Raw genomic sequence first — 72,089 nt, forward strand, 5'->3', positions numbered from 1 at the left:
CAGGCTGCCCAGGGGGGTTGTGGAGTCTCCTTCTCTGCAGACATTCCAACCCGCCTGGACACCTTCCTGTGTAACCTCATCTGGGTGTTCCTGCTCCATGGGGGGATTGCACTGGATGAGCTTTCCAGGTCCCTTCCAACCCCTGACATTCTGTGGATCTGTGGCACGGCACGGCACGGCACGGCACGGCACGGCACGGCACGGCACGGCACGGCACGGCACGGCACGGCACGGCACGGCACGGCACCCCGGGGTGCAGCCGGGCACCGGTCCCGAGCAGGACCCCGTTCTCGCGCCGCCGCTAAGCTCCCGCGGCCCGCCCGCAGAAGTATCGCGAGACGCGCGGGGCGGGCCCGGCGGGAGGGGCGGGGCCGCGTAGCGTTTGGGACGGTGGGGCCGCCCCCCGCTGGCTCCAGGTGCCGCCGCGCAGGATGGACCCGGGTCCCGCGGAGCCGTGCAGCCCCGCCGAGGAGCCGTGCACCTCTGCCGCCGCGGCCTCTGCGCAGGAGCCCGGCGCCGAGGAGGTACCGCTCCAGGGGCGGGCGGGTGGGGGGATGCGGCGGAGTCTCCGGGAACGATCGTGTCTGGCCCCGCTGCCGCCTCCTACAGCCGCGCCGCCCTGGCCCCGAGACCGCCGCCCGACCCTGAGGCTGCCCGGGCCGCTGGCAGCGCGCCCGCCTCTCTGCCGCAGCCCGCGGGGGCCCGTCCGGGCCGCAGCCGGAGCCCGGCCTACGCGGCGGCCCTGCAGGCCGGACACAGCCCTCGCCTCCCGGTCTGCCCTTCAGCCACTGCCGCCCGCACGGTCCGGGTGCCCCGTTCCCTGCCACGCAGCCCGGGCACGGCGGTGCCGGCCCGTCAGCCCGGGCTCCAGTGCCGTGCTGTGCCACCCGCCAGCCCCGCAGCCCGTGCGCTCCCGCGGGGCCCGGCCGCTGCTGCCCCCGCGCTGCTGGCTCCCCTGGCCCGGGGGAAGCTGTCCTGGACCGGCGGGGGGCAGCGGGAGCTGGGGAGCCCATCGGGGTGAGGGCCCGGAGCGGCTGGACCGCCTGTCCCAGCCCTTCCCTCTGCTCAGCTGAACTGCGGCCCCGGGGCAGAGCAAGCCCTCGGCGGAGCACAGCCCGCCAGCCTTCTCCTTTAGCTTTCCTTGTTTGAAAAACAAAAAAAACAAACAAAAAAAACCAGGCTAAGGTATGAGGAATGTGGAAAGTGACGTATTTGGGTATCCTTGGAAACTGAATGAGACTTAACCTGAAGAATGAAGCTTATAAAAACTTAGTAAGAAGGTTGACCATGTGCCATATCTTTGCTATTGGAGAAAATTGCAGAAATACTGATATTAGTGCAATCAGAATTATAATTCCAATTAATGAAAGTCAATTTTTGCCTGAAAAGAGCACTTGATTTTTTTATTTCATTGTGTGTATGTGCAAACAGCTATGAGATACAGTATAATGTAATTCTGAACATTACCTCGTTATCGGGGAAAAGGTTTCTGTATTGGATACAACGTATTCTACAAAATTTTATGCATGTCAACTGTTAAAAAGTTCATGCTAAAGGTTTAGAGAATGCCAGAATGCCTGCCTGGAGAAGTAATTTGAAAGCAGTGAATAGTTTCAGGTATTATCAACATTGTGTTACTGTGCCATACTGGTCAATATATTTCTTAAAGGAAGGAAAAAAAAGGATTTTGTTGTTTGTGCATTAATTCAGGCTGTGGAGTTTCATTTCACGTGTGGCCACAGGTCTGTTACACGGCTATACAGTTAGTCATACCATCACCAAAATAATGGCATATAGTGCAACGTGATGTGCTCTGTTCCCCTCTCAGTGGATTGCTGCACTATGAATAGTCTGTCTTGTTGCAGTAGTACCACAACAGTGTCTTAATTTAGTGGCTATTTGGGATGTATTTCCACTCTTTATGTACAAGTTAAACACAAAAGGAGTCCTTTTAATTATTCTTAATGCATCTGTTTAAAGTTCTCGATAGCACAGGTTACATGAGTGAAGTCAGCTGAAACAGCTGTCGTTTATTAGGTGTTCACCTGACCTACCCAATGACACTGGTTTTCAGGGGCTGCCCTTGTCTTGGGTTTAACCTGTAATAGAAATCTTATTTAGGGTAGAGGCAGATTGTAAGTTGTGAGGAAGAGAAAGGGTATTGGTATGCATGTGTCTTGAGTTGTTTCTTTCATCAGCTTTTTATAGTGTTCTGTTCATTATTTCTAATATTTTGGGGCACCAATGTTCAACAGAAACACTGCAGTGAGGAGTAGGGGGCATGGAAGCTTTCCTCTGGAAAGGTAGAGTGTAGGATTTGATTTCATGGTGCTGTGGCTGCAGTAACTTTACACATCAGTTCATTTACTTCTTTAACTCAGAGTGTGTTATTCACAAATACTTACTTATGAATAAACTCAATTTGTATGCGACCATGAGTTTTTCTAGTGAAATCTGAGTAACAACGGGCATTAGAGCCATCTGCCTTGGGGCTTAGAAAGATAATATTGTTACATTTTACTTGAAAAACATGTACTTGAAAGGGATTCTTATAATATTGAGTCATTCTACTTGTCCAGGAGAAACTTCATACTTACCTGAGGTAGACAGACAACTTTTTTTCCAGTAGCATATATCTATGTGATTTATTTCTAAGGGAAGTGAGAGTGATATATGAAATGGCCTACTGTCAGTTTTGTTTTCCTCTAAGGAGTAGTATTTTGTCACTAATAACAAGGATTTGGCCTGATATTAATTTGACAGTCTCTCTTGCTGGAGTTTATGGTATGTGAGAATATAACAGAGGTGTGAATATACACATATGAGCTGCTCTTTAGCATGTTGGTGTAGCAGTCCCCTCCTAACATTACTTTCTGATTGAAGAAGCTGTAAGTGAATAGAACATTTCTATTTGCAATATAGTAATTTGGCCTTGCAAAGCCAAACTTAATGCATTTATAAAATAATTAATTTGTCAAATAACTTAATTATACACTTAGTAGTGTTCACCTTTGCAGAGAATTTTGCCTTTGGGCCAAAATTTGAAAAGGTGATCTCTGACTTGAGAAAATATTCCTTCCATTTGCACGATTGTGCTTGAAGTTAGAGAGTAAGTTGGCACATATATTTATCAGTAACAGTTCTGGAATTTAAGCGTAAAGTTGCTTGACAGACTTACAGATTTAGTCCCATTTTGGTCTGGTTTTGCTACTTGAGCCTGTATAGTTTAGACTAATTATCATTGTTATTTTAATGCACTTATAGTACGTTGATACTTAAAGTGCTTGTCAGATTAAGACTCTTACATTTTATCTAGAGATGTGCTTTGGGAGTGCCTTTCAGATTATTCAGTGCTTTTCGAAAACATTTTTGTAATTTAATGCATCTCAAAAAATAAGTGTGTGTGTATGTATGTGTATATATATATTTCACTTCAAAAACTGAATTGGGGAAAAAAAAAATCCACAAAACATTTCTCGTATGATTATCTTTTTGAGAGGATATTTTGCCAGTATAGCAATGTAGCAGCTTAATTTGTGGAAACTGCTTTGAGCTTCCTGATTGAAGACAGAAATGAGTCTTGTAAGGTATAAGAGTCAGACATTTTTGTTACAGTTTCTTAAATTTCTGTCATTTATGGTAAATGAGGTAGTTTGTTGTCAACTGTCGAAGAGTATACCATGCAGGGGTTGCTATGTGGATTGATTTGGTTGTTTAATTTGTGTCTCTTCCTAGGCATATGGCTTAGTGTAGTTAAACCTGCGTTCGCAAGTGAACTCTATTAATCTAGGAGTGAAACCAAACAAACAGAACCCAACCACAATGCAAGTGACAGAAATTTACAGTTAGGAATTTTACATTTAGAAATCACATTTAATTTCAAAAAATATCTTATGAAGATATTAAATTTAATCACGCATTTAAAGCATGATCTCTGTGAAAGATTACACTTCACCCTCTTTTAGTACTTTCTTTCAATGCTTTCAACTTGGATCCTATTTGTAGAGATAAGCATCAGGATGAGGGAGATCTGCAACTTACATTTTATCTAGTCAGATCTCTGCTTTAGTTTTGTCATGGATATGAGGTTCTGCTCTGGGTGAAATAATATCATTAATGCAGTCACTTCATTTTGAAATAATTATTTTTAAACAGTAGCATGCTTATCTTGCAGTGTGTAGGTTTATTCAGTTTGCTATATATTTGCTTTAGTAAATAAATAAGCTGATATTTATAAAGTGTTTAAAATTTGAATTCCAGAAAAATGATCCCCCATTTCAACTCAAACTTCCTCCAAAGGCAGCTAGACCTGAAAAAGAAGTTGACCCAGAATATGAAGAGAAGATGGTAAGTGTTTTCATGACAAAATATACTGCAGCTTTTTATGACATTTGTTGTTTGCTTGAACTAGATCAACACAGTTACAAGGAATTATTGCAGACTGGACATGTCAGAAAAGAAAAACGAATCAAGGTTCCTTTAAATGTCTAGTGCAGTGTGGTGTTTCTCACAGTGGCTGACCATACAGCTGACCATAGATACTTAGTGAAGATGATGAGAACAGAGGAAGCAGAGAGCGGTAGTTCTGTTAAGGCTCTGCCAAGTGTTTTTGTCTGCGTGATTTCTGGAGTTGAAAGCTCTGGGTTTTATACTCAGTACTCATCAGTGTGGTTTTTTTTTTTCCCTCATGAATTTTCAGCTTGCTTTCCCCCCCTCATGTAGGTTTAGTTGCCCACACTCTCCTGTGCTAAGGAATTTCTATTCAATTGCATTTTATATTTAGAACTCTCCCCTTTTGGTTTTGAATCTGTGTTAGTTTTGTTTGATGACCCCTTGAGTCATGTCAGAGGTATCCCCAAGTTACTTCTTAGAGTACTGAAGCTACCAGTTTCTCATCATATAAAAATATAAAGGTTTTAAATGTTGATATGCCCCATAATATATGTGCCATAACAGTGCGAAAGTGGATCTGCCAGTGACACAAATGAAGAGAGCTCACAGTGCTGGAGAGGACAGGTAACAGGGTAACTTATCTGTTACAAAGAGGCAGAAGCCAGGAGGACACTGCAAGACTTGTTCTTGAATGACACTTATAGTAAGTTGTTGGTTGAAGCTGGTCTCTGTGTCTTGCTGCATTTTTCTTAAAAGCTTTAACGCTAAATAGATGCCTAAAATTACAGTAGAGTCCGAAAGGTTTGAATACCATAGAAACAAAGGAAGAATGTTGCTGTTAGACATAGAAAAATTGATACCTACTTATATGAATATTTACTACTTAGTCAAAGAGAAGACAAATGAAGTTTTGTTTGTTGAAAGCGGAATTAAATAAATAAACAAACTTGATTTCACAGCAACACATGGGTAACTTGCATCTTTCCTAAATCAGAATGTTAGATCAGTTGTTCTAAATAGATCCCAAAAAATCTACCTTTGATCAGTTGTGCAGTCGTGAGCGAGACCGTCACTATTTATCAAGGCATGCTGCTTACACCCTGACAGTAATTTTGCAGGCAAAAAAGTATATAGTAGCATTCAGTATAGAACCTTACCAGTTATGGTTAGGTTGCCAAAAGCACCATGTATTATTAGTTTCATACAAATCCTCTGAATGGATTTACTCTTATCCTATTGGAGCATAAACATCCACATCTTTACTCCCCCTTTTAGATTTCTTTTTTCCGAAAAGTTTTCCTTGATATTTACAGTTTATTTGTTTTTCAGGTTGTTTACTGAAATGGTCCAATAAGGAATGCAAGGGATAATAGTAGTTTTTTTCCCAGAGATCTAGTAAAGATGTTTGTTTGCTGTAAGTGGTTCACAATTAAAGAAATGCATTGCCCTCATGTGGCAAGATGGTGCATTGCACATCAGGTTAATTTTTATTGCCTTTTTCTTTGGTTTGTGTAATTACTGTTAGAGCACTTTTACTTGCATATAAGTTACCTTCAGAAAAGCATTCTGGTTTTTGTATATTTCTTAGAAAAGCTGTCTTACAGAACTACAATTTCATGTCTGTAGTTTATATCAAGATATATAAATGAGATCACAATAAAATTACATGAAGTGGTACAGTGTTACATGGTGCTTAGAAATGGCATAGAGAAACTGATAACAATAGCATTCTGACAGATAGCATTTTATTTTTATAATATTTTTCTTAATTATGTAATATGTGTTTTAAATGTAGAGAAGGATGTATGTCTTGCTGTGTTTATATAGTGAAGTGCATATGCCCCATCAAGATGGCAAAACTGAAATGGTAGAAATTTGAAATCTGACAGCAAAATTCACAAACTTGACTGAAGGCAGCATTGAGCTGATGCATCCATTACTTTAGTCATACTTCTAAAAGCAGAGCTACCATGTTGTTGTCTTGGATCAAATCCTGATAGCCTTGAAGGTGATGGAAGTTTTGCCACTGACTTGAGCAAGGTTAGGATTTCATCCTTTCCTTTAAGTCAGAACCTTAGTGTTTTCTTTATTTTTTACAGACTGTGCTTTGAAACATCACTTCACAGTTGCTGGTGTGCCATGCAGACTTAAACAATCTGTATGAGTAAACTGGTTGGGATTTGTTTTACTAAACTTTGAGTTTTGAATGGGGACGAGTTGCTGGGATAACGTTATCAAGTCCTCCCATGTCTTCCAGATTGCTGTGGATCATTTGGACCATCACATGTTACAACTGGCTGCTCTAAAGCAATTCATGCTCAGCTGTGAGCTGAAGCAGCTTGAGCTATTTCATGATGCTTGTAGTCCTCTGAGTTGGCTAACAGTAGGCAAATGGTGTTGTCAGTCTTTCTTCATATGATTTGCTCTCGGGAGTGTCTAAATTTTGTTTCTTAATAAAAATACATTTTTAATGGAAAAAAGTTATTGATTTTTCTTTTTTTAATTCTCTCCCCACTTTGGAAACTAGAAAGCAGATCGAGCAAAAAGATTTGAATTCCTCCTGAAGCAGACAGAACTTTTTGCACACTTTATTCAGCCTGCAGCACAAAAATCACCCACATCTCCATTGAAAGTCAAGTTGGGACGGCCGCGGATGAAGAAAGATGAAAAACAGACTTTGATTTCAGCTGGGGAGTATGTTTTATTTCTGACATTTTATACTTTCAAACTAATTATGTGTTTTAACATACCTGTTTAGTTAGCAGCGTAGATATTGTGCTTGAAGTGAGTCCTGGGCTTTTCCTGTTAATCGTGTATGGCAATTTCTGTAAAAGCTGGTTGGTGTATGCATGCTCATCCATGAGCATTAGTCTGACCTTGTAAAGTGAATTCCCCGATTCTTGCCCCTAACCATGCTTTGGTCCATATTGTGCAGTGCTTTTGGAGCATATGAATTGGATTTCTTTTGCATGACCTTGAATGAGAAGATACACTCCAGAAATGCACCTGATGTGCTCCATCTTCCCGTGGCCATGTCAGTGGGACAGTGGAGCTAGAGCAAGGTGAAACAAGACAACGTGGACATTGTGTGGTGGTGGATCCTCAGCACCGGTTGTCTGATTTCACCAGTCTGTCTATACTAGTCAGTAACGCAGGCATAGCCTGCATGTTGTGTTTCTGAGGGGTCTCTTCATAGCAAGCAACTAGTTTTTGGAACCTTTACAAAATCACATTTTCTGATTGATAACTTTTGGAAATTTTTTTTTAATTGAATATGTGACTCTTCTGAATCCTATAGTCATCAAGTAATTGATTTTAAGGCCACTACTGATGCGTGTGCTGTATTTTTGTGTTCCTCATTAAAAGGTACCTTAGAGAACTCACAATACTTGCTGTCAGAGTGTCGTTATGGCTCTGGAGATGGGGGCTTCATGTCAGCCGTTCTAATTAAAGCTGAAATGAAGCACAAGGAATAATTTATTAACAGGATATGATTTTGGCGGGAGTACCAGATCGCACACATTATAGATCAACGATTGTTTCTGTTGTAATTTGTCTCTTGATTTTTATAGTCAGTGTTTTGAAATTATTTCATATGAACAGGAATCTTGAATTCTTTCTTCAGTTATCGCCACAGGCGCACAGAACAAGAAGAAGATGAAGAACTGTTGTCAGAGAGTCGAAAAACATCTAATGTGTGTATTCGATTTGAGGAGTCTCCTTCATGTAAGTATTGTATTGGCAGTTTTCTGATTGCTTTGATGTAATTAAAATCTGAGCAGATTGCAGTTAAAATTTTCTACTTAGAATTATTATTTCTCTACTTAGAGGAATCTTACATTTACAGATGTGAAAGGAGGAACACTAAGAGATTATCAGGTTAGAGGTTTGAACTGGATGATCTCATTGTATGAAAATGGTGTTAATGGCATTCTGGCAGATGAAATGGTAAGCAGTAATCTTTTGGAATTTTTTGTGGCAATTACTGAGCAAAATTCAGCATTAAAGTGCCTATAGTATATGCATCATTCTTCAACAGTTAGATTTTTCACAACTGGAATTGTAATGTAATGAAAGAAATTGTATTGCAAGCATTTGCTGGGCAGTTTGCTCTAAAATAACTTAAGTGGCAGAATTGTATAGTGTGAAAGTTGTTTGAAACTATTTCTGTATGGCATTTAATATCAGTAGATTCCTTTCCCCCCCCTTCTTTGTCAATGCAGGGTCTTGGTAAGACTCTGCAAACAATAGCGTTGTTAGGCTATCTGAAGCATTACAGAAACATTCCTGGGCCTCACATGGTCCTTGTTCCAAAATCGACTTTGCACAATTGGATGAATGAATTCAAACGCTGGGTTCCATCACTACGTGCCGTTTGCCTTATTGGAGATAAAGATGCCAGAGTAAGTGCTCTACATTTCAAAGTTGTATACGTTGTTTGTCAAAAACTAGCATTTGGGGACGTGGAATTCTCCCTAAGCTACTTAATTATAATATTTTTTAGTAATCTTTAAATATATTAACATTGAAATTGCAAAATGATATGCTTGTAGCTATGAGGAAAAGTGCAAATCAGTAAGTGAAGTAATAACCTGGGATCACAGTACAGCTGACTTTCCTCTTTTACTGTTGTCTTCCTCTGATTTTTTTTGTGCCTATTTTTTGTTTTTGGTCTCTTCTGTGTTTGTTGTGACAGTGTTTATTCATTTTTCTTCTTCTTTTTTTTTCCCCTCACTTTGTTACCTCTTTCTCTACCTTCTTTAGGTGGCTTCTTCCACTCTTTACTTTTGTCTAGTGTTCATGCCTTGTAACTAGGATTCTGTTGTAGAGCTTTTCATCTTTCACAGTGAAGGCCTTAAATTAGATGTAGGATGGTTTTCTAACTTGAGGAGGGTCAATGAGCTGGATGTTCCTGTGAGTTCTGTGGCTCCACATATATATTGTATAACTGCCTGTTACTGCTTGAGGGTAGGAAGGCCATACAGAGGGATCTGGACTGGCTGGATTGTTGGGCTGAGGCCAGTTGTATCATGTACACAAAGGGCAAGTGCCAGGTCCTGCACTTGGGTCACAACAACCCCAGGCAGCAATACAGGCTCAGGGAAGAGTGGCTGGAAAGTGCCCTGATCAAAAAGTATCTGGGGATGTTGGTTGACAGCAGTCGAACATGAGCCAGCAGTGTGCCCAGGTGGCCAAAAAGGCCACCAGCATCCTGCTTATATCAGGAATAGTGTGGCCAGCAGGACCAGAGCAGTGATCATCCCCCTGTACTCAGTGCTGTTGAGGCTGCACCTCAAATCCTGGGGTCAGTTTTGGGCCCCTCACTACAAGAAAGACCTTGAGGTGCTGGAGTGGGTTCAGAGAAGGGCAAGGAAGCTGGTGAGGGATCTGGAGCACAAGTGTTTTGCTTAACCCCAGATGATGATCTGTCTGTGCTTAAGGCACGAAGGACGGAAAGCTTTTGTTACAGTAACTTTCAGTTGCTGAAAGTATGTTTCAGATTCTTCTTTTGTATGCTAGCTTACTGCATCAGTAATGTTGGCAGAGATAGGTTTCACTGAATTCCATATATATTGTTCATATTTATAAATGTTTATTAATTCATCTGTTCTGCTTTAGGCTGCTTTTATCCGTGATGTTATGATGCCTGGTGAATGGGATGTTTGTGTTACGTCATATGAAATGGTAATCAAAGAGAAATCAGTCTTCAAAAAATTTAACTGGAGATACCTGGTAATTGATGAAGCTCACAGAATAAAGAATGAGAAGTCAAAGGTAAACTCAGAATTATTTGATACTTTGAAGAGAGTTTGACATAACAGATTCCATCTGATTTTAGCAGATTTTAAGTGTTAGGTGTAGTGGTTTTGAGTGGTAAATATGGATTTCATAGGTAGCTCACTGTCTTTAAATTTAGTTGACATTGTTTCAGGTTTCAGAAAATGATGAAAATTCATTATGCTTAAATGTACATGATGATGGTAACTATTTGTTGTATTTCTAGCTGTCAGAGATCGTACGGGAGTTCAAGACGACAAATCGGTTGCTGCTTACAGGAACTCCGTTACAGAATAACCTCCATGAGCTGTGGGCATTGCTCAATTTTCTTTTACCTGATGTCTTCAATTCTGCAGATGTAAGTTGAGGTTTGGAAGTACAGTCGTGTTCTTGTTTTGATTCCGGGGCTGCTTTCTGCAGAAGAGAAGAATGACCAGCCTAACAAGACACATATGATGTGGAAGGCCTGGATTCAGGAGAAGCTCTGTGCCTTACCTGACTGTAGACTACATTTTTGCTCTGCCTAGTTCAACCAGTGCATTCTGTGCAGATAAAGCCTCAGGCTAGTAATAGCAAACGCCATACTCTGAATAGATAAAGAATTATGCAAAGTGGAACAAAATTTGGGAAAGCAATGTAGAATTAAGAATATGATGCATCCAAATAGGCATACACCTTTTTTTTTCATTTGGAATTTGAGTCCTTTTTCTCCTCCTTTACTGTTAATGTTTCTTGTACTTCTATTGCTTGCTTCCCTTATTTTTGCTCTGTTGTCCATTTTATTTACTTAAGGATTTTTTTTCCTTTTTTTACCTTCTTGTCCCATCATTTCTTGGGCACTGCAGTGATGAGCATGGAAAACCATTGGAAATTAAGCAGAGTAATAGTATTTTGTCTGTGGAGTTACTCAGTTGACTTGAATGTTATAACATGCTGGGGAGCCGCCACAGAATTGCAGACTGATTTGTTTTTCACTCGTAGAAGTTATTTGTCTCAGGATTTATGCTACTCTCAGCTGGAATGAGAGAGAGTCAATATGTGTCTGTTAAAACTACAGATGATAAACTGTTCATACCAATCGTGCTGTTTCTCACCACAGGATTTTGACTCATGGTTTGACACTAAGAATTGTCTGGGTGATCAGAAACTTGTAGAAAGACTTCATGCTGTAAGTAAATAAAGCTGTAATCATGTGTCATTGTTAGCATACATAGTGTAAAAAAACAAAACCAGAGTATTTTCCCCTTCATCTCAAAGTTGAGAAGATGAACGTGAAGGTATTTAGTTACAGAAATGCCCAGGATAAATATTGGAGCTTACTATTGTGGATGCTGCTTTTTGTAACATTACTGTTTGAAGCAGACAAAAATGTATGCATGAAATGTGAAAATGAAGAATTTTGAGATCTTTTTGAAACCATTTATTATGGTGAATAGTATAGTGATACACATGGCAGGCTAGTCGCAGTGAAGGCATGCCTTTACCTGTGTTTTACTGTGGGTGAGATAAAAGATGTTTTTCATCACACACACACAAGTTTATCTTTGAAATGTTGGTGTATTTTATATATGCGGGTAGTGGAAATGAAACAGAGCTTATGTCAAAAGGTAATAAATAGATTTTTATAGGTTTATGGGTGTTACATGTGTTTATGGCTTATGTAGTGTTACATATCTATGTGTGAACTTAGCTTATTAGTGGACAACTTCGTTTTGCAGAGTTTGCTGTCATAGCAACTCATTCAGAAATAGATATTGATTGGTTCTGAATAAATACCAGATAACTGAATCTAGTAACTTTGTATTTGAGGCAGTCAATTTTATAAATTTTTCTCTATAAAAACTCCTGATTTTTGTAGGTTTTGAAGCCATTTTTATTACGTCGCATAAAAGCTGAAGTAGAAAAGAGTTTGCCTCCAAAGAAGGAAGTAAAAATTTATCTTGGGCTCAGCAAAATGCAGAGGGAATGGTAAGTTATTTACATCACTCTAAGATTCTTTTCTGATAAAGAACACTACAGCTCTTCACACTTCTTTTTTCCTGGTAGTTGCATATTGAGATAGTCAGATGGAGTAGTGTATTTGTAGCTGTCATTGGGGCTTTTTTTAAAGTTGCACAATTTACAAAGAGCTCAGGAAGGATAGTGAAAAGGGTTGAGAGCAAGAAAGCAGAAACTTCTTTTCTTTCCTTATTTTTATTTGAAAGAACATATGCCAGGTTTCCTCCTTTGCTCCAAGTGTATATGCACCAGTAGAAGTCTGAACTGAAATTAAAATAAAACCTTGAGGTTTTCTCACATCAGAAGAGATGTGAGAAAAGGAGCCAGGTCAGCATAGCAGTTTGAGTCAAATCATATCTTTAATCTACTTCGTAGTCCTGTAATAGAAGTGTAAGATAACCTGTAAATGACAGATCGTTGTCCCTCACAGACAAATTGCCTTTTATGTTTAGGTATGGATTTGTAAATCCTTATTATCAGTCAGACTTTTAACGAAGTTTCATAGAAGTATAGCTCATTGTTATAAAACCAAAGCAAGCTCTAACATCCAGAAATAAATAATTGGGATATTGCAGGGTTTACTTAATGTTTTAAATACAAAATAAAAACTGAGAGTTGTTCAAAATTGCCTATAAAACTTCAGGTACACAAGGATCCTGATGAAAGATATTGATATCCTCAATTCAGCTGGGAAAATGGATAAGATGCGTCTGCTGAATATTCTGATGCAGCTGCGGAAATGCTGTAACCACCCATACCTGTTTGATGGTGCTGAGCCGGGCCCTCCTTACACCACTGACACGCATCTCATCACCAACAGCGGAAAAATGTTGGTGCTGGACAAACTGCTTGCAAAACTCAGAGAGCAAGGTGAGTACTGTTCAGCAACAGGAGCAAAGTTAAATCAATACCTGAAAAGTAACTTCAGACGAGAGACTTATTTGAGTAAGTTAGGCATAGTACAGAATATTTCAGGTGAATTCTAACTCGTGCTCTGTAGTAGACCCTGTGATAAGATTAATGTGAAAACATAAAACCAATGACAAACCTTTTGTGTTGTTCTGTCAGGTTCCAGAGTTCTACTTTTTAGTCAGATGACTCGCTTACTGGATATTTTGGAAGACTATTGCATGTGGCGCGGGTATGAATACTGCCGACTGGATGGACAGACGCCACATGAAGAAAGAGAGGTGAGAAAGTTGTATGTTAACAAGAAATTTCTTTGGTTCTTTTGTTATTATTTACATTTATATGTAAGTAGCTATGTAATTGTTTAAAGTTAGGCAAAAATGCTACAGCTTAAAAAGCTGCTAAGGGTATATGTTTTTCCTAACAAAAGCCCACAGTAAAATACATTTAATTTGCTCCTCAACTAAATGAGAATGTAATACTTTGTGGACTCGCAATGTTTTCTTCTACCTGTGCAGACCTACAGTTTCTTCTATTAAAAAAATTGGTTTTGTTATTAAAATTCTGTAAATTTCAAAGAAATTTTGTTAAAAAGCCACCAATGTATTAAAAGCGTGTTTGAAAACTCTGAGACTTAAATGACGCTTTTTTTTTTTCTTATAGGAAGCAATAGACACATTTAATGCTCCCAACAGCAGTAAATTTATTTTCATGCTGAGTACCAGAGCTGGAGGTCTTGGAATCAATTTGGCAACGGCTGATGTGGTTATTCTCTATGATTCAGATTGGAACCCTCAAGTAGATCTGCAAGCCATGGTGAGTTAACTCCCTAATACACATTCATTTATTAAAGTTGTCATTGTTCTATTTTGTATAAGTGTTTCCAGAACTGGCACTTTTGTTATTTTTCTTTATTTTTTGTATTTAATACCAAGAAACTAGGGAAGTAGATAAAAAGGGTGTGAACAGAATTGTGGAAGAAACTGTAGATTTTTCTCTATAAATATCTGTTTTAATTATTTTCATAATTGAATATGATTACTTCTCTCAAAATACTGTATCAATATTGTTTATCCAAAGAATGATTCTTAATTCTGTCTTTCCAGAAAAAATGAATGACAGAGGGCTGTTGCCAAAATAATAGCAAAGAATTAAAAGCACGTGGATTTAAATTCTTTCCTTTGGGAAGCTCATGCTTTTGCCATCCACCTTGTTTCTGTATAAGTGTAAAATCATTCAGTGATGACACCAAGGGAAAAAAAGTATCTTTGAGTTGAATATACTAAAGTCTTCCAAGTGCTGAATATCAAAAAATCAAGTCTGTGATTTGTTTCATGAGGAATAAAAGTCACATGAAGCTTCTTGCATGATTGGAGCGGGGTGGGGTGTTCTGTGATTTGTGTGGTGTTTGTTTGGGTTTGTTTTCAATCCCCTTAAAAATATCAAATATTTACTGTAAATATTGCACCCTCATGGTATGTGTGCTGACTGCCAATAGCACACTGACCCTCTGGAAAACTGATGAGTGCGATTTGTGAGGTTTAGTCGGATTATCAGAAAGAAACTGCTATTATGCCGGGGAGTAAAAGATTAAACAATTCATGTTTAAAGGACAGGTGGAACATCCTGGTACTAACAGCTTGAAGGCCAGTTGTTTAACTTTTTTTATTTAAGAGGACAAAATAATAGTTTTATTAATGTTTTCCAGAGGCACTAAACACACGTTTAGCATGTTAGTCAGATAACCCCATTTGCTGTGTTACTGTGTGAGCTGCATATTGATGCTTTAATGTAGCTGCGTGGGCCGTGTATGGTATTGAACCTGTGGCTGTGTGGACTTTGCCTATGGAATCAATATGCTCATGCCAGAGGTGCCAAAGTTTCAGTACCTATGTCAAGGTGGAGAATTAGTTTGAAAGCAGAGCAGATGTGTGTTGCTTACATCCTGTTTTATCTCCACTTGCCATTTGCAGTCTAGACAGACATTATCTTCATTTACAATGAGGTAGATGCATTTATTGTTATAGAATGATGCAAAAATTAAAGGTGTAATAGCCAGAGATGAGTAATTATTACTACATTGGTTTTACTTTTTTTTTTATACTCTGAATAAGCAAGGAACCATGAAATATATGGTAGTTTCAGTCTGCTGTTTCTGCTATATAGCAAGCTAACTGTCTGTTGCTTGTGAGCTTTTGTTGCTGAACACTCACTGATTTATGTTTGTTAGGATCGTGCGCATCGTATTGGTCAAAAGAAACCAGTACGGGTGTTTCGACTAATCACTGATAATACTGTTGAAGAGAGGATTGTAGAAAGAGCTGAAATAAAACTGAGACTGGACTCTATAGTTATACAACAAGGTATCAACTGCTATATATGTTTGTCTGCAACAGAATTGTTCAGTCCTTTAAAGTATGGGTTAAATAACTGTACGAATGTACAGTATGAGAGAAAGCAGGCCTTGTGTGTAATAGCAGTACAATAAAACAACCTAAGAAACTCTTCATGTGTTGTTTACTTGTTCAGCTGAAATTTTTGAAAAAAACCAATATTTTCTTAAGTAATGTGGACATAAACTTCTGCTGAGACTCTAAATGAGGAAAGCAAACCACTGCTGAATAGATGTGACTTGGTTTTTGTCATGTTAAAATGGAAAAAAAAGATACGTTCCATGACAGATACAAATAATTATATAGATGTGCTGCTTAGAACCACATATGAATTTACTGAACGTTAAAACTGCTTTGTGTGTATTTGTTTAGAAGCTCTTGGAAGAATAGTTTGTCAAAAACTAAGGCTCTCAGGCTAAGTTTTGGAGGTTGGTTGTATTTCCAAAAGGGTGGGCTACTGAAAGGATGGTGGTCACAATTTTGGTGGTCCCTGAAGAGATGAGATGGGCTGAGTGAGATTTTAGGACAGAAATTAGAACTCTGGGAAAAATACTCAGAGGTTTGGGTTGAAGTCAGTGAAGTGGGTGTTAAAAATCTTAAGTACTAAATTACAAAATATTTTCTCATTTTTCATTTTGAAATAGGATTTTGATTTAAAAGTTGAGTTAATTTTGTAGGAATAAGATCTTAGACAAAAATTTGGATTATCTGAGAAACCTTCTTTGTTATGGCTTGATCCAAAATTATTTTTTTCCCTGAATTTCCAGATTTCTGTTTATTTTCAGCTCAAGTGAAATGTGATCTTTTTTTTCTGTGCAGTGCTTTTGTTTTTCCTTCCTTGTTCTGACAGTGAACTAAAAAAATCCACTGTTTGCGGAATCCTGCTAGTACTTTTCTATTATAACTTTAAACATGTTTTTCCCAATTTTAGGAAGGCTCATAGACCAACAGTCTAACAAACTGGCAAAAGATGAAATGTTGCAGATGATCCGGCATGGAGCCACGCATGTCTTTGCTTCTAAAGACAGTGAGCTGACAGAAGAAGATATAACTACTATTTTAGAACGAGGTGAAAAGAAGGTTAGAGAACAATTTCATACAGAATTTGAAACATGTCAAACATTAGATATATACGCGCAGAATATAAATTGATTATGGAAACCTATTTATATGACCAACTACTATGTTACTGTTCACAGATATTTTAAAGCCTATGAAAGTTTTGAAGGAGTAGAATTAGTGAGTTATAACTGTGTTCAGAGTACATACTCTGTGTGCCATATCTTAAACGTGGTTTATTTTGTGCGTTTTTAGACAGATATAAATTTTATGCCTAATAGACACAAAACCTTTATGGAACTTTATTAGGGAATAGGTAGCTGTTGGAAAAATGAACTACCATTTCAGCTCCAAAGTGTTGGGCATAAATTTCATTTAAATTTAGAAGTTAAATCATAGAGTTGTTGGGCTATGTCACAGCATAATAAATTCAGTTTAATGGAAAGTCTTGGAGTCAGGTTGTTCAAAACTGAAAAGCATTGTGTGCATCTCTCCTTCTAAGGAAAGTGTAAGTAAAAGTTTAAAGCAGAAGACATTGAGAATGTTTCAATGATGCTGAGAGCTATTTTTTATCAGAAAGGATAAAACAGCTTGAGTAAGCCTAAAAGTATCTTCCTGTATTTTAGACAGCTGAAATGAATGAGCGATTGCAGAAGATGGGGGAGAGCTCCTTACGAAATTTCACCATGGACACAGAAATGAGCTTATACAACTTCGAAGGTGAAGATTATAGAGAAAAACAAAAGGTAATTTTCCTCAAGTCTTTCAGACTTTGTTAGAGGTGCCACCATAAAGGCCATACAATAGTAGAAATGTTATGACTGTAAATGTTATTCTAGAGAAGTGAGAAACCACTGAAAAATTCACTTAGCTCTGCAGAAGCATGAGTTTTCTGAAGTTTTGTTGAATTAGCTTTCATCCCTACTGTTCTACGTAATGGTAAAATCTGATAATATTGCTCAGATTTTTTTTCCTTCCTTTCTGCAGCTAAAATACTATGTTGCACCCTCCTATACTGCTACAGTCAGTAATATTTTACTGCTACATAACCTAGAGTTAAAAAACAGGCCTCATAATAATTTTGTATGTGAAACCTGGACTTAAGTCTCTTTTGCACTGAAGGTTTTAGTCACAAGCATTAGTATCAACTGTTTGTACAATGATTTACCTAATCACAGAAGGCTCATCCAAACAAAGAGGTGTTGCCTGGGGTCCCACAAGGTCACCCCCGGGTGTCTGTGTTTTGTATGGGGTGCATAGTCAAGATATCATTAAAGTCTTATCTGGAATCGGATATGTGAACTCCTATTTGTTAACTACAGAATGTACTTCTAACCCAGCTTTCTTATCAGTTTTGAAGAAACATTTAGAAAAATAAACTATTTAATGAGAACAGAGTGGGGTGTGTGTGTGTATATACCTAAGACTTTTCTTGTCGATAATTTTATTTCAGGAAGGCAGCTAAATACAGCGTAGTCTTGAAGTATACTTAATTCAAGTAATTCAGTTGAGATTATTTGCTGCTAGTGGATTTTTTTTTTGCCAATGTTGTAGCCTTTGTAGAGTTTATGCATTATGACATTTAAAGGAGAAAGAATTAATTTGTATCACAAAGTATTGTAGAATTCAGAGCCCCAGTCCTTCCATTCTCATTTGATGGATGGACTCATAACCTTACTTGGGTGTCTGAAATAAGTAGAATACTATAAAGGGATCTATCCATGCCACTGCACTCCCTTACTTGTGTATTATCTTTTATGTGTTTAAATACATATTGTAATCAGCTGTAATTTCTAGCTTATTTTTGAGCTCTTTTGTAGTATCTGAGTTATTGAGGACAACCATTGACTTGCCACGCAAAAATACATTCCTGTTTTGTGGTGCCACATTAGTCGTTATTTTTGCTACTTTAGGAAGGCATCCAGTTAATTTAATTTTTTATTTTCTATTCTGCATGTAGCTGAGCATGATGGAATGGATAGAGCCGCCAAAACGAGAACGCAAAGCTAATTACGCAGTTGATGCTTATTTTAGAGAAGCCCTGCGTGTTAGTGAGCCAAAAGTGCCAAAGGTAAGGAGTTGGCAAGTATGGAGAGGTTCTTGTTCTTTTGCCATTCTCCTCTCCCAAATTGCATCCCCTGCTTCTACCATGGACTGATAATAAAAGGGATGTAAGTGATAGGTTGTCACTGCTGCTGAATTATAGCAGTTTAATTGCACAGAAATCAAGCTTATATGATGTTAATAGACCTGTGTATTTTTGAAGGCTCCACGACCTCCAAAACAACCAAATATTCAAGATTTCCAGTTTTTCCCACCACGATTATTTGAACTTCTGGAAAAAGAAATTCTGTATTATCGTAAGACTATTGGATATAAGGTAATGCTTTTTTTTTCTCTTCAAATGAGTGAATTGTATTTGTATTCCTCTTTGCAGATTATTGCAACGTTATCAAGAGCTAAATGAAGCAAATGAGATTGCAACTAAAAACTGTATCATTCTGGTCATGCTTTTTGCAAAGTGCTTATCGTTGTAAAAGAAGTGGCTTAAGCCCTCTATTCCCCCTGTTTCTGTTCCACTGTGGAACAGAAAAAGTAACCTGCAATTCCTTTGTTTGTTAACAATTTCATATCTCTGTAGCTTTGTGATGAGTTCCTAACAATAAAATAGAGTAGAAAAAAGACAGTTCTGATACTTCATATACTTCTCCTCAAAACCAGAGGTGTGATGTGTGGTCTAAGGTGAGAAAATAATTTTTGGTGAACAAAATATCACCTTCCAGGGTATGATATTTTTTTTTTTTTGTTATAGCTTTTGTGTATGTTGTGCAGAAAGTAACTTAAGGAAATACTGAAGTTGACTTTGTGTTGATATGACAACAAGCAAAGTGACACCAATTTTCCTTGCATTTTGCTAGGATATAAAATGCCTAAAGGTGTGGAGAAGTCTGAGTGTATTACTATTTCAAAAAGAAACCTAGTCAATAGACTTACCTTTATTGCCTACTACGCCTTAGCTGAATTTCTGCCTCTTCTCTGCTGACATTACTGGGCAAGCATTGAACACGGATTCTGTTTTGATGTTGATTTTCATTACTTACATTACTGTTGGCTCAGTAAATCAAATGGATCCCCGACTTCCAGACATGTAACTTACTTTAAAAAGCCCCATGTTTCATGACAGGTTGCAGCAAGAAGAAATAGTGTATAAAATGTGTTGGGGAGCATAAACTTGTCATACAAAGCAATGAAGAGGAAACTGGTGTTGTAAAAAGAGTAGAATTAATATTAGCAAAATATATTTTTAAGAAAAAGCAGAAGGTATCTTAGGTTCTTGTTTGAAGCAGAAGTAATTTTACGTGGATGGTAGGGTAGAATTAAGATAAGAATTTAAGGAAGTGTAATTAGCTTAGGGAAAGAAATTATTCAATTAGTGCTCCAACAAATAAGGATGAGAGAATTGCTGATGTTGACAATATGCATGTAAAAAGAGGTGTTTCAGTCCTGTTAATGAAATCTGTCAGATTGGATAGGTTGAAAATGAATGCTTGTTATCCTAAAAACTTACAACGGTTTACTGGTGGTTAAAATCATGAATATGATTGTTTGTTCTGCTTTGGAATGGGAGTATAACTTTGCACCTGAAGAGAGTTTGTTAGTAAAACTGAAGGCTGCCATAAATAATATCAGAGGTATGGAATAGGTAGAGACCATGCTTTGTGTCAGTCTTAACTTCAACCGCCAGTTTCTTAGCCAGATGTTAAAACAGCTCGTATCTTCCTTTGCGTTTTGTGGTAGAAAAATGTAAAGCCTACAAAATCTTTACTGGATTCTGGTTTCTGAGTGTTTTGCTGTTGTGCGATGTGGAATTGGAATACACAGTTTAATGGTCCCAAATATTAAAAAGGTGTCAGTGTGGAGAAGGACAGGGAACGTGTTGCTTGGCCTTGTTTACATAATGTTGTCTGTCTGCTCTGTCCTTTGGCAGTGTGTGTATCTTTATAGTAAACCTGGCAGAACTCAGCATTTCCCTGTAGTTATAAAACACTATAAGCTGTTGGATATAAGAGAGCACAACTCTTGCTAATGAAAAGTGCCACTGAAATTGGTGACCTGTGAGGCTCACCCTGGGTGCGGCTCTGCCTCTTGCAGTATCCCCAGGACATTGTGTGGACAAGTGGGGGTACAGGGCATAGCAAAATTATGACGTACATTTGACAAGCTAGTCCAGTTTTTGGGAGGAAGGGTTAAAGCAGTAAGATTCAAATCAAGATAAAACACATTTGGTAAATGTTGTACAGATGAGTGCTTCAATATTTAATGGTTGGAAATATATATTTACATGTATTCTGCTGTGTTTTTCACTGAAATTTCTTAACAAAAAGTGAACAGGGCCCTTTTGTTGCTCACAGGTGAAGATGAACTTTACATTAGGAGCTTGTGAGACAGGAAGGAACTAGCACAGACAAATGACAGTATTTGATACATCACCTTGTCTGGGAGGATAGTAGCTTACATTTTGCAACAGTTTTGTAGACACTGATGAAAATATTCTGATAGCTATTTTTAGTTATTTTAAATAGGAAGTGGGGTGGAGCTTTTTTTGTGTGTTCCGTGATGACAAATGCTGTGGACTTTATCAGTCCTGTGAGATCTAATGTGTGCTTATAAGTTGTAAACCAAGGCTGATTGAGAAGTTGAGTCTTTTTAATAACATGGCTGCACTGCTGCTTATTGACACCCCTGATTTTAGGTCCCCAGGAATCCTGACCTCCCGAATGCAGCTCAGGTACAAAAAGAGGAGCAAAAGAAGATAGATGAGTCTATGCCTCTGAATACTGAGGAAACTGAAGAGAAGGAAAAGCTTCTAACACAGGTAAAATAAAACCAGCTGAAGTATTTCACTGTATGATTTTTTTTCACTAGTATGGAATATAAATACTAATAATGGCAAATATGCACAGGAAAAATACACCGATGTTCTAGAAAGAAGAAAGCGTACAACGTGTAAAAATTTTTCTTGGTTTTGCTTTGAGGGACCTTCCCTGTTCTTGAGCAAGTTTGTCTTGGTCCCCTGCTATTACCCTGAATGCCTGTGATGTTTCTGAGACAAGGCCTCGTGTAGCAGATGCACCACCGAGCAATACCTGCAGAAATCCAGCCAGTGGGTTTCTCGTGTATGCATCTACCTTGCATGGTTTTTTCATCAAAAAGAGTTTGTATCAGAGAGGACAAGCCTCTGTTGACATATATATGGTATTTACATAGGTGAACAAGATGTCTCATGCATTGATTTTTTTGACCTCCTTGGGTTGTTGGGCATGTTCCTTTTATACTCGGATTGAATCTCCATCACAGGCTACTTTCGTGACTTTTTGGACTGTTACCCTGCTGAGTAGGCTTATTAAAAGCTAGTTGTTAAGGAGAAAGGTGTGACTCAGAAAGTAACAGGTTTTTTGATTCAGAAGATTTTCGGTGAAATAATTGGATGTAATGGACCTGGAGAAGCAATAAGCAAGGTCACAATCTGACTGTTCATTTCACCTCTTTGTAACAGGTGCTGACATGCATGTCAGTACTGCTATTAAAGATTAAAAGTAAATATTTGTATTGTACATGTTTGGCTTCTTGTAAGGATGCTATCTGATTGCGGAGTGAGCTTATTCAGCTGGAGAACTGGCAGAGTTCCATGTAAATGTATTTCTGTGATGAAAGACACTCAGTGCACTACAAATTGCTGTTCAGGCCTGTGATTTTCTTGTTTGTTCTTGATGTTTTCTCCGTTCTGTCTTTAAATTGTAATGTCTCATTCTTGGATGATGTTTTTGTGCATCCCTTTAACTGTTGCTCAGTTTTGGATTAATTTCTTCAGTACATAACAAATTTTCTGTGTGACAGTGCTATAGAGTTTCCATTTTCATCTTTTTGGACTGGAGATTATTTCTTGACACATTTATACTTTCATCCAACTGTTTGTCTGGTTCAAGGTTTGTAAATGTCCAAAGTAGGAGCTCTGGCTTTAGGTACTCGCACTACTCTAAGACCTTGTAATGATACTTGCATTGGTGCACCCTGTATTCCTAACGCATTTGTTGCTTTTATCTGCTGAAGGGTGACTTACATAAAATTATGGTAACCTGTCATTGAGCTGCTTTCTCTGGAGAAATACCATGTAAAAAGTTTGTAAAGAAGGAAGAGTAAAAAGCTCTTACTAATGCGTCTGGAATGATGCACAAAAGTGACTCTTTAGACTTTTAATGGTTCAGTAATAAACACTGAATAGTACAAGTTTATGGAAATCCTGAAAGACCATTAACCACTGCAACGATGTGACATTGCAGAGCTATTGTCAGTTGCAGCAAATGATACATACATGAGACAAAATTTTGCAAAATGATTCCCTTCTACCTAGTAATGCTTTCTCCATCTCTTGCTGCTTACAGGGTTTTACAAACTGGAATAAAAGAGATTTTAACCAGTTTATTAAAGCTAATGAAAAATATGGTCGTGATGATATAGACAATATTGCCCGAGAGGTGGAGGGAAAGTCACCTGAGGAGGTCATTGAATATTCAGGTGTGAAATTTTGAAATTATTTCTTAATCATGTGATATCACTGTCATTTTTTGCTACATGTTCTTTAAAAATTAGATGATGTAAAATTTGAATGTGTATGAGAATATTTTCTTTAAGAAGGGCATGATGGTTCTATTCAGAAGACTTAATTCTGGTAAAAAGGTTTAATTTACTGCATCTAAATATGCCTTCAGCTACTTTTGTCCCTCCTTGGTCAAAATTTAGAACTTGGCATACTAATTTACATTGACAACATTGTCTTGTGGAATCATGAAGTTGCCTTATGGTGGCAACATGATTGTTAATGCAGTGAGTATATATGCTGTTTTAGCTAGTATGCTGTATCTCTGTCTTTTGTATTTAGGCAGTACTTTTAAATTTGTACAGAATTCTTCCTCTTTCATCCTTGGATTTAATTTTACTAAATGCCTTTGTAAAATTACCTTTGCAATGTTCTTCCTGTAGCTTAAAACGGAAGAGCTGCACAAAAATTCCCTTTGAAGTGTTGTATTTATTTTAGGTTGGTTAAAAGATATCACTGGAGAAGGCACAAATTAGTAGCTTTTATAACAGATAGACTAAGTAATCTCTGACCTTAGAGATAGCCGGCGAAAACTGGAATATGAATGTTTCACTGCTTAACTAGCAGCTCTAACCTGTTTCACCATTGTGAAAAAAAGCTGTCATTAAAAATTCTGCTTTGCATTTTTAGCTGTTTTTTGGGAACGTTGTAATGAACTACAGGACATTGAGAGGATTATGGCTCAAATTGAACGAGGAGAGGCAAGAATTCAACGGAGGATCAGTATCAAGAAAGCCCTTGATGCCAAAGTAATTGTTACAAGTCTTTTGTTCTCGGCAGCTGACTTCTTCCAGATTCTTTCAGAAGAGGAATAGTTGGGGATGGGAGTTCTATTTTTTATGTAGCATATGTAGAAAACTATATATCAGTAATCTACACTAATATGTAATAAATCCTTGGTGTGGTATTGTATGCTTGATAGTCCCTATTTTTGTTTTGCATTCAGATTGCACGGTATAAAGCACCTTTTCATCAGTTACGTATTCAGTACGGAACAAACAAAGGGAAAAATTACACAGAAGAGGAAGACAGATTTTTGATATGCATGTTACACAAGATGGGCTTTGACAAGGAAAACGTGTACGAGGAGCTGCGGCAGTGTGTGCGCAATGCTCCTCAGTTCAGGTTCGACTGGTTCATCAAATCTAGAACTGCCATGGTAGGTATCAGTTACGGGGACTAAGTTGTTATATGAAGTATCTTGTTCCTTTTTTTTTTTAGGCACCATCGCATAAAATTTGGATTTGTGCCGGAATATTGGAGTCTAGGAAACAAGTGCTGAAGGAATAACTTAGCTTTTTATTCTCATTTATAGTTTTTAATAAAATAACCTTTTCCCTTCGTACAGCAAACACAATACAGCTGAAACAAACAGATTAGAAAACCTGCCAGGCTGAAGTCCCATGTTACCCAAAGGGATTAATGGAGGGGTAGACTATGCTTATAAATACCCTGGTACTTTTATTGCAAACTAAAAGTTTTCCCAAACAACGTATTAAAATATGACTGCTTTCCAGAGTTATGGGACAGTATTAAAGACTGAAAAGATTTGAATTATAAACTTTGAGAAAAGAACACTTTACAATATTGGTACTTCATTTGTAAAAGCATGAGGAAATTCAGTGATCAATGTAAGAATTAATCATTGAAATAATTGGTTTAAAATGCAGTTCATAGTTGTGAAAAAGGATTATCGCATACAAGTGTTTAATTCTTTTTTAGTAATACTTTTCTGAAGATTCTTTTCATACTTAGAGAATATAATACAAGTTTGGTAGCAAGTAGACTGGTACTCTGATTTTTAGCTGTATTATTGTTTTTCTTTCTCTGTCTGATGAGCAGAGCCATGCTTTTTAAATCTAGTCCTTAAGTGGGAAGTGGTGACACTAACAGAAGCTTTGGTGGTTGCAAATAATAACTGATGTAGGTACCAACCTCAGAACATGGGACTTGTAATGATAAAAAGCTGTTAGCTCTGTGCTGGAACTTTTGTTCAGATCTCCCCAGATTCGGTTCCTTTTTCCTATGAGTAAAATTTGTAAGTCTCTGCACCGTATAAGAAATACGTGTCCATTTCCATATGAGCATATTTATATGGGAAAAATGTACTTCCATTTTTTTTTGGTAATACCAGAAATAACTTTATCTTACTCGTGATGAGCGAGAGCTGGGACCCTTTTTTGTCTGCTTGAATACAAAACCATATTGCTCATCAGTGTTAGAAAAGAGTGCAGCATGTGGTCCCTTACCCAGCTGTCATAGATTCTCCCCATTGTCTTGTAAGCAAATTTCTAATTAAATGCTATGCTGCAGTCATGTAACTTAAATGTAACTTTGTATACAGATCTGGATTGTTTTGGTAGTTCAGTCTGGCAATTGCAGAACCACTGTGCATTATTATTTACTGTCTTCATTTTCTGGCATCAGGATTTGTTTATAAAATGTTCTTTCAGAGTTCTGGGTACTGTACTAAGACTAAGTGAAACATAAGATAAAATTGTTAAAATGTGTATTTGAACAGGTGACAATATTTGCTTTTCCCAGTGCTACTTATAATTATGCGATACAATTTCTCCTCGATATTTCAGCCATTAAAGTGGTTCTGGATAGTGCAGCACTTAGCCCTTAGTTAAAAAGAATTATGAGCTTTACTTGCTAAAATGGCTATTTGAAGTAATAGTAGATTTTAAAATTATGTCCATAAAGAGAGAAACTTCCAATATTTAGTCTATTATGAAGTTCCTTTTAAGTTGTCTGTGGAGGAATCCATTCAAGTAAATCATAGAAATGAGTACTAGAAACTAAAAGTGTAGTTCAACTTCTAATATTAGTTGACATATAGTTAAGTCGGAGTAAAGTTGAATATTCAACTTAAATCTTCTTGCAGATCCTTATGTTCAGAAAAATTTTCTTTTTAAAGGGGATAAGAATCATATGCTAAAGTGTAGAAATATGTTCTGTGGTGTCTAATGCTGAAATTGAGGCACTGGGAATATAGCAAATATTTTGACTTATGTTTTGTCTTACTAAAAATATGAATAGATAGAATATTATTTCTGCTATTACACAGTTGAAAAAGAATAATACAAAAAATACAAAGCTAAAATAAGATTTTTGCTTTCAACATGCATTTAATTTTCCTAAATGTTTGAAATTGTCATGAAGTGCATGGTGCTTGGTACAGGGGTGTCAAACTCATTTTCACGGGGGGCCACATCAGCCTTGTAGTTGCGTTCATAGGGCCCAGTGTGATTTTTAAGACTGTTTAAATGTAACTACTCCAACCGTGAGGCTGAAATGAGTTTGACACCCGTGGGTTAGTAGTTTATAACTGCTAATTGCTGATATATGTTATGTTTTCAAATAATCTGACATTTGTGGAAGTATTCATTCCTGTGGGCTCATTTTGCACTAGCTAGGCAGTTTTTATGAAAAAAATGTGCTGGAAAGTCACTTGATATGAAGAATAATGAATGAAGTATAAGTACGAATCTCTATGAAGGGCGAAATAGTAAGTTCAGTGAAAGTGGATAAAACTTCTTGCAATGCTGAAATTCACATGTGGTCTCAATTACCCCTGATTACATTCAAACTGATATGAAACAAGGTAGAAAGAGCATCATAATTCTGAAAAGACTCTTCAAGGGAACTTTGTGTTCTACTAACCACTAGATGTCTCTTGAATTCCATGTAAATAGCCAATTTATCTTCCATCTTCCGATTTCTGTTCCTTATCCTTCTGAAGATTTCTCTTTAGAAAACAAAAATTCTGCTTCATTTATTTATTCCCAAACCAGATGGTTTACCCCAAATATAAGTTTTCAAAGAGACTGAGAGTCCCTAAATTGTAGTGTTTTCTTTTTCTTTTAAACTGGGCATAGAGGTTCAGATTTTTAAGTTGAGTTGTTGTTGTTCTTGTATTTCTGTCCATGCAAGAAGAATGCAAAATAGCATGGCAGTAGCGAATTGTGTATTTGTTTTCTGAAGTCATAAATCATGCATATTCTCTCTTACCTTTCTGCAAACCCTACCCAGCGTAAGACAAATGGCTCCTTTGTAAATACAGGAATCCATGGCCCTGTTGACAGAGCTTAGGACTGCATTCCCTCCCAAGCCAGCATCGCTGCCGTCAGTCATGCAGAAGGTGATGGTTCAGTGCTCCCATCTTATTTAGTGCAATCCTAGTCTTTATAGCTGTGAAGGGGTGAGCAAAGTACATCTTATCTCTTTCCATCCTAAAGAGAATAGTATCAGGCCACGCTGAATAAAATCTTATCTCTAAAGGTGCAAGGCATTTCTATGGTAATAAAAAGGAATGGATCAGTCCGTATAGAAATTGCAGTAGCTCAAAGCGGGATTTATCATGCGGATTCTTTCTGGTGGTAGGTGTAGAAGAAACCTGTTTGCATGTCACATCTTACTGCCAACTGCTTCTGTGGTTCTCCGTCTTTTGAGTCCATGCTCTGTCCACAGCATGTTGTTCTGGAGTAGCGGTCCACCTGCAGAGCCTAAGTGTGAACCTGTGCACTTCAAGAAATGTATTAGGCAAGCATTTTTCCTCAGGAAAGACAAGGATTTTTCTTAGTGCCTTAGGCAAAAGGATCAAGGTTATTTCTTAGCCCTTTCTGATTAATTGCTTGTCTTGAATTCAACACAAACTGGTTTTTCATATACTAGAAAAGATTTAGCTGATGGTTATTGTGGAACAGTTTGTCATCAGCCTTTACTTACAGGTCTTAAGTCTTTGAATGCCATGTACACAAACTTAAATAAAGAAAACTGCTTCTGATGTATTGACAATCATTGTTCTACTTCAGTCTTTTACTTTTTAGCATCTCTTTTCATCTATGGAGCGTAGGTTTTTGGGACAGAAGCTCTCTTTTGCTTTGTGTTGGGGATGCAAGGTATCTTGGGATGTCTTGCACTCAAGTTTTCTCGGACTTGTTGCCTTTTTATCTAAAACCTGTTGTGCGGGTGGAATTTGAGTTTTTATGGGTTGAAGTGAGAGTATTTTAGCTCCAGCAGGACTGTCATGTTCTAGGGTGCAAATGGGGCACCCTCATTTATGATCAAACCTGTACCAGGTGGTGTGGGATTTCTCTTACATGGATGTGGTAGAGATTACTCATTATAATAATCTATCTACAAAACTACATGCATGAGGCTGGAGTGTTTCCAGCAGGGAGCTGTAGAAAAAAATGTCCTGGAGACTTTTTCTTTTTAAGCAAAAACAATTCATGTAGTGGCAGGATTCTCTGTGTCCGTTCTGAATTACACACCTTTCACCCAAGGCCTTGGTGCACCTTTAATTGGGGAATCTGTGGAAACTATAGAACTTAAGGAATGTGGTTAAGCTTGAGGGTCTTAATGTCTCAAAGATGAGTCATATTTCTGACTGGTTCAGAACATTCAGGATCAAGAAAGCGTGTAGGTTGTGTCATTTTCCATCATGTAACATGATGACAGAGGCAATATGCGGGTTACAGGAGCTGAGGAAACAGAGACTAATCCCTGGATGAAAAGGTCACCTGTTCCCTTCATTGCAAATAGACCAGTTGTACGTTGAGATTTATATTACTAGGTAATTCTAGGATAGCTTGTGGTTCAAAAATGGCTTCATTGAATTTAATGGAGATAAGACATTTTTCTGGCCTTTTTTTTTTTCCCTCAGAAGAAAGCTTCCTGCTTTGAGTGGGAAAGAAAAGCCCATGGAATTGCTGTTTTCAGTGTAGCTAGAATATATGGAATAATTGCAAAAAAATGAGTACTGTTATGTATTTGGTAAGAGATTTTTTTTTTGAGATGGAATACAATAAACTGTCCAAGTGAGATGAGTTCTGTTAACCGAGCCAACTCTTAGTAGCTGCAGTGCAGATACTTGTAGAGCTGTATTGGAAATATTTAATTGTATAAATGACCTTTCAGCATTTAATCTTGATCACTTTCAGATGGTGTGGAAACCTTGATGTTAAAAGCATTTAGGGCCTGCTACTTTTTGGCTGCAAGTTAATGATTTGGGACTATAGAGATTTTTGCCTGTTTGGAGCTCTATAGTGTCTTGTCACAAAAACCTTGTCCATGTGCCACAGAGAAGTGTTGCTTAAGGTAGCTTTGATTCCTTTTCTCTCTGCTTCAAAGATATGCTCCAAGAGCTGTTTTCCTCAAGTCTGGCATAGTATGCTGGCAGGCTAGAATTTGCTTCATCTGAGCAAGATGAAAGATCACATCAGTCTTTTGGGGTGTCAGTTTGGAAGATACAGACAATCCTGAAAACTCCCTGTCAGGAAGCTGAGTATTTCAATACAGCTCTCTCTGTTTATAAAGAAGGTTACACTAAGGTAAAAACAGATGAACAATAACTAAGCTAATCTTATTAGTACATGAATATTGAATGTTTTTGGAAAACTTAAGTATTTTGGAATTCAAGAATTTCAAACGTGTTTATGTAAATGAGAGATTTGTATAATTTATTTAGAGAATGTGATGTTTTCTTTTTCCTTAGGAGTTTCAGAGACGCTGCAATACTCTCATATCATTAATAGAAAAAGAAAATATGGAAATTGAGGAAAAAGAAAGAGCTGAAAAGAAGAAAAGAGGAGCAAAAGTCACAGCAGTATGTTTAGCAGCACCTACTTGATTTCTAGGGGGGTGGGATTCAATTATATCTTTTTAGAAAATGAAAAAGGGAATTGTAGCCACTGGTTGTTTAAGTATAAACTGTTAGTTGAGAGTTGAAATGGAAATATTTGTTTATTCACAGCTTGTCATTCTCAGTTCATAGTATTTTGGGGCTTTTCTTTCTGAGGAGACTGTCTTGTTTAGCAGAGGTAGATTCCTTTCTACCTACATATTAGCATTGTATGTTTGCTTTAATCTCAGATTGTTGTTCCTCCCCTATGTAGTAGTTTCTGGAAGAAGAAATAGTAAGTACTTCTTTTATTTTGAAGAGTTGTCATCTTTAGAACAGAATTGGGTATAAGTCAAGGTCCTGATGTTTTCACCCAGTTTTGGTATGTGTGGCACCTGTACCATTGAGACCATGTAATGATTTCAAGAAAAGAAAAAGAGCAGCAGAATTAAATGGTTTTGTTTGTGTTCCCATTATACAGAGCCAAATTAAAATAAATAATACATGGGGGTCACTTATCTTCTTTTTGAATAACTAGTAGTTGACTTAATTTTTTTTATAATGCCACCTTTTTTTCTTGACTATATATATATTTTTTTCTCCCTTTTTAGTCACAGAAGAGAAAAGCAGATTTGGCCCCTGAGAACTCTGGAAAAAAAGATGCTAAGAAAGTAAAGTCGTGAACCTGAGAACGGAACGCTGACTGTAAAACTGCCACTTTCTTCTCTCCATCTTCAAGTATTAACTGCCAACTTCTTTGTATTCATGGTACTCTTCCCCAAACCCCATGGTCGAATTTTGCAAATTTTGTATACTTTATGATGTCTTTCTTTACCTAAAATATGTAGCTTTATATCTTATGCATTCCAGTATTTTTGTGTACCGTATTTTGTGAGTTTCATGTCTTCAGCAAAATTCACTCAGTCCTTGTTTTTTTGAAGCTTGTGCTGAGGTTTTAGCTTTTATATGTTTTATATGCTGCTGCTTTGAAAGAAAACCTAGATTCTATAGCTGTATTATTGTTGGTTCGTATTTTAAATTTATATGGCGGCTGGAAAATAAACTGACTTAATGATTTGAAGAGAAATATACTTCACCTTTGTTTTCCCCACCCTCTCTCCCTTCTTTGCGTAGCTACATTGAGAGTGAATGTTAAGGTTTGTATAATTGTGCCTTCATCATTGATCAGATTTATTTTGTTTTCCAAAGGAGTGCTTAGATAGGATCAGGAGCATGACAGAACAAAAAAATGTAATTAGACTGGCATCCTTGTTTGCTGTCAGCATTCAATTGACATTTTTCTCTGAAATGTTTGGAAGGAAAGCCAGCAAATTATTATTTTTTTTATCACTGGTTTCTGCTGGGCTTCATACATGATTATACGCAAGGTGAGGTGTTTTTCAGAATGGTCTCTGGATGAAAATGTTTCTATGCCTAATAAACTGAAGTAGTCAGCTAACAGCCTTTTTAAATAACGCAAACTAATTCCTCTTGTGTTTGGTGGGCCGCTCGGCTGTGCTGCCTTGTGCTGCAAGACCTTTGTTGCTCTAATGATCTCTGCTGACTTTCTGCTTTTACCTTTGATTCGCTGTGTCAGTCGGAAAAAATGGGGATATGTTACGGAGTGCTCCTTTTTAGTATTGCTATTTTAACGAAGGGATGAAAGTGTTGGGTGTATGGTTTTTTTGACTTTGCAAGAATGGCCTTTTTTAAGCAGGTTCATAGTTTCCGCTCACCTTGGAGTCTCTGCCTTTCCCAGATCAGTAGAACAGCGAGTGTGACATCTGTTTTACTTTAATCTTGTGTCTCTCATCGGGTGTTTGGTATGGACCTTGCTGCAGTGAGACATGCCCTCGTCGTGTCAAGCCTAGATTAATGCAGTGTGCTTTATGTGCTGCTTCCCTTGAAGGCTACTTGTAAATGTCTTCTAGTGCAGTTTGCTTCCTTCTGCGGCTTGAGTTGTTTTGAGATGAAAAAAATCTCTTCAAACTCTTTGTATTTCATGCTTTGCATCGGCTGCCTTCTGTATTTATAAAATTTAGGACTTTTATAATGTTCTTGAGTCTTACGATGGAGTTCTGCCTGTATTCTTTTCTGTAATTTAAAATATATTGGAATGTCTTTGAAGTTTTCTGGGATTAATCTCTGTAAGCTCGATGAATAATTTTGAATCTTTCTTGATAGTGTTTAAGATTTAGAGCAAAATGGGTGTGTGACTTGCTTGAGCATTTTGGAAGATCAGTAATTTGATTTGGTATTTTGGAATGGAGCTGTTGTTTGAGGACTAGGTTATTAATTATTTCACTGGGCTTTTGTTTGTAAGACTTGTAGTGTGAAAAAGGTTGAGATTCATCTGAGTTGAGAGCTATATCTAATAACGGTGGCGCACGGTTTTCAGACAGAAGATTAGTGACGGGTGTCAATGCGTGTTTTTAAATGAATATGCAGCCCAGATGGGATAGGTCTGCTCAGAAAAGAAGCCTGTCTTTTCCAAAAATATTTTTGGTAATGGAGCAGTTGACATCCTGATTTATCCTGGGGACAAGGACATCCCATGTAATTATGGGCTGGAAGAAGGCTGTGCAGCATAATCACAAATCCCTGGAGCATTGCTATTAAGAGAGAGAGGAAGATGCCTTATTTACATGTGCTTTTTGGCTCCCATGTAAATTTATGGCCCGAAACTGTTAAGTACAATGAGGAGGGGAAAAAAAGGCTGGAAGAGCCAGTTGAATTTTTATTGAATTACATGGCTAGGTCTAGACCTTATTCTAGTGCTTCTGTTTAGCTTTAGGTGAATATTAATGTTTTAAGTCTTGAAGTAAGTGTATTCAGGTTTTGTTTATTGTAGATTAGTTTGGTTTGACTTGCATGTTTTTGTGTATTCCGTTTCTCTGTGTTACAAAGTGTATGGAAAGTCTTCAAATGGTAATATCTCAACTTGTTCTTTCATGTAGATTTCCTGAGTTACCACTTGAGTTAATGTTCACTTTTTTCCTCCTTCAATGACATGATATACTAGCTACACAGCAAAAGATCATGCAATTGTTCTTCCAGATATTATCCTCTTGATCAGACAGCTTCTCTGAAGAATGACAGATGCTCCCAGGAACTATCTGTTCTCTCTTACAGCCTGTAGTTCCCAGTTAAACTGAATGTGCTGTTGAACAACAGTCCTTGAGAGCACTTGTACCCTCTATACTCATTCCTCAGCATATTGGGTCTTCTCATCCATCACATCCCACAGTGATATCTAAAGAAAATTGTGAACAGCTGCTGGTCAGGGTTAAAGTAAAATGGATCTTTCTTTTCCTTTTTTGTTCTTCTAGTTGCAGATACACAGTATGTGCCTAGCAATATCTAACTTATATGCTGCTGTGACTCAAAATTAGGTGGACTGAAGTAAAGAAACCTTCCTCTTTTTTAACTACTGTTTTCTTAGGTGAGGAATCCTGTTTGTAAGAAGTTTGTAAGCACTGAATGTAATGTTATACAAAACTTATGAAAAGTCTGGGCCTTTAGGCAATGTGGTAGTTGCCAAAAAATGACATAATATAAAATTTAGAAAATAATTTGTTTCCTTTGCATAGACACCTAAAATATGATTGTGTTAGCATTAGGGTTGCAGAAAGACAAAGCTGTCACTGGCACCTTCATGCACTGGGCAGTGCACGGAACGTCCTGGGAGAGGTCACAACAGGTGTTGTGTTCTCTTTCTTTTCACGTATTCATTGTTTTCGAATTATCAGTTAGTGGTGACAATAAAAAAAAGTCACACAGCTGACTGTCCTCATTATGTCTAATTTCAATTGACTATAATGACATAAGGAATGAAGCTTTATCCCTGCTGGTAGTACTACACCATCCTTAGATACTCTGCATAAGTAGCATTACTGTACTGAAATACCAAGTAAGAATTTTTTCTTGTAGATTAGCATTGCTTGTTTGATTTAGTGCTAATGCCTGGTTATGGTTTAAAAAAAAAACCAAACAAACCCAACTTTCATTCTTTGAGATCATACGCAAGGGGTGCAGTATATGGAAATGAATCAGAACCTTTCTAGGTGCCTGGTGGAAGTAACTTGTGTTGTGTGGTGTCAGCAGTTGTGCTGTGGTGCCTGCGCTCCCTGCGCACGCCTCTTCCTCTTCCTCAGCCTCAGCGGGGGGATTTAGGACGTTTAGTGGTCGCACATCAATGCCAAAGCTGAAAAATGTGGGCCTTACAGGTTGGAAAAGCGTATGGAATTTTGTAGTCGGCGGTGATCTATGTGGATGTAAAATGACGTGCTTGGTTTAGACGTGGGCCCTTGTGATGTTGGAAGGATTGTTCACTGACTAGTTCTGATCTGGTTAAGATAATTTGACAGTTGTTATGTTTTACTTAAGTTTATCTAGTCTGTGTTCTTAGCTTCAAGCATGTATGTAAATGCTTTGGTGGGTCACAGTTACAATGTTTGATATGTTCTTTTTCTGAGAGAGTTAAAGTTGAACTTGGTTTGCATATTTTGAAATGCATTGTACTTTTTAATTCCATTTGCATGATATCCATCCTTTCATAAGAGCCTTAATAGGAGTAATATTTGCTGCCTCAAAGGTATGTCTACATTGTGTTGTTGAAAGATAACTTCTGAACTTTTAAAAACTGACATTTGTTTATTAAGTTGTACATATATGAAAATAAAAATTAATATGAACCCGACGTCTTCTGGTAATTATACTTCTGGCACAGATGAGCCCATGCACTTGGGGACTGTTCAGAATAATCTGACTTGTTTTCGTTGCTCTTATACCTCTCGTAACCTTCAAGCTGTGGTAGCTGAATGTAAGGGGGGTGTGTGCCTGTTCCATATCTGCTTTCAAACTTTCTAATTATCTGTAATCTAAAATAAAGTACTAGTAGTGCCTGTATTTTTATGACAGCCTTGCCTGTGTTATCTCTTAGTATGGTATGGTACAATGTATGTTGATCATGTATTAAAGTATATTACTGTTTTTCTGTTATTCTATACCTCTGGCGTGTTACTAAAATAAAATACTTTGGAGCTTAAGTCTTGGAGACGCAGAATGGTAGGGATCAGGAGTTTTGTTGTTGCAGCTGTTCATCACTAGTGGGCACGCTGGATGTTCTGCTCGGGGAGGTGCATGTCCTAAATGGATGTTCAGTTTTCCACTTTTTTCTCAAGATGACCCCCTAATAAAAAGGAGATGCAGTTAGGAGCTGTGGAAGACCGGTTTGTCCTGACATTGACTGGTAACAATTCTGTCTGCCCCACAGTGCCTTTTGATAGACCTCAGGCTTTTTCCGGTGAGGCACGTAGACCAGGAAGAAGGATCTGGGAGTAGAGATGTGGATTGCTTTACCTTGTCACAGTTGTTGGGTTCGCTACAAAAACTCTAGTGCTTCCGGACTGCTTTGCTTGGTGCCGGAGCAGGAGCCCACAGCTGGTTTCTACTGCTTCATGTTCTCTGTGGTATTTGGCCAGCACCCAAGTCTGTTTTCAAGATTTTCTTGGAAGCAGTACCTGCCAGCTCTTCTGGAGAAGATGCTCTCTTCAAAGGTCAGGACTTTTAATGGGAGCAGCGATCCTGTCTGATATTGTCACAGAATGATGGCTCTTGCTGTTTACATTCAGTGGTTTTGGGAAGGTCAAGCTGTAGACATGTTTTTTTAGCGAACAGACATTTTTATTTCTACATGGCAGTTTCTTGCCATAAGAAAACAGGCTGAAAAGTCACCTTCATTTATCTTCTCATTTGTTAATTGGGTGGACACCGCTGAAGGCCACAAAATCTTGAATTCCACTGAGCAGTTTGGTAAATGGCATTCATGGTGTCTCTTCTTTCTCTAGCTTGACAGGTGGATATTGCTCAGGAGACCTCTTCACAGCGAGGGTTTACAGTCCAGTAAGACTTCTGAAGGTCTGAAGATTTTCTGTTAGAAACAAAAGGAAAATCAATTTCAACAAATTCAGTAGTTACCTTCTTATTAGGTTACGGTACTCAATGTAAATGAATGTTTTGAATTTATGTCATCGATCAATAGGTGCAATTATTGATTTAGGATGCATGAGATAAAAAGTGAATACATTTTTTGTCTTTGTTTTTATAACATGAAAACATGTCAAGGTTTATTGAGCTGCAAGTTACTTTGTAGTGAGCCTGAGGTAGAATCAGAAACTCAAGAAAAATGTTAGTCTGTCCATCTCTTGGGCGCTGATAGGATTTTCTTAAAATGCTGACTGACCGGCATCCTATTCTACAAGTTTATTTAGAAACCTGGGGTGTAGGGGTTTGCTCTCTGATGAGAGGCCCTGAAGCCCATCTGATCTTCTGTGGGACTGGCTGAACCTTGTGGACAATCCTTTTAATTGTGGTTTTGTGCCTTTTGTGTAAATTTGCTCAATTACAGGTGCTGGTTGAGCTGTGACCGTGCTGTGCTCATTCAGCAGGTCAGGGCTGATTTCAGGTTCTCACTCATCCTCTGGACAATGATATCTCAACTTGATACTGGCTGGAGGAGGCGGCTATTTCCACAGTCCCTTAAAGTGCCGTAGCGGTGAGACTGGACAAGTCGGGTAGCGGTGGAGCCTGTCTCAGGTGAGTGGCTGATGTGGCTCTGAAGTGCAGGTCCCTTTGTGCCCGTGGTGTCGGGCACTTTGCAACCCTCGTGCCAACAGGTGAGCGTGGCCTTTTCTTTCCATGGATCCTTAAAGAGAGTAGCTTGATGGTTGAGTAAGAAATCGGCCAAAACTAACTGAAAAATAGGACATGGTTGCATAATCGTTTTTTCTGATGTTAAAAGCACAAGGTTCCTGTACAATGTGGCAGAGCTTGTTCTCTCCTGATGCTCAGTGTTTCTTTTAAATAATAGAGCTGATTTGAATTGGAAAGATGTGTAATGGTTTTATGAGGAGACAATCTCTGGCAGGAGGTAGAACACAGACGTTAATTCGATTGCTGTAAGTTGGTTTATAATATTCTGTGCATTGGTGGTGGTGCTTTTTTATTTTAAATTTTCCAGCTACAGAACTGCCTCCAACCCTAATGGCCTTTTTTCTGTACTGACCAATTGCCACAGTTGCTTTGCGTTTAAAACCAACAATGTTAATTCTCCTTTTCTGATGTATGTACTAAATGTCTCTCCTAAGGACTGTAGAGTCAGATGTAACCTAAAGCAGAGTGTTGCTGGCTCTGTTTTTGTACTGATCCCGTAGTTCTGCATCAGATGCTTTACTGCATGTTGCTCGCTGTTTCATTTTTACCATTTGCAGAGCCCTATGAGCATTTGTGTGCTTTGTGTACAAAGTAAGGAGTGTTCAAGTCTTACCTTAATCTTGGGTCCAGAGGCAGAAAACAGGGATTATAGGCAATAGCTCACTGTAAACAGGAGCACAATGCTACTGAGTTGTAGTAGGTGGAAAAAAAATGAATTAGTAAATAGCATCTTCTGCATTGCTATTTTCTGAAATGCAGAACTCTTTGGAAAATTATATATGCTGGTATTCAAGTGGCTTAAAGTCCACCTCATCTACTGAATACTTACCTTTAACTTGCTCCTTATATCTGCCTTTTGAATATTGCACATAGGCTGACTGCATCACTCTTCAGCAATTGGCATTTTTTCTGGACAAAGGGCTCAGTGCGGTGTTGGATTTAGTCTGTTTTCATGTGGTCAGAAAGTCTTTATCAGTGGAGGAAACAAAAAGTAATACAGAGCTAATAACACCTATTAACACACCACATAGAAATGAGTCCTGCCTTTTAGAGATTTAGCCAGATTTCTAGTTGAATTCTCTGTGCTGCACAAAAAAGCAAGTGATCACCTCTGCTCCTCAATAGTAGTGGCTGGGAATTGTTTCATGTTGATTTCACCAGAATGAAATAAAAATCAGTTTTTTGGAATGGAAGTGATTCTTAAACCCCCTGACTTTAAGTGGAATTCTTAAGTGATTCTTAAACCTCCTTGGCTTCTGTGGCAAGTCCTTATTGTGGTGGTTGCAGTGCAGTCCTGCCTCTGGAGCTACTCGTAGCTGGCTTGAGATCATTGAGCAGAACTCCACAGTGAACCCAAGACTTAATTTTACTTTTAAGCGCCACGACACAGCCCAGCCTCCTTTGCCTCTGTTTGCTGCTGGTGGGCTGTACCTAGGTTCCCTGAAAGTGTGGGTGCAGGCAGATGCCAGGAGTGGATTGGATTTTCTGTTCTTTCCAATAGTGCCTTTGATCAAATTCGGCAGAATTTCTCTGGTGGTAGCCATAGAGAACTGAGCTGTTGTGTCAAGATGTCATCTCCAGATTGATGCAGAACCTGTAGTTCCTTTTTTGAGTGTTGAGGTCTCATGCACACATGAGCTGGGCAAAACCACATAGGAATGAGGACATCAGTGTTCACCGGACTTGTGCAGCCACAGCAACAGCAAGAACTCTGTAAGCCTGGAATCGGTGTAATTTCAGCTTGTTGGTATTTGCAAGGCCCCTGGTTGTGCTCGCGGGACGGGCACGATCAGTGTGCTCAGGCAGGGCTGGCGGCAGCGCGGGCCGGGATGCTGCCGTGTGTTCCAGCTCTCCTTGGCCATCCCGACAGCTGCCTTCTCTGCAGACTCTGTCTCCACTGCTAAGGTCTGTTGATGCTGTGTATTTCCTTTAGGGTTAGAATGGGTATTTGTGTTACAGCTGTGCTGAGTGAAGTCGGCTGCGACCTTGGCGAGGGTCTCTAGGTGCTGCTGTAATATTAATAAGAGCCCTGTAATAAGATTCAGTGTTTACAGTTCTTCCCAATTTGTGTCTGTTCTCAGTAGTTCACAGTATCAGGGCCTTAGCTACATAAAAAAATAAGTAATTTATTTGCTTCCTATTGAATAAATGATGTGCCAGTGGAACAGTTAATGAGTAAGAAATCAGGATCGTCACTGGCACACAAATGGGAGTCGTCATTCCCTTTTTTTTTTTTCTAGTTGGGTTTAACTTTCCATTGGGAATTACAGTTTCACTAATTGAACAAAACCGCCCCATAAATAACTCATCATTTTTTTTTATAAATGTCAGTTAAAGAAATCTGTATTGAAGCACCGAGAAATGGTACTTGTAGAAGAAACACTGCTGCAAATAATGGGAAAATTGCAGATGTATTTTATACCTCTTCTGAAAATCAAAAGGTCTCATAAATACAGTCTGTAAAAATGTCTGTGGAAGAGTTAACATAACTGTACAAGCAATAAGCCTGACCTTTCAGTGTAATTTATTTTAGATTTGCTCAATCCTTTTTTATTAAAACTAGCACATCTGAAGCAGAATTAAATCCTATTATACCAGCTCTGTGATTGTATCAATTTTTCTCTGCCATGGCACTCTTTATTAAAAGTTACTTTGTTTCATATTGGCTAATACAATCAGGGGAGTAAATGAGGTTTTGTGGTCTTTGATAAAGAAAGCAGCATGTGGTTTCTATCCTTGACAACAGTCTAAATGACCATGAGACACAGCTGAATTTCAGCCCTACAAAAACCAGTTCAGGTATTTCCTCTGTGGTGGTGAGACCCAGGTCCCCATGCTGTCCCCGTGTCTGCGCTGGTCCATGGACCGGCTTACAGGGGGCAGCTGCATTGCATGTTTGTGACTTCTTGTTAGCAAAAATATTCCTATGAACTAGATACAAAACCCTTAGAGATGCTATTTCTGTCAGATGGGGAGCCTTGAAATGAAAAATTTACTTCTCAGTTCCACGGGGCAGATTCACCAAACATCTCAACCTCACGAAAACAAAGGTGTGCTTAAGTCAGGCTAAAAAAGCACAGAGGGAATCATGTCTCGGATACTAAGCTTGAGGTCATTCTCACAGGCTGGAACTTAAGCCTATTACTCAACTTTAAAATTCAAGTAAACTAACTTTTCACCAGTTATGCAAGATTTAAGAGCAGTGCATTCATCTATACAGTCTTAGATTCTGTAGCGTCCTTATTAATATGGATCTGGGATTGATGAGAAGAGTTGGTTTGGGTCTGGCAGCACTGTGTCAGTGCCAGCCGTGCCCTGGTACCGAACAGGGTGTGCAGCAGCGAAGCTCTCAACGCCCCCAGGTGATCTCCTGATCTACTGGGCTTGATTTGATGTGCTGTCAAGACTTTGGGACTCTTCACTGTTACTTCTGTGATAGTAAAAGAATTGCTCTAAAGAAAGAAATTGTAAGGCAATACAGCTCTTCTGTGATAGAGTGTATACACGGTTAATGGAGAGGGAAAGAGCCTGAGTGTGCCAGTCACTTAAAGCTACATGTTGGTCTGAAGCGCTTGGCATAATACAGGGACAGGCGTGATCTAAGGAGATCTCTGCCTCTGTTTTTGTGGGGCTGTGTGTGGCTACTCTGAACATTTGGAGGCCGATCCCCGCTGTTGTATTCATGGCAGGTTTGCAGTTGTGTTTTGCACCTGTCCCGAGCACAATGCCTCTCAGACACAAGCAGTGTTCTTACTCCTTTTGATAGCCAAAGAAATCAAGTTTTGATGGGTTTATATCCATTTGAATGGGAAATGGGTGGTGGGACAAGGCAGGCAGTTATGCAGTGCTCCATTGAGCCTGCTTCTGGCAGCCCAGCAGCTCTCCAAAAGCTCTTGTTCTCTTTCTGGCTCTTCACTCGGAGTCATCTGTTGATATTTCTATATATGTTGTGCTTTCTTCTTCTTTTACCACTGTTTTGCTGGCATATCTTTGTTTCTGCCTGCTACATATTCCTGTGTTCAGTGCACAATCACTAGATACCACCAATTGAGCCTTATTTTTAGTGTTTCTACAGCCTGAACTGACTTTGCTACACCTTTGTTCTGAACAGGGATGTGTGCTCATAGACATCCCCTGCCTACATTTCATCCCTCTCTTGGCTTTTAGTGGAGCCTGTTTTTCACACTCACCGTTGGGGTTTGCTCTAGAAACCAGCAGTTATTCAAGTGCTTGTGTATTCGCTGCCCTTGTGTAGATTTTACCAGGTTGTTTTTCCTCTCAATTTCTTGCAGTGCAGAGTTTGATTGGATTGCAAGAAGGAGATTTACATGGAGACAAGTTAGTTTTCCAGGTTTAAAGCCCGTCTAGTGCTTTTTAACTGACCAAGATCTACAGTGCTTTAGAGTATTTACTGCTTCTGTTTAATGGGCTGTTTACAATTTCAGTACCAGCCTCAGTAGCCTTGCTGAGTGTATTTCCATGCTTATGACATGTTTACAGTGAATAATAAGAACAGACACATTTTGTGTGTGCAGTTTAATGCCCCCAAATCAGGTGCTATAAATTGTTATGGAGGGGTAGCTGGAGTGAGAACCCTTTCCCTATCTGCTGTTTGTTTTATTTAGCATTAGAGCAACACCTGGCAAACGTGCAAGTTCATTTTTTGCTTCCTCTGCTCATTGCAGGCAAAGTGCAATATTGCTTTTCCCTTCCTCTCTCCCATGTTCTGTGCATAGATTGGGTGAAGGGGCACACATCTGGAAAAAGGTTGGCATAGTTGTCTGCAGATCTATAACTTACGTTTGTCTGAGTCCCATTGATCCTTACTGTGTTGACCATGGGAGCTGTGAGCGCCAGGATTTTTATCCATGTTTTGCATTTTAATATTAACAGCAGGAAAATATTTATTGTCTCAAAAACTATGACTTTTCTATTCAGCCCAGCAGAAACAAAGAGGAATAAAGTCCCTTCCTCAGCTCAGTGATGGCTTTTCAGTAAGGTACTGGTATCTTTGAGATGGCTCTACATTAGGGCTGGGGCAGGATGGAACAGCAATTTACCGCTTTTAGCCCAGGAATAATATTCTGACTCTTAAAGATGCATCTTATTTCTGTCCTTGTCTTCAGTCTAGATTTAAGGTAAATCCATTTGTAAGCTTGTGCAGTTGCTGGGCTCTACACTCATTGTAAGGTTGTTGTTACAGTGTAGCAGCATTGATAAAAAAACCATGGAACTATGCCAAAAGGATGCGCTTTGCAGGAGAAAACGATCAGAATAAACCTCAGCGCAGCTCTTGGTTCCTTGAGGATCACGTTGGTAAGTGCTGGTTGAGCTGGAGAGGCCCCAAAGCCGGGAGTGTGCCGCAGCCTCCGTGGCAGTTGGCTTCTCCCTAAGACAAAGTGTCTCAAGTTCTGGCCTTAAACAGTTTTCCAATTTGGAAATCTCAAGTAGCCTTCCGCCTTTACAATCCAGTAAGTGCCTTACCTCACAGGAGTAAAAGTAACTTAATATGCATATCTGGTATGGAATGAGGCCTCTGGGCTGTGTTATTGGCGGTGTGAGACTATATATGGGAAAAATGGCTTATTGCTTTTTTCCATCTGCCCACAGCCGACCTTTCCAGGTGTGATGTGTTTCATCTGGGGAATCTGGAAGTGCTCCAAAACTGCAGTCTCCTAGGCTTTAAGACTGTAGGTATTTCTTTAGAGAAACCCACATCTGCAAATAGCAAAAAAGAAGAAACTTTGAGGGCAATGGCCTGTTCACCACTGTTGGGTTATAAATGCTGCCTTGAATACTCGCTTAGAACAAATTTAATTCTGGTGACAAGGAATGAGCTGATAGACTCCAATGCCATGAAATCATCTGCTTTGTTACTGAACAACTATATTGCAGCCATCTCGAGAGCAAACTTTGCTTTATGGAAAGGCAACTCTCAATTAGTGTGAGGATGTGCTGCTCACTACACTTGCCCAGTCCTTGGCCCCACCACTAAGACACTCAGTAGTGTTACTTGGAGTGAAGGCACAAGCACAAAACTCATTTCACACGGACCATTGAACAACCATTAGACGTCAAAAATGTTCAGTCCCTACCCCCAGATGGAATTTGCACCAGTGACCTGGAGGTGAAATGTGCTGCTGCAATCCTCTGGAGCCCGCAGAGTGCTCGCCTTCATCCTGCAGAGCACTTTTTCTGTATCAAAAAGCAAATTAATCTGTCACTGAGACTAATCCTGTTTGTTTCAGAAGTAAACACAATTTTCAAAGGTAGAGGGGCTATTTGAGACTATTTTTATATTCTGAGTTTCAAATCTCAGAAAAAAAAATTGCAACTATTTGGTTATGCTTTTCTCTGTAAAAAGTCGAGTGAGTACTTTTGACCTAGAGGACTTTTACATGAGTAAAAAGGTGGACAATAGTAATTTGCTTTGACAGTGTGAGAGCCTTTTGCTTCCAATAGGCAACTTTTTTCCTAATTTAGAGATGGAACAGGCGGAAAACAGTTGTGCCTATAAATGCCACACATCCCTTAGCCCCTTAATTTTGTGGAAGTTATGCCAGCAGTTGGACCCAGCTGTCATCCCGATCACTGTGGGCTTTGCTTCTTTTTAATATTAAATATCCTGGTTTTGGCCAGGGAAGACTTGGAGAGGCAGACAGAGATGGAGCTGAAAAAACTGCAAAAGTCTTTTTATTCTGCCAAAAAGTCTGTCATTTTCCAGCTTTTTTTGAACTGCTGGTACTCCAGTAAGGTAAATGTAAACGCACTGGTTTATTACATCGGTAGGTTTGATCTTGTACTGGTAAGACTCCACAAATGATCTGCTTGGACATCTTGTCTGGTGCAGGGTCTGTGGCTGAGGAACCTGATCTTGTGAACACAGCCCAGTTTTGGTGCATGTTTCTGAGTGGAGTATTAGACAGTGGCTCGCTGCTAATGGAGCTCTGGGCAATATAGGAGAGAGAAGCTGTTTGTATTCCTGTAGTTTATGCACACATCATCACTGGCATTTGATATAAAAATTATTAGTTAAATAAATACTCAGGTGTCAATGCTCTGGCAGGAGATAGCCGAGGGAATTATCTGCATGCAAAAGGACAATTTAAGTTGAGAGCATCTACAGGGATAATCAATGCCAAATCTACCATTACCATTGATTTAGGCATAATTAGTTTGGATGAAGACAAAAGACTGTCATCAAAAATAATAAATTGAAGCACAGCGGCTAATTCAACAGGCAGAAGCCTCTATCAAACATGTTTGATTAAGGTGTTTTGATCTTCCTGCACTGATGATGTGATTTGATGCGTTGGCTCTGGCTGGTTTGCAGACACTGCTACAAGACAACTATCCTGACTCTTCCAGGACAGCATCAGCCAGCTTGTTTGTTGTGTTATATTTAGAAATCCTTGCACTGAAACAACCTTCCTGAGCTGTCACTATGATAGAGATTTCATGTGTTTCCTTTACAACTTGCTATAAGATTTGCTTTGATTTTTAGATCTGCTACTATTTTGTAAAGTCTTATGTAGCCACTCCTTGTTCTGAGCTTCTGTAGCTGGCTCAGAACTAACCTCATTTTCTTGGTATTGCACTTTGGTTGGTAGATAATTTGAAACTCTTTACCCATCAGACCAGGCTTCCTGTGAACTCTGTTCCTCACTTGCCTTACAGCTTGTAAAGTGAAGCCCAATGTAGTCGTTTGGGCTCCTAAGCCCCTGGAGAACATGTGGGACAGGTCCAGGTTCACAGATGATGTGTTATAGACTCAGCTACACTGAAATCTCAGAATTTATTCTTTCTCATGCTATAGCAGCTTAGGTATTTAGTAGCAAATATCTCCATTTCATAACTTGTGCAGTAGCTGGAGTGTTATCCCACTAGTGTGTTGCTTGTCTATTGAGCATCCAGTGTAGGCACCCACTGTAGCTGGCTCTGTAGGGTGCCAAGCAGCTATACAGCTGGTAAATCAGCACCTACGCTCTTATTTTGCAAGGTGGAAGTGGGGATAAACCCACTTTACACTATAGTTAAAATGTAGGAGTGTTGACTGTGGACCAGTGCCTGTGGTTGATAGCTCTGTGAGGAGTGCACAGCCTTCCCGTGTACCACCTCTCTGAAGTGATGGCTGTGGTGAATTGCTGCCACTCCTGCAGCATTGTGTCATCCTCATCCACCTCCTGACTGTCACTGCTGCAAGCTGTGAGCGGTCTGGGAAAGCAACATAAAAGTCTTACACTATGTGAAATTAGTGTGTGTGACACGTGTTTGCAGGGGAGGGAGAAACTAACAATATGCTGGAAAACAGAGTGGGACAAAAAGGAGTTTGAAAATCAAAGAGAAGAAGAGGCTGAAAACAAATTTGTTTCCAGGGTGAGTGGGTGTCAAGAGGATGGACTAGATAATTTTCAGTGGTGCCCAACAACAGGATGAGGGCACAGACTGGAACACAGGAGGTTCCATCTGAATATGAGGAGAAACTTCTTTCCTTTGAGGTGCCAGAGCCTGGAACAGGCTGCCCAGAGAGGCTGTGGAGTCTCCTCTGGAGACATTCAAACCCGCCTCGACACCTTCCTGTGCTGTCTGCTCTGCTGAACCTGCTTTAGCAGATGGGTTGGACTGGATGATCTCCAGAGGTGCCTTCCAACCCCAACCAGTCTGTGATTCTGTGAGTGTCACTTTCTACTCTGACTATCATAGCTCTGCTGGAGGCTGTTTTCTTTGTTTTCCACAGAGAGCTGCTGACGCTGCACTTGATAGCAAACATTCTGAGCAACAGCCCACTGCCTTCTGCTGAGCCGTGTCAGCTCATCCTGGTTGAAGACATGGCCCCTGCTCTGGTTTTGGTTGGTTCAGGTGACAGCCCAACCACCCACCGGTTGGCTGGCGTGGGGGGTTCAGAAGCACCACTCTAGTGGCAGATCCAGCATTTGAGCAACGACAAGGGAATGGGGTGTGCTGTGTGCGCGATCTGCACTTTCGCCATCAGCCTATGAATGTGTCAGGTGAGTATCAGTGTATTGAAAAGGTGAATACACTGACAGGGTGACTTTCTGCTAGAGTCCTCCAGGAGCAGCACAGTGGGCTGCCAAGACCAGCACAGGCACTGTGGAAAATGGTAAATGGGGATGGAAAGTGGCCAGATGTGTGAAGCACTGTCCAGCTGGATAGCTGAGCTCCCCAGACACGCCAGCTCTGCGCATCAATGCAAGCGTTTTCCACCCTTTCTGTTGAGGTCACTTCTTCATGTAATAGAAGGTCACCAATTGATTTCTGGCTGATCAGGATCAGCAGAACTGTTTCCAGGCTGCATAAATTTAATGTGGCCTTTTATAATTTTTTTTGTGTGGCTACTTCCTTCAAGGGACATCTCTTTATTGCTGGAGAATACCATGGAGACAGCACTGCTCCAAGCAAAGGGGAAGGGGAGAACACACGCAGATAATCTGGCTGGGATTTAGACAGTCAGAGACCAGAGAAGGTTGTTTATAGTCTGGCCTAGTAAATTAATTTAATCTCTATAAACTCTTGATCAGGAGCAGGTTCCTCAGACACCAAGTGTCAATGTAATTCACTGGTACCAGGATGGATTTATGCTGATAGAGGAGCTGGCTCATACATCTTTCCTTTTTTAATTTCCATTTTGCTCTTTTCCATTTCTGGGAAATGAATTAAGCAGAGCTAAGGCCACTTAAGGAAAGTGTTTGTGTGAGGCTGGATGAAAATGTAGTTGGACAAATCTGCTGGTTCAAATTCATAGCTGTACTGAATTTGAATTGGGTCTTTCAAATATCTTTGTTTAACGCAGCTGTGGGGGTAGGCTGGAGGAGCAGGGCGGAGGGAAGCTGGCTTTGTCCTATCTGCTGCCATCCCCTTTTCTATCGTGCACATGGCCACAACCAGGCACTGGATGGTCGTGCTGGATTTATAGGGAAACCATCTATCCCTGAGTGAAAAGGAAATATGGGGTTAATTCTGTCCTCAGACATGGGTCAACGTTTTCTAAATCGGTATTAAAAGATGACCAGTTGTGGCCATGAGGGTAAGAGACAACCCATGAGTATGTATTTGCTTCCCGAGGCCTGGAAGGCTTTTTGATTCCTATCAAGACTGATGTGGTCTGTGCTGTGCTTGGCCTTTTCCTCATGTACAGCAGCTGGGACCATATTCCCATAAAGGATTATTTCTGAGGGGAGCAGAGAGTTAAACATTTAAAAAGAGAAGATTCTAGGAAATGCAAACATTATGGTTTATAATAAGAAAGTATAAATTAACTAAGGAGAAGAAAGCAGCATGTTGAAAACAGATTAGTAAGGAGCATGCCTGTGGATGCCTGGATAGCTTTACCAACTAGTCAATTAGAGCCAATTATCATCCTTAAACTCCTAGCACCATGTTTAGTATGCTTGTAGTGTGTCCAATTTAGCTTGCGCTGTTTCGTAGGTTTACAATTTTCTCTCTGTGTCTAAAATGATCTAGCTGGAGACACCAGGAAAGTGCCAGGCATTAAGTATATAACAATTGTAATTCTTTTGACTGAAACCTGATTCGATTCAGTTGAAAATGACTTTAGTGTATTGGATTTACGGTTCATTTAACAAGTGCTGTAGATGTCAATACATTAGTGTAAACCTGATGCAGGTAGTAATTTTGTTTCTAATGAGGTTCCCCAGCAGTATCCAACTATGAAAAATGGGACGTTCTTCAGTGGAGCACAAAGTGCACCTGCCTGATGCAGATGTTATCGAGTTCCTGCCACCGAACTCCCTGGCAATGGTGTGGCATCACGCCTTGCGATGGGCTTTAATAATGCCTTGAACTGATAAAACGGTAGAAGCACATATTGGGAAGAATAAAAAATCGTTCTTAGAAGTTTTATTTTAATTGTAGATTTAAATTACAACTTTATCTCCTGTAGTCTCAATTTGTGCAATCACTGCAGATGCAAAATTTCAGCTGGACCCAATGGAACTGCAGCAGCTGAGATCAAAAGAAACCTTCTCCTTGCCTCCTCAGTGTCTTCAAAATGTTTCACTGAATGATCCTTCTGGTGAAGGATCAATTTCGTCATATGCTCACGGGCTGTGATGGAACAGGAGCAGTGCAGAGAGGCCAGGACAGAGAAGACGGCGATGTCCCCCTGTCCCTTGGTGTACACCATCCCTCTCTGGACATGAGGCATGTTCCAGAAAAGCAGCTGTGGAAGATGTGAGGGGGAGATGTGACACTGGGTGGAGGACAATGTGGGCATTTGCTTCACCTGAGAAAGTAAGATGAGTTTTTGGAGAGGTGCTTGCCCATAGCGTGTTTGTTTTCTCGGGCCTGAGCTCTGGCCCTGGGGTGGCTGTGAGGTCCCTGCTCATGCACCAACGCTCGGCTTTGCCGTTGTGTCCAGGGACTTCCAGAGATGTGAGGCTCCACACTGGTGCCCTTGCAAGTCATTGTCCCCTTCCAGGGCAATGTGTATGGCCAAAAGTGTGTCAGGTCCCATGGCAGCTCTCGGTGGCCTTTTCCCTGTGGAAAAGAACTTTCCAGGCTACCAGCAGCTCACAAGGCAACTGCCCTTCAGCACAGCTTTTGTGCTCACAAAATATTTTACATTTTTATATGGTTCAGCCTAGCCGGCAGCTTTTGTTTCAGCTTTAAGCTGATTTTCACAGGTTGAGACGTTACTGATCTGTACGAGAGCCTGACCCCAGCAGACTGTGTTGGAGTGATTAAGGGTACAGAAGATATCTTCAATCCTATGTAAAGCAGCCTTGCCTTGTCTCTCAACTTGCTTCACATCTCAGCTGGAAATACAACTCCTCTCCTCTGTACTTCCTAATTTCCTTCCTTTGCTGTTATTTAGCTAAGTGCTATGTGCTGCAGTAGATAATGGAAGAAGCTGTTCAGAATGAAATAGTGTGGCATTTTATGCCCTTTTGTAAACTATAGAAAATAAAGATGAACCTCTCTGCTTGTTTCAGACAAAGAACACCTTGCTGTGTGTGTTGGCTCTTGTATTTTCCACTGGATCGTGGCTGACTCCAGATGGCGAGTCAGGAGTGCTGTTTGCAAACTATATGTAGAGATCAGCATCTGTGGGGCTGCTTGCCCACAGTGGCCTTTAAAAGTGTCTCTTTGGGGTTTATCATCTCCAGAGGAAGGAAAAGCATATAACAGTAAAGGGAATTCACTTATTGCACAGAGGTGACTCTGTGGTAATGTGAGTGCTTAGTGCTGCAGTCTCTGCAAAGGCTGCTCTAGATGGGAGCCCTTAAGAAAACTATTCCAAAGTAGCTTTTAAACCAAATCATCCAGTTCTGGGTAGAGTTGTTTCTTCTGAATTTAAGTGACTAACATTTTGGTAAGCTTAGCTTTCCCTTGGAAATTAATAAATCTCAATTGGATTAAGGGTACTTTAATTCTGAATGCAAGTGTCAATAGAAGGACTTAATGCAGTTTAACCAGATCTAAAAACACAAATTGAAAGACTTGGTTAGCTTTTTTAAGAGTACTTTGGTCTAGGCAAGTCCCCAGTTTTGTGTTCCTGTTTTTCAGAGAGAATTAATCTTCCCCAATCTGGCATGACCTGGAGTGTGGCAGACAGAGGCTGCATCAGGCTTCTCTGCAATAAGCTGTCACTTGAGCTCAGCCTTGAGGTTTGCTGTGGAGAGTAAGATGCTGGACAACACACTTTAAGCAGTTTTTCAGTCTTAAATATAGAATAGACAAAAGCACTAAACTGCTTTGGCAGTGTGTTAAATGTTAAGTTTAACATATCAGAACTTAACACACTTAGCTGCTATGAAATAGTGTACATATTTATAGATGACTCAAGTCAGCTGAAGCCAATAGTCTGTTTTTGCTCTGATGTCTCAGTTCAACAGTTGCACTATCTAGATCTACTTCTAAACAAATCAATTAAAAGCTCCTGTGAAAGTCACTGGGAGACCATCATTATAGGGAGGGGGATGCACCATTTAATAATTCTTGTGCAAATTTCTGTTCCTGTGCCTTATTCCATTAACAGTGACATTTTATGCCAGAACGTGATTGATTTCAGTTAAGCAAGAAGCTCTGTGTCCACATTTATTTGGGATTGATTGTTCTAGCTGGTGAAAACCATTGTAAGCCCTTCTGGCTTTTTAATCCTTGTTATTTCTTTTTTTTGGCAATATTTGAAAGTGACAAATTTTAGCTACTGTACAAGATTGCTTGTCCTGTGGCACCCTGACGCAATTGCAGAGCGGGCTTGTGTGTTTCTGTGCATTCCATTTTCTCCAGGGACTAATTCTTCCCAGAATTTACAGGCAGGTTGTGTATGCTAATTTTATTATCCCATTTTGCATATTCATGTTTAATGCATCTACATATAGTTAGTGGTTGGGTATGTCAACACTATTAAACTAAACTAAAAAAGACACCTGTTGGAGGTTCAAAAGGTTCCTTTGTCCCATCGCTGTGTTGTATCGGCATGGCCACCAGGTAACAATAATGACTGCATGATGTTTTGTAGGAGCCAGGGCCTCTTCCTTTGGTGATTTTTGTGTCTTCATCCTTATTTTCTAGATCCAAGCCTGCAGCACTATGAAGATGTGACAGAGCAGAATTACCAGCACCACAATTTTCTAATGGCTCGAAGTGAAGAAGAAGGCCAAAACAGTCACAGAATTACAATACATAAATTCAGGTGAAGTTATTTTTCTTGTCTTTATCTTTCTGCTTTTGTAATTTCTGTTCTTCTGGGCTTTTAGGAAGCTACAGTGAGTTGAATTTTTTTGGTCTGTCTGCTTTAATAATAGGGTGCGTCTAACACAACCTCAGGTTTCCAAGCACTTGGAATTTGGAATAAAGAGCCTTGTTCATATCTGAGAGCTTCCTTCCTGGGCCCTTTTATCATGCAGCTTGACAGAAATATTTTGTTTGCTATTTAAAAAAGTGTATTTGTTAAAAGTTAATTTTTTTTTCCTTGTAAAGGCTCATTCATCCTGATATTACATTAGCAATTGTACTTTGTTCTTCTGTGAAACAAGTTTCAGTTTACAGGTACATCTGCTTTCCATTCCATGGCTTAAACAAAGTCGTCAGGAAAATCTTAAAACCTACTTAATGAAGCCTTTTAAATGCTCATCCTGCACTTTTGAGTGAAGTGCAATTTATATTTCATAAAAGTAGAAGCTGAGCTGCAAGCTGCAAGTAATTATCATATAATTAAATGTCTACTATGAAAGAAATGAAAACTCAGGCTTCTTGGGAGGCTTCCGTGACTGGTTTATGCAATCACAAATTAAATTACATTCCTTTACCTTACGAATGTTCTGGAGGTACGCTAACCCAGTTTGGAGATGCACCTCTGAGATTGCTGAGCTGCTTTAAAAGCAGAAAAAAGTTAATCAAACCAGTGAATTCCATGGGCCAAGAAGAACAACATGTAAATAACTGTGATGGGTTCTGCAAACTTGATTATACTTTTCTTGTCTGGAAGCATTTGCAGCTGATAATGAGGAAATCAACCCCAGTGTGAGCAGTAGCTTAAGAGAACTGCTGTGGTATTAGATTGACTATGCATGTGTTCCAGTGGACATGATCTTTCACTGTGGGAGAGAAAAATATTGTCAGTTTATTGGGAGTGGGGTGAAGGATGTTGGATATTAGGAAACTTGGACAGAGACCCAGATTTCCAATTCTTCATTAATTTAGACTTCTTGTGTGTTTAACTGGGAATCCCTGGCCACTGCCTGAGGTCACCAGTGAATTCATAGGCAGCACATCTGCTGGAGCTTGCAGGGAGGAACCTCAGCTCTGGCTGTAAAATCTTCTGTTCATGTCACAAGGGATGAACTCTACTTCTGTTATTATAATAATTACATAATGGCATTCAATGAAAAAAATCTCATGGCAAGAAAGGAGATTTAGTAGCAGCATATCAACACGTGCACTTTGTATTCTCGCTACTCATGTTGTTGGCATTTTAGGGCTGGAGGGATGTACCTGGTTCAGGTTTACCCAAATGTGGGAAAAGCTGAATTATTTAAAGGCAGGAAGCACTGTCTTGGTGCTGTTCTAGTTTAAGGAGCTGCTGCAATAACAGCCTATTATGGCTTTATGCAAATGATGAGTGAAATATTTTCATGTGCTGACAGAATTAAAGAGCAATCTCTGTATGACTTCGGTTAAAGAATAGGAAGAGTGAATGTTTCATCATATTTTTGCAATGTATTGAGCTTGCGTGAAACTCCACTGGAAAAGAAAGAGTTGTAGTCATGGCTCAGAGAAGTTCTGGTCCTGTGCAGCTCAAGAGGCTTCTCTTAGGTCAAGTGTTTCTAGACCACAAGAGCATCATTTTTTATCTCCTCAAATGAAGATGAAACTCCTGGTATCTCCAGTGTGTACAGTACAGTGGTAGTTAAAGATCTCAATTCACTGCTGTATACAGTGGGGTGATGACAATGTAATGGTATCCTTTATGGCATGTCAAGGGGATATATAATCGGTGTTGGCTTTTCTTTTCCCTCTCACTTTTTTCCTGAGGTTAACTACTTAACCTTGACTTCAGGCTGTATTTTTTTCTCATTACATTTCTCCATAATACGTTATTTGGTTTGGTTACAGTCACTAGACTTTAACTGCTCTGACATATTAATTTTTAAGGGCATAAATGACTTCATTAAAATAATGTCCTTCAGATAAGTGCACTTGGCACTGTGATTGGAAGTGGACAAAAAAGAAATATGAAGCATCAGCTCCTTTACATTAGTAGTATATTATAGGAACCAAACCCAGTAAAGTATGTCTTTAAAACACTTCTTGGCTAACTTTTAAAAGTTCATTCTGTAGCCTACACCCTCAGATCAGTTATATTCAATCATTTGTAGAACCATCAGGATTTTCTTTAGTAATGTGTGTTTACTCAGAGCTTTGTTTTATGTTTGGAGTCTTCCTTCATTTATATGCAACACTGGTTTCTTAGTATTCCTGCTTATTCTGTGCTATTTCTTTGTAATGAATACCTCCTTGTTGTGAGTCTGAAACAAAGATGAGCACTGTCTGTTGCGTCCTGATATGAAATGTTTACTGGAAATATATTATAGTGTGAATAGCTGGTTGGGATCCACGGCTGCTCTCCTGTTCCCACTTCTGGACTCCTTTCTTCTGTCTCTAGCACAGAGCGACCCGTGTTCAATATATTCTGCTAGAAGGTGGACGCGGCCTCTGCTGGTGTATTGTGGTGAGAGGCGTGGGGATGGTAGGTAGCTGCTCCAAATCAAGCGTTTTTCTTTCTGTAATGGTCCTGCTATACCCCTTGCCAAGAAGCGTATTGTAAATACTAATGCAAACCTTCGAAGGAAGATAACGAGCTGAGATGTGCAGCAGTTACAGTGACTTGAAACTTCAGTCTGGATCTCTGAAGCTTTCCTTTCTGGTTTCCCTTCCACCAGACCTCCTTCTTCCCGCTGTGCTGTGTGTGAGTGCTTCCAGAGCCCCTATGGCTGGAGTGGGACCCCCTTGTGGAGTCCCTGCTCACCCAATGCTCCTGTGGCATCTCAGCAGCTTGTTTTGAGGTGACCTGAACCGAACAAGTTATTTCAGGCGTGTACTACTATAACTGAAAGCTTTTAGCTGAGTGATGATTTCTGCTTGCCCTTCTCCTGGGCTGTCCTTAGCTCTTGGAAGGGCTTTTAGCTTTCTTAATTCATCAGCAGGTTTGTGTCAGTAAAATGCTTTGAGATAGTAACTGGTCCAATGGGCCCGTGGACACGTGCGTGCTGGAGAGCACGTCCTAAAATCCGGCATTAGCAAGCAGCATTTTTGCCTCGTGCTGGAAGCTGAGGAGGGCCTGGGATGAAATTACAACCTATTTGCCGTGTCTCCCCCAGAGTCTCGGAGTGTGTTCCATGAACAGAGCGGCTGCTTTGGGGTGATGAGGCCTTGGGCACTTGCTTCATTTCTTCAAGAGCAGCACTGTAAAATGAGGTATATAAGTGCTGGGCTGCTGCAGATTAAAAACATTTCCTAAAAAATAAAGTTAAAATTGAAGCTGACCCAAGTTAAAAAGCAATTTTCTGAGAATGGGAAGGCATAAAGGAAAGTACCTGAACATGATTTTAAGTGGGCTTGTGAATGCGGGAGATAGGCGGCGGGAATAAAAGGCCGCACGCGTCAGTGTGGCGCTGCGGATGGAGAGAGCCCTGGAGTCACATGCTGGAAGCAAATTTCAATTAAATGAGCATACTTCATGTAACTATTGAATTCTGTCCGGATAAATGGATTTTAGGAGAATGTACGTATTTTTTGAAACCTTGAAGTCACTTGATAAGGTAGTACTAAACCTGTCAGAATTTCTACTTTGACCAAAGCTGAGCTGTAATGTGGGATTCATTTCAATATCTAAAGCTATTTTGGGGTGGGAAGAGACTTTCCCAGCTTTGGAATTAGATTTCTCTGCAACGGGTATTATGTTCTTGACCTCATATCATTGCCTTTGAGGAGCAGCGGTATTTAAAATCCACTGTTATGTGATAAGCCTGAGCTCCAGCTCAGTGTGTGGCGAGCTGGTACAATGCAGCGGTGATGGTGGCCATTGTTAAGGCATTGAACGTATGTGAGGTAAACACAGGGCTTTCTTCAGGACTAATTAATAATTTAGTCTCTGTGAAGTAGAGGTTGCACTTCATTTATCCCAACTACTCTTTGATTTTTCTCTTCAGCCCATTTTAGCTGTCATCTCTCCCTTTCTCCCCTCCTCAGCCATACAGATTGCTTTTATAATAAGCTCATCCAGTCAAGACCAGCTTTATTTCTTTCAAATGGCACTAAGCTTTTATTGTAAAAAATAATTGTGACTTGCTATAAAATATATTTTTGGATTGAACAGACCACCTTAAAGAAGATGGCAAGATGGCGCTGCTGGGGGTCTTACGCGGTGGTACCGGCTTTACTATAACCATCGTTCCCAGGCCAGGCTGTGGAGACCTGGGCTAACGTGTCAGAACATCTGTGTGCATGTGCAAAGCTGATGAGAATCACAGTGAGTTAATTTGCTGTTTGCTTCTGCTCCGTGCTTTCAAGTCTGCCACACAGCCGTGGTCCTGGCCTGTACCCTCAGTGTGCTGACCTGTTGCAATACACCAACCTTATGTCTTTATGCTGGGCATAGTCTTTCTGATGGCATAGCTTGTCTAGATCTGCCCCAAACAAGATAAACCAAATCACCAAAGCACTCGGGCATTTCTTAACCAAGTCTAAAATGGGGCTTTCACTACTAACCCTTTGTTATTTGAGTGAAACTGGACAATGGGGGTCAAAACTGTTAGTGGAGGATAAACATAAAGACATACAATATGATTAAATGGGGCTGATTGTTCAGAACGATCATATGATTATGAAATAATAATAAAGAAATCTCATTCCAAAGTACTGGAAGTGTATCTAGAAAGAGCATTGCTGATTTCCTTCTGATGTGTTCTTTAATAGGAGCAAAGGCAGACAACGGGTCACTGTTTTAGGTAGTAATTTCTCTGGATTGCTACTGCTGCTTTTTTTGTCAGTGGTGGATGGGGTTTATGAAAATCTCCTGATTACAAGTACAACCTTGTGTTTTTTTACCCTTTCATTATCTTAATGCAAGGGAAGCAAGCTGGCTGATGGGCAATGACCCAGAATTGCACCTGGGATTTTGGGGGTGACAGACCTGATGTTGAGGTGTCCTGGTGACCTCTGGTGAGTCAAAGCCCTTACTGGTGCCTGAGTACACGGAGGTTTCAGCACTGGTAGGTTTTACTCTACCAGATAAACTGAAGATAAATGCAGTAACACCAGTGGACTGTTGCAGGTACGAGCAAGGAAAGGTCTGAGAGCTGTAAGCGATAGCAACATGAATTACAGGGGTTGTAGACCTCAGAACTGGTATTTATAAGAGTGATGCTAGAACATTCCCCTTTCCCAGGCCCTTTTTCCAAAGTGTGCTTTTAGTCAGTCCTAGAACAGGGGTGAGCATAAGGGGTAACGGTGACGCTTAGAGAGATGAAATGCAAGGAGAGGTTGCGTCCTTGTCTTTACTGGTTGTTCATTGCTCCACAGGGATGACCATCAGCAGGGGCTGCTGGCTGTGCTGCTGCCAATCTGTGCCAGCTGCTTCTTGTCCTGCTGGGGACACAGTGGGGACCTGGATTTGGTGCACCCAGGTGTGTGAGGTACAACCAGCAGGGGAGTGCAGCCTGTGCCAAGTGGGTGTCACTGGGGTTAAATTTCGAGGCAATTTGTGATGGTAATTCGGTGTAACGCTGGGCAGTCAAGGTAGGGAGATTCACCCCTGGTTTACTTTTATCCTGTAACATGCTAACAATTTAACAGTTCTAGCGGATTCTGATTTCAGAGTGTCTGAGAAGTGTTATCAATATAGATTTTCAAAGTATTTTCTTACCCAAATTTAATTTGAGCTAACAGTTCTTGAAGTGCTCCAAACTAAATTGGCTGTGGCACTCTCGGGTTGGCTTTAAGTATTGCCTTTCCCACTCCTGGTAGCTGGAACAGTTGTGCTTTTGTTTTACAATTAATATTTCGATGAAAACTTGTAAGGTACTGTAGGCATAAATATTTAATATCTTCCCTCCATGTTTTATTGCTGAGCTTGGTGATAAGTTAGTAATTCAGACTGAAATGCAGATAAAACAGTAATGTGAACAGTTTAAATCTGCATTTTTCCAAAGCTCCTGTGGTCAAGACGACTGTTTTCTAGCTAGAGTATTGCTATTTAAAATTGTTTACCTCTACACTTCAGCTGAATGCTGCTGCACATGATAAATGAGGTAAATAAAGGTGCCTTTCGGGTCCCCATAACTGCACAAGAAACCTAATCATTCTCACTAACATAAAATAATTTAACAAATGGAACAATGCCATAGCAGCCTAATAAGAAATTTCTGAACACTGCACCACATATGGCCAAAGCCTCTTCAGGAATAATTCAAGGTTGGTTGTTTTGTTTTGATTTTCTTCCCCATTTATAGCAGGTTTGTTTCATGTTTAATGTGAAACAATTTGCATGCAGTGTCCCATGTTTTGCTTTTTCAGAGTTTAATTTTTGATCTGGGTGTGAAACATTATTGTATATTTTTTTTCCCATGATAACTGGTGCCTCTTCACCTTATGGGTAAAAAGATGTCAGAATTCGTGGCTCTGTTCCTCAGGAAAAGGCAGACAGGCCATCAGGCTCAGCTTTTCATCTCTTCAGAGACGCAGCTATTTCACTTGAGGCAAATAGAGCAATGCCTTTAAAGACAGATGTTAAAGCTTCTGTCCCACTCCCTCTTCTTCCTCCTTTCCTTCCTCCTCTGGCTGCCCCAGAAGAAAGATATTTCTGAGCAGATGGAGATATTACTATTTAATAAGACTCATCTTTGCACACCACTGATGGGCTTTTGCTTGCCAAGGCAGTGTCTTTGACTTTGTGTTTTTAAATGCTGTTATTCTTAACAGCACTAAATTTGAGGAAAAAGAAGTTAGCATAATCTGGGTTATGTCCTGTGGAGATGCACTTGTAAGACTATGGTCTGAGAGAAAATATCTGGAATTTAACCACCTCTACTGCTTGCTTAAGCAGGGTAAAAATCTTGGGTTTCTGTTTAGAGTGCACACAGGCAGAGAGCACCAAGCAGCAGTTCAATAACATTTCAAATTCCTTGCCAAAGCACAGTTTAGTTGAAGGTTTTGTGTATTTACCGGAAGAGTCAAGTTGTACCCTAATCCTACACTTTGTAAGCCTTTCTGTCTTGTCTGGCACATGCCAAGGTACCTCATGTAGCAATGCAAATAAAAACAGACCCAAGGGGAAATGCAGCTTTATTAGAGCCTTGCGATCCTGAAGAAACATTTATCCCCAAGTCTGCTGGTTAAAACAAACATAAGAACCATCTGTGAGAGTGCATCTCAATTCCAGCTGTTTGAATCCAACCATTACTTTGAAACAAAAATCTCCTTGGCTTCATTACGTCTTAATTGTACAAGAGGCTGGATGTTGCTGGTGCATTTTGCACAACCCTCCCCAAGAAGCTCCTGGAGATGAGTTGTCCCCAGAGGAAGGGTGACAGTCGGATACAACATCACCTTGTGCCGCTCCAGCTTCCCACAGGCGTACGGGCAGTCACGGCGGCAACTGCTGGTTCAGCTTCCTGGCTACCAGAGTGTTCAAAATAACTTATTTTGCCTCAAAAGAAAAAAGAGCTGTGTTTCATTAATGCATCATGGTGGAAGTACAGATGGTGCATTTTAAAAACAAAACAGGAAACACTTTGAAATAAACAAGGAGCTGTTATTCTCTCCTTTGGTGCCTGTTGTAACCAAATGTTAAAGGGGTTGGGTACAGGCTAGATATTTCTGTCTGTGGGGTGATGCGAGCAAATAAAGGCAAAGTGGGAATTAATCTAACTTTATCCATCCATCCCAAGCAGAAACACTTCTGACTTTGCAGAGAGGGAGTCGGAGTTTTCCTGCAGAGCAGCTCTGGTGGGAGGGCAGAGTTGAGCAACGGCTGTAAATCCGACTGCGAGCAGCACCGAAGGACTGACCGTGCTGTTGAAAAAGGGTGTCTGGGACCCAGGCACTACAGAAACCTCCTGAGAAGGCCAAGTTAGGGATATCCTGTCATTAAGATGCCCCACAGTTCAAAGTGGAGCTGATAGGTATGTTTTATGCTGACATTTTTCTGTCAAAGCCAAGTCTGTTTATCGGAAAATGGTTAATTTCAGTGAATTTCCCATTTTGAAAAGGTTTTTTAAATGCATTTTTAGTTCCAAGTGCATTTATAACTTGAAATTTAAGTCATAAACCAAAATGCTGTTGGAACAGGACAAGAAGTTCCAGCAGGACAGGGAACTGCTGGAGAGAGTCCAGCGCAGCCACCAAGATGCTGAAGGGAGTGGAGCATCTCCCGTGTGAGGAAAGGCTGAGGGAGCTGGGGCTCTGGAGCTGGACAAGAGGACACTGAGGGGGGACCTTATTAATGTTTACAAATATATAAAGGGTGAGTGTCAGGAGGATGGAGCCAGGCTCCTCTTGGTGGCAACCAGCGGTAGGACAAGGGGTAATGGGTATAAACTTGAACACGAGAGGGAGGTTCCACTTAAATTTGAGAAGAAACTTCTCAGTAAGGGTGGCAGAGCCTGGCCCAGGCTGCCCAGGGAGGTTGTGGAGTCTCCTTCTCTGCAGACATTCCAACCCGCCTGGACACCTTCCTGTGTAACCTCATCTGGGTGTTCCTGCTCCATGGGGGGATTGCACTGGATGAGCTTTCCAGGTCCCTTCCAACCCCTGACATTCTGGGATTCTGTGTGAATGGCCATCCAGGACAGACTTTGTGCCCTTCACGAGAACTGGGGAACAGGTCTGAGCTCTGGGTTGAGGTGTCAATGGTGGGGAGCTTGGTTTGGATGGAAGTCCAAGAGCTGTTAGCACTAACTGCATGAAAACATGCCTTCTTCATTACAGTCAACATCTGAGTATCCTAACAAATGTGGGAGCATGCATGTTGACAAGAAATAGTTTTCTGATGGCTACTTTTGTTGCTGTACTGCTTTCCTGCTCTTCTGCATAGGAACTTGACTTAAAGGCATTTGCTTTTTGTATTTGCTGTTCATCAGTACATTGTCATTCTGCCTTCTATGTGCTCCTTTTCCCAAGAAGTCCCATGTAACATGCTCAAGTGAAACTGATGGGATTTCCCCCAGACTGTAAATGTTTTCTTTTACTCTTATTAGTTTGTTTGGAAAGTTGAAAAGCTGGAGTAATCAAAAATATTTGTGGTGTCAAAACTATTATGAATTATTAAAAGAAGCGCAGCCAGAGGAGCTACAGATAATTCCTCATTCTGAAAATGAGCACGTCTTATGTTATTGCTACAGTAATTACCTAAAAATACCTAATACTTAATTACTTCCAAGGTGTCAATCTTCATAACAGTTTATTAGAAAATTCTAATGGATGGAGCAGCTGCTTCCACAAGCAAATCTATTTGTGGCTGAGCCTGACATTCTGCTCTAAATGTTATTCCACCTTGATCAACATTATTTCTCCACATATATCTTGTTACAGCTGTAGCAGATTGGGAATGGAGGGTTTATCCAGCTGCAGCGGGAATTGCTCTGCTGCTCACTCTCGACTTCCAGCTTCGTACTGCTGGAGTGAGTAGAAATGTTTGCAACCAGTTTATAATGAGGAAGAAGTTGGAGCGGTCGGTTCATGACTCTGGTCTTGGCTGCTTGGTATTTCAGCCATGCAAATGGCTGGGTGAGAGTTCAGAGGCTCCTCTTTTGGGATCTGTCAGCTGTATGAGACTGTTGGTGTGAGGGGACAATATTCACCTGTCTGTGATGCAGGGATAGAGTGAGTCTTGGGGAACAGGGTAGGGACACACCGCTCTGTGTGTGGCGTTACCGGTGGCCAGGCTGCTACCCAGGGATCTTGGGCAGGAGGATGCAGGTTAGAAGTACGTAATGCCCTTCAGTTACAAATGAAGAGTCCTTGTTTGTGCATTAGCATTGATGTTGGTTGCCAAAAGCAACACTTGGCATTTTGAACAGACTAACTTCAGTCTGGAGTGCTCACAAGTTTAGCAGCTCAGCGGAAATAGCAAGTAAAGTAGGACAGAGTGTAGTCTAGAAGTCTAAAATCAATCTTTTGTACATAAAATGTTTTAAAAGGCCCGAATTAATAAATACACCAGCAGAAGCAACTTGAAAGCAATAATCTCTAATAGCAAGCTCTACCTTAACTTGATTAATATTGAATTCTATAAAGCTGTGACTTCAAATCCTGATGTGTTTCTGCGTTGCTCTTTTCTGTGCTTTTCTGTCTTTTGAGAAACTTGCTGGATCAGATATTACTGTGAACTCCATGGCTGCACCTTCTTCATTACAGCAGCAGGAGTTTCATGCCTTTGAAGCACAAGGGTTCCAGTGTTATTGTCCTACTTACGCATTTTCTTTGGAGACCAAGAACATGTCAAAATTTACTTCTTTAGACATTAAACTAACCTACTTAGTAGCCTTACCAACCTACATCAGTGACCGAGACACTTACGTGTCCTTCATCCTCTTCTGAGCTGTCCTTCAAACATCCCTGTACCTTGGGCAAGTTAAGACTGGACCCAGGTTTTGCTGTACTGGCTTCCTCCTCACTTGAATTTGGGACACCAACAGTCTTAGCACAGCTGGAGTCATCTGCTTTGCAAAACAGAGTAATGCATTTAAAACAACCTAATGAGAATGCTTATTCTCATTTCTGGTAGTTTTCTATTAATTTTGAGAGACGTAAGGTTAATTCTTGAGAGGTGAGGTTTGTATTTTGAAAACCTGTCTTTTTCATTTGACACTATGGGTGCTTATCTGTACAGTCTTACTAAAGCTCCAGAGCTGGTACATGTATGACGCATGTGTTGCACTGTAGTTAGCAGATACTCATCTAACCAAGTGTTCTCCTAAAAAATGCATTGCAAATCTTGTTATAGCAGGTGCCTCGCAAGAACAAAATCTGAGCGGTGCCAGCAAACTGAGCTGACTTTGCATAAGTTTTTCTGTGCTAGCTAGCCCTTGTATTTGCAGAATACAACTAAACCAGCACAGTAATATCTTTTTGCAGGGAAGCGGAGGTTTTTTGTTAAATATGTATATAAGGTTCAAACTAGGTCACCCTGAGAAAGCAGCTCATATCAAATGGTGGTAAACAGCCAACTTTAATTCAGTGATAGTGGGTGAGCATTAGTCCCGTTGACTTTAATGGTGTGAGTTTTATCACTCATACATAAAAATACTCAAGCTATGGACATACGTGTAAGGAATAGCATCTCAGGCATTAATATCCATCTTTTTAAGAGAAATCACATACCACCCTTCTTCCCTTCACCGCTTTTGTTTGCTTGTGTCTCTGGTACTGCACTTAGATGCTAAATTCTTAGTCCCCTGTAATTTTTATGAATAGTTATTGCTATGGTACGAATGAAAATAAGAACCATCGTCAGCATTGATGTCCATGAAGTTAGTAACCCAAAGGCAGGGGTGCAGCAGACATTCTCTCTGGCTGTTGACCACTAAGTTGTCTGGCTTTATTTTTCTCCATTGAATGGCTTAGCTGAATTAGGCTTTAGAATTTGTGTCAGAATTACTTTGTGACCTTCTTGTGGATTTTGCAGCAGTTCGGGTGTTACACTGGCTGTGACCACTCTTCAGAGCAGGAAATTATCTCACCAGAAAATGCTCCCTCTTAGTCTGTAAAAAATGATTAAAAATGGAGATATGCCACTTTAAATTGCTTCCAGTTAAAGGAAGGATAAATCTGCAATTGAATTACCTCCTCACATCCTGATCTGTACAGAAAAGGTTTGACTTCTTTTTTTTCTTTAATTTGGAAAATATTAAAATATGAAAATTAATTCAAAGCAAAGGAATATAAATAGAGAAGCTTACAGCTTAGTGAGAGCTTCCTAAAAGTTGAATAAAGCAAATGTATTGTGATGGTTCTTTGTCTTGTATCTTATCTTGCAAAGGGTAGTGACCATGAGCAGGGAGTGTATTCTGCAGAAGATCCAGTTTGTTCTCACTGTTACCCTGAATAATGAATATTCTTCAGAAGAAAATGCAAATGTTTTTTCTTATTTCCTGTCTCTAAAATTGGGACAGAGAATTTGAAAGGTAACAAAAGGATTAAAATGGGATGGAAAGCCTGCAATTATCTGTGATAAACAATGCATTATGTTTTGGTTTGCGGGCTGCGAGTCTGTCACTGAAATGTTTCTCATCTCTTGTAATATTTTGTGCTACTACATTGCTTTTCAATTATACAGCTCAAAGGAAAGTTTCTACTGACAAAAGCAGTGAAAGCACATTGCTTTTAATGTGTGGGTTTTTTCTTTCTTTTATAGGTCTCAAGTGTCTCTTCAAATATAAGTCCAAATGACAGGAGTCCAGGAATTTGAAAGTTATTAGAGAGATATGGATATATGCAGCTAATGAAATACGCTTGCTTACAATATATCAAGACATGCAGAACATTGAGGGGAAACTCAGCAATTTCAATATTTAATATAAGCTGGAGTTAAAGTATTTTCTTTTTCTTTTGCAAATGCAGCATATGTTAATCTATTGCTGAGCATTCATCTAGCAGATTCAATTTCCACTCATAATTTTTCATTTATTAGTTTCTCTTTCACATAAACACAGCTGTGTATTCTGATCTACGCTGTTGAGATCTGACGCAGCGCAGTATATGGGGAATCTGAGTGATTTATTGTGGAGAGCCAGGGAGGAGATTTGAGGGGGCTGCAGAACAATCTCAGAATACGTATTAGTTCTGATTTAAATTCATTTTTACAAAGTTTTTAGCCCAGACTTTCCACCAGTTGCACATACTGAAAATGGGCCAATAAATGTTGGACAGAGGGACAGTTTGAGTGGTGTTGCAGCTCAGGAATAGCTCGCAGTTTCTGTTGTATTTGGCCCAAAATACCTACAGTATTCAAGTTGATTTGTGGTGCTGATGTATTGATGAGGATCATATGATGCCGATAACAATCCAGCTGCTGCTCTTCTCTGGCTGGCAACAACACACCTCTTAATTTGACATTTTCCAAGACTGGGAGTTAGTAATCAGGAAGCTTATAATTTTGAAGGCACAATGAGAAACAAATGATTGTTTTATTTAAAATGGAATACTGCATCTGCCACTCGATGTGTGGCAGCTTGTTTTGGAGTGGTGGTTCTTGTAAAATTGTTTAAAACAAAACAAAGCAAAAATACCCCAAACAATAAAACAAGGCTCTCCATCTCCTGTGGATTCCTTGCTATAAACTATGTCTGGGAATCAATATGTATTTTATCTAGAATTTCGCACCTTCTTCATGTGCAACAGCTGATTTGCAAGTGGCTACTGCACAGCTAAATAGGAAGCCTTTGGAGTTTAAGCCAAAACCTGTCTGAGGTTATTGAATAACTTTCCTTTGACTTGAGTGCACTGTGGTTCGACTCTCTGCGAATGGCTCTGTGCTATCAGGAATGTGCACAGAATAAAAATATCTGTTGTAGGTGTGAGAGAAATGAGTTCAGTCTTATCCCCTTGGGTTTTTTACCCATCTCCCTTCTGAGGACCTGTGCTCGATTCTCATCTCACCGATCGTTCCACCTACTGTCTTCACTCCTCTGTTTCCACTTCATTGTCTGAAACACGGTAAAACACAGACTCATTTATTAGATTGCACTGTGACTTGACCCCTCCTCTTCCCGCCAAGGGGATATTTTTCCCATTGCTGCTAAATGCACTTTCATTCCTGGGTCTTGCTTGACACATGAGCCCTATCCTTGGCCACTGCGAGGTGGGAGTGGGGACGATGGGTTTCCATGAGACACTTGGCCAACCTGCTCCGAGTGCTGCTGAGCCAAGGGAGGTCTCTGCGCAGAGATGATACAGTTTAATAGACAGAACTGGGAAGAGGACTTGTGTCCTGATAAGCTTGTCTTTTATTTTTAATCTCTGTTGGTTAGCTTAACAAAATCCCATGCTTATCTACAAGCTTGCTCTTGATTGCATCCTTTAACTATCATGGCTGAATGCTGCACTGATGGTATTTTTTTTAAAGCTATGAGAAATCATTAGAGTATGGTATATTTATTACCCAGGTGTTGTGAAAGCTGCCTCACTTGCCCTTTTTGCCAGCAAACTATCCACACTCAGCACTTGGCTAATGGGATGTTCCAGCCCTGTGCTCTTTTGAGATCATGCAGTGATCCCGAGGGAAGGAATCGTACCTCAAATACGTAAAGAACTAGTGCTACATGCAGTACTTGCCTGTATGCTGTGGAGTCTGCCTTTGAGGCACAGGCAGCTGTGTTCTGCAGAGCAAAAGGGGCTTGGGGGTGCTGCTGGGTGATGGCTGCTGAGACGTGCTGGGGAACCTGCCCACAGGAGCCGCAGCTCAGGCAGATTCCAAGGCCTGTTCGGGTGAGAGATCCACTTTGGCTTATTCAGTGTCTGGAAGGTCTATCTGGCTTGGAAAATTCCTGAGCTGCGAGTCATTGGAGGCTGGAAAAGCAATCCTGGAAAGCATTGCCTGACGCCTGCCTTGCTCGTGCGTGCGTATTTCCAGGCATTTGCCTCTGACAGTTATCGGATATGTGACAGTGGGTTAGCAGAATCTCTGGGTTCTCAAATAACTGGCGTACTAAACACTGCTGTTAATTGCACTGGAACTTGCAATGATTAATTCCAATTACTATTCATTATTTCTGCAGCATGTCGAATATACTAGAAACAATATCTGGTAGATACTAAGCATTACGATGTGGTTATAGTAAGAGATAACTACTGATTTTTGTCTATTCTGTGCAGTGGTGGGTATTTTACCCTACATGTGTTAGGATGTTTGCCTGTGCAAAATGGTGCAATTTTTTTGGATGCTGAGACTCAACTGCTCAACTGCTTGTAAATCATCGTATTTTCTAACTGGTGAAGCTTCACTGGTTTAATCTCAATTTAAATCTGACCTCTGGGTTTTGGATGGCTGCTCATAGCATTGTTGTTATCAGGTTTGGTGACAAGTCACATTTGCTTTGGAGTGGCAGGCTACGAGGTGGGGATTTTTCCTCCTCAGAGATGGCTGGTAGCAGGAGGAAGTTCTACCCATCGCCTCAGCAGATCTGATGTGTGTTTGGATAAATGAGTAGACCATGCTTTGTTCTTTTTCACTTCTTGTGCAATCATTTGTTGGGAAACACAGGTGTCAACCTCAGAATAGGAGTTCCACACTGAGATGCTTGGTAAATTTTACCTGTTACAGTTACTTATTTCACCTTTTTCATAACTGAGAGTGCTGGAAAGATAAGATGTGGGGTTTTGAACAAGCCATGGGAGGGAAAGCATGGCTGTATCAGCTATATTATGGTAAACATAGAGTAAATTACTGCTTCAGTGCTTCAAATTACTTTCAATTTACTCCAAGATTAGCATATGCATGACAACTCCTGCAGAGATGCTGATGTGCTGGAAATGTGTGCGTTGCAGTAGCTAACAATAACTTATTTGTGTACCTATTATTGATTGTTTTTAAAGATCATTTTTAATGAGTCTCTGACCCATGTAGGGGCTCCTGACTGACCCCTGAGATGAGCATGAGCTGGAGCTGGCAGTTTTTTGGTGTCTGGGGCAGCACTGGTGTTGAGCCACGAACACACATGCCAGGATGGTGCTTTGCAGCAGAACAGACAGGAGAGGGAGTTGATTAGGCACGTACAACTTTCGGGCAGCTTATTTGAGCTGGTAGTTTTAAGACCCTGAACAGGTAATACGTAAGCAAAAATTTAGTCCTCACGGAGATGTTTTATTTCTCTTTTTACTTCCTCTGGCAATCTTGTCTGAATTAATATATAGCTGAATAGCTGCTGGCTGCAGCCACGTAGACATTGCTTACAATATAATACTTGGCCTTTGGGTAGACCTGCAGCAATTTTTAAACATCGGTTTGCTGATATGGTAGTGCTACACATAGTTACAACTCTTCACTTACAGGTTACGTCTGATTTAAGCAGATTTAAAAGGGCGGATGGGGTAAGGAATGTTTTCCGATCCAGTCTCACTGAACAGACAATTAGCAAGATCATTAAACTGCCTCATTATTACCATGATAATTACAGGATTAACACACTTCACTTCAATATCTCTAATTTGTTTTGTAATATAAGCAAGATTGGGAGATTATTCCGCTATATTTGAGACTTCTGGACAGCTAGCATCAGGAATAAGGGCTGCTTGGTAGTTAAAGAACAACAGAGGTGAGGTGGATGGAGTGGGGTATGTGCAGCAGCTGGGCACCCTTAGGCACCCTTAGGTTTTGGATTGAATCTAGTTAGTGTGCTTGGTGCTGTTTTGAGGAGACTTCTGATGAGTTCCCTGGGGACAAATTGCTGCATCAAGGGAAAACATCACCCTACACAGCACATTTTGAGAGCTCCAGTGACAAAGGTGAGGAAATGAATGGCGTCAAGTAACTTAGTGAAACTTTTGTCTCCATCAGGGCACTGAATGCACCAGAAAGTCAGCAGCTGCAGCTCCTCCAGGGTCTATACTGACCCGGCTGCAGAAGCTGGAGCTGGTTGCTGGGCTGTGGGGATGTGGGGGTGCATGGAAAGGCTTGTTGCAGATACTGGAGCTGTGTGTGCATTGCAGAGACAGAGGCTGCAGGGCTGGTGCCTTCGGAGACCGCTGCATGTGCTCATCAAAACAAAGCCTATTGCCACCTTTCTTTACATCTGCAGCAAAAATAATGGGAGACCGGCAACAAAACTTCTCTTTGATAGTCTGTGCAGTAGCTGAAGCCTGTTTGTGGAGTGCAGCGTGTCAGGGTGAGTTCAGGCATCCTAGTGACAGAAGAGGCTGTCATACCTGGGGCTGGTGGCACCTGCTAGAAATGCTCACATCCATGTCTCAGTATTTTCACTGAAGAATTTGCTGTTATGTTCCATCAGAAAGGTGCTGCAGGCTGGTGTGGCATGTTCCCAGCCAGCGGTTCCATCAAGTGTTTGCAGCTGGTGGGGTCACCACACTGGTACGTTCAGTCCACGCAGCAGAGGTTGTGGGGCCAGACAGGTGTCATTTCAAACCACAGGAGTGTTAATGTGGCTCACAGGGACTCTGGGATACAAATCTCAAAGGTGGGTGTCATGCCATTAGCAGCGAGGTGATGGACCTTGCAGGAGCCTGGGCCTCCCTGTGCTGCCCGGGAGAGGTGAGCGGGGGAAATTACACAGGGAGCTGTGTTGAGGAGTGGATTGTACATCACTATCACTGTCTTGGTATCCATTGGAAACCTCATTTTTAGGAGAGAGAAAGCAGCTTCAGGTTCGAGAGAGAAATCTACCCAAATGTAAGAGCTTGCTGTGGTGTGTGGCTGTTCTGACAAAGAATTTAAAGGAAAATTCCCATGGTTTATATGTTTGTTAATTAATCTGTCAGAAGGGAAAAAGGAAAATAGCGAGTCTGTGTAACTGTCTAGCAGGAGTCACCTAAAGCTTTGATAGACCGATGAGCTGTTCAGAATAGCCATGGTGACTCTGTATAGTGCGGAAAAGTGCCGTGCTTGAGGCCAGCCTAGGAGGAGTTTGCCTGAGAATGCACTTGGATATCAAAACAGACTGAGGAATAGGCAGCTGTGTATCCATATACAACTAAACAGAATCATACATATCAAATAGATATAAAAAAGCTACATATGCTAATATGTGATGTGTATGTGAGCTCCAAAGATCATTTACTCCAGAGATAAAGTAGTAGGTGCCGAGCTTGATCAGGATATCAAAGGTACTCTAGGACCTGTCAAGTGTGACTCCTCCACGTTCTTCTGAAAATTTTAACATGAAAAGACAAGGCAGAAACAGGCCTGACATTATTAACAATGACAAGATCCTTCCCCAGCACTCCTTGCTTATTTTCCCTTAATGAGCTTTGGTGGGACAGGCTCTCTGATGAGCTACTGTCAGGGCTGCAGCTCATTGGGATGCTGAGACGTGAGGCTGGTCCCTGCCTGTTCGGGGCACCCACGGGCTCGTTAGCGGGGGGACAGGACCTGGGCAGCTGTTTGCACGGAAACCCAAGCGCAAGCTCCGGTTTGTCAGCAAACTACCAAGTTTGCAAGATGCAAGTGCATCGTCTGCCAGAACAGAAAGAAATTGGAGCCTATTACTGCAAGTTCAAACAGCCTGGCAGAACTGGAAATGTTGGGAGAAAGAGCGCAGGGGAGCAGATGAAAATTTAAAATAGTTTCTCTTTAAATGAAACTATTCGCAACAGTAATTGCATGGCAGGACCATAATCCTGTTGGGACATAACCATCCCTTTGTTTGGGGCCAAATTAATCCCTGTGGAGGTCGATGTTCTGTGCCATGGGCTGATTTCTACATTACAGCTCTCATGCATTTCAGCCATGTGGTCCAAGCTGGATTGCAGCGTGAGGAGGCTGAAAACTTCCCACAAGAGACTGTGTCAAAACGTAGCACGATGTTATGGGCTGAGTGTGACAGAAAAAGCCTGGTGTGGCCTCAGCTTGATGAGGAAAGTACTGTTACTGGCTGTGGACATGCAGGTTGACTTCTAATAGAATAAAAAGGAGGCTGGTCAGAAAGAGACAGGTGTTTCTCAGGGCAGTTTTCTAGGGAAAACTCATTGGGAAATTTTTCTTGCAAGAAACGTGATTCCTCTCAGCAGGCAGATGGGGTTGTGAGTGCACCTTTCCAGCAGGCTCCCTCTGATGCTGTTTGGTTTGGCCGCAGGCTGCGCTGGCTGCAGTGCTATCATTATAGCTCCAACCTGACAACGGTGACAGCAGCTAATGTGTCATTTGACTGGGAGAAGGGGCATCTCACTTGTTTCTTTTTTTAGACAGGGTAGGATTAAAAGTTCAGTTGCTTGATGGCATGGTGTAGTGCTTTTGTCCTGAGAGCTATGTCAGAATGAAGCTGTAGTGCACTTATTGAGCGCTGAATAAAACATTTTTCCCTCCCCTTCCCCTGTGTTGACTGCTAAGAAATGCAAAGCCATCAAAATCAGCAATTAGTAATGAGACTGGTAGCAAAACCATGTTTTTTCCTTTCCTGCTTATTCTGACATAGTTTATGTATTCATTATTTTCTAAATCATTATGCTACTTTGACGGTTCTGCCAAATGAAGGAGGCAAAGCCCTGCTGCATCAACTTCTATCTTCTATTATGCATTGGAACTTTGGTGTTTTGCTGTTTTATTGTTCCCTTTGTGCTTACAGCTAAGTATTTCTGCATTATTATTTAGCCAGAGTTGCAATTGCAAAGTTTATCTGCAAAAGGAACAAAGCAGTCAATCATACCCATTTGTTTCTGCACAGCTGCTGGATCTTTTACCTCGATAGTTTATAAATCTGGAGCTTGACTTGAATACCCATTTTTTTTTCTCTTTCTATTATTTAGTACAGTGATTTACTGCCTGGTATCCATTTATATCTAGTTTCATACAAGAGCTCTGTTATTTTTAGCCTGGTTAGAGAAAAATTGCTGGGTGCCTGGGTCCAGTTTTGTTATACCCAGTGATTTCAGTGTAAGATGGATCAGGCCAGTGATGCATGAAGCAGTGACTAAACTTTTACAGCCTTTCATGCAGGAGAAGCATATGTACACAAAAATGTGGCTAAAATCCATCTGTGGTGTATACTCCTGTTGAGTAGAAAAGTGGTAAATGTACAGAGCTGCTTGTTCCTCTGAAGACAAAAGTAACATCTCCAAGGTTTTCTTCAGGAAGAGTAAAGTTGTTTTGCACAAACTGCTGTGAACCAGAAAGTCCAGGAGTCAGCGAGAGCTGTGGCCACGTTCTGGAAAGGAGAAAAATCCCTTCTGTCCTGCTCTGCTCCCCTGTTTCATCTCCTGAAACAAGAAAGAATATGCATGTGTTCAAACTAGAGGAAAAGGAGAAAATATCTGTAAAATGTACTCTGGCATCGAATCAAGTTCTGGAAAACTCGGAAGATGGTAAAAGGAAATATTCACAGCTTTCCAAATAAATTTTTAACTTGCTGAACTGACCTCAAATATTTCACTCTACCTAAACTGCATTTCCATTAGATGACCTGGTGCTGCTGCATGATTTGGATGCCTGAAATCTTCACTCTCTTCCATGTGCTGAACCCCTGTGGGGCTGCTGTGCACACTGGTGGATGCTGTGTGTCTGTCCGCGGGGTGATGTCCCATGGGGGTGTCACTGGGCACCATCGAGAACTGGGGCTGGTCCTGAGCTGGCCCAGGGCAATACTCTGTTGGCTGCTTCAGCAAGCACGTTTATTTCTATTTGGGTTGAAGAAATGTGAAACAGAATACATAAGGCAGCCTGCCTGACAGAGAATGAAAAAATATTAGCAAAATATCAGTGTTGTGGAAAATGTACAGCTCTGAGCAACAGCTCTTGGCCCATTCTGTTGCCCTTTTACTGGATGCTCACTTGCCTGCTCCCAGCACTGAGTCCCTCCAGCTTCTGTGGCCGCCAGCAGGTACCTTAAATCTAAAAATGACAAACTTCTCGTGAGGAAGGTGCATTCCTCTCTTGCTGCTGCACAGACGGGAGATTTACTGATATTAATGCTGTGTTTTGCAGGATAGGGCAAGGGATGAACAATTCACCAAATACCATGAGGTCCTGTTCCCCATGACAGCATCCCAGCACAGGCACTGATGTGGGGACATAATCCCCTGCCATCCTAGTGGGGTGCTCTATGGGTTTGGTGAAGCTTTTGGTTGTGCCAAGCGTAAGCTGGCATCACGGGTGCTTGCTGGCTGTTTAGTTAGTGCTGCAGAGGTAACTGGCCATCCTGCGTGGGGGTATGTGGAGTAAACCCCCCAAACAGACAAGGATCCCCCGTTCTCATAAGGAATTGTTTGGTTTTAGGTTGGTGCTGGTGTGGTGTTTGGATTTTTTTCGGTGTTTAGGTTAAAATGAAGCTAAATCTTAAATAGCTGAAATCCTCTGTAAAGCATCTTGCTTTTATTTCAGATTGGTAATGCAAGTGCACTCTGCAGCAGCCGCACACCCTAAATAGCATCTTTGCTTTAGCCCAGGAGCTCTTTCTGTTTTTCACGTTTGGTATTTGAGCAGCAGATGGAGCAAAGGACCAGGCAAATACTTGCTGGATCAATGTGCCCGAAGTAGGTGGAAGGACGGGAGGGAAAGGGAAAAGCAAAGCTGCTGCTGCTGCATGGTCCCTGCAGCAAAGGCAGGAATGAGGAGCAGAGCAGGTGCTGTGGAAAGGTGGGGGATGAGGTGCCGATGGGGCCTCGGGGTCCGTTTCCAAGAGGCTCCTTTCCCTGACCTGCTCCAGCCAAGTCCAGCAAACGCTGTGCAAAGAGCAGCGTTTGTTTGAGGTTTTGGGCGCTAGGAGGTTAAAGGGCAATGGACTATTATTGCCTGCACTCGGCTGCAGGAAATTAAATACATAGTGCCGACACTTGGAAGAAGAATGTATTTTTGCTTCCCAAGTTCCAGCATCTAGATCATATGATTATGAAAAGCAATCAGTTTAGGCTGGGAAATATAAAATTTCAGGATTCAAAAACTGAGCTGGAAAGTGAAAGAACTCCTGCATTTTATTTTTAAAGCTAGTGATTTTGGAGCCTGACGCAAGACTAAATGTTTCAGTTTGGCAAGCTGAGGTGGGTTTGTTGGCACAGTATGGGAACAGGTTACCTAGATAGGAATTCCACATGCTGAAAGATTTTTTTTTTAGGATAATAATTTAGGCGAAGATGACTCAGGAATGATTATATTCTCGCTGTTTCTGTGTTAAGGATGCCCTGTTAGACATGACTTATTTCTTGTGTATTCTTCCAGCTTTGCATCTTGTTTCTGTCCCAATTTAAAGCAACTTTTCTGTGCCAAGATCTTCTGTAGAAGGAAAAAAAAATGTGTTGCTTTGATTTTTTTTTTTTTTTTTTAGGTGTGTTTCTAATGATTTATGTAATTCAGGTGCGAACTTCTGCTCAAAATGAGAGAGAAAACAGTTGCCTGTGTGTTGAAGGGCCAGCC

At 40.4% G+C, this 72,089-nt stretch overlaps 1 protein-coding gene across 3 annotated transcripts; it reads left to right on the forward strand.

Annotated features, from left to right (window-relative positions):
- The first annotated feature begins 402 nt into the window (after positions 1–402).
- On the forward strand, positions 403–34,604 carry SMARCA1 (SNF2 related chromatin remodeling ATPase 1). 3 transcript variants are annotated; one of them, XM_080352868.1, is made up of 24 exons: positions 403–524; positions 4,261–4,347; positions 6,920–7,086; positions 8,018–8,118; positions 8,240–8,340; positions 8,616–8,795; positions 10,012–10,167; positions 10,397–10,528; positions 11,270–11,338; positions 12,029–12,138; positions 12,812–13,038; positions 13,237–13,358; positions 13,741–13,893; positions 15,308–15,440; positions 16,402–16,550; positions 17,156–17,275; positions 18,490–18,600; positions 18,796–18,909; positions 21,283–21,405; positions 22,973–23,105; positions 23,818–23,936; positions 24,134–24,346; positions 29,690–29,800; positions 30,427–34,604. In XM_080352868.1, the coding sequence occupies exons 1-24, from the start codon at positions 432–434 to the stop codon at positions 30,496–30,498; spliced, it is 3,096 nt and encodes a 1,031-aa protein (XP_080208994.1). In that variant the 5' UTR covers positions 403–431; the 3' UTR covers positions 30,499–34,604. The 3 variants fall into 3 exon arrangements, 2 of the variants coding, with proteins under 2 accessions (XP_080208994.1, XP_080208995.1); XM_080352869.1 differs by lacking the exon at positions 18,796–18,909; XR_013922800.1 differs by lacking the exons at positions 22,973–23,105; positions 30,427–34,604.
- The last annotated feature ends 37,485 nt before the right edge of the window (positions 34,605–72,089 follow it).

This window comes from Nesoenas mayeri (genome assembly GCF_963082525.1).
Source record: "Nesoenas mayeri genome assembly, chromosome: 13".
Lineage (NCBI taxonomy): Eukaryota > Metazoa > Chordata > Aves > Columbiformes > Columbidae > Nesoenas > Nesoenas mayeri.

Coding starts and splice junctions, on each gene's coding strand:
- SMARCA1 (XM_080352868.1), top strand. CDS start 432: ATGGACCCGGGTCCCGCGGAGCCGTGCAGCCCCGCCGAGGAGCCGTGC. Junction 10,529..11,269: donor ATGTCTTCAATTCTGCAGAT/GTAAGTTGAGGT, acceptor TTCTCACCACAG/GATTTTGACTCATGGTTTGA. Junction 24,347..29,689: donor TCAAATCTAGAACTGCCATG/GTAGGTATCAGT, acceptor CTTTTTCCTTAG/GAGTTTCAGAGACGCTGCAA.